The following is a 72,089-nucleotide window of genomic DNA, read 5'->3' on the forward strand; positions in this document are numbered from 1 at the left end:
ATTCAGGAGTGAGATTGATCAACTAGTTGAGTGGTGTGGCAACGACAACCTTACACTCAACATCAGTAAGACCAAGGAATTAATTATGGAGTTCAGGAAAGGGAAGTTGAGGGATCACACACCAGTCCTCATCGAGGGATCAGCAGTGGAAAGAGTGAGCAGCTTCAAGCTTCTGTGTGTCATCATTTGAAGACCTTTCCTGGGCCTCCTGGGCCTATCATACTGATGCAATTACAAGGAAGGCATGACAACAGCTATATTTCATTAGGAGGTTGAGGAGACATGGTATGTCACCAAGGACTCTTGTGAATTTCTACAGGTGTACAGTGGAGAGCATTCTTACCGGTTGCATCACTGTCTGGAATGGAGGGGCCACTGCACAGGATCGGAGAGGGATACAGAGAGGTGCAATCTCAACCAGTTCAATCATGGGCACTAGCCTCCCCAGCATCGAAGACATCTTCAAAAGAGATAGCTTTAAAAAGGTGGCATCCATCTTTAAGAATCTCTACCATCCAGCACATGCTACCTTCTCATTGCTACCATTGAGGAGGAGTCATAGGAGCATGAAGACACACACTCAGTGTTTCAGGAACAGCTCCTTCCCCCCTGCCATCAGATTTCTGAATGGACAATGAACCCATAAACACTACTTTATGACTCTTTTCTTCTATTGCTTTCTTTTTGAACTATTATTTAATTTTATATATATATATTCTTATTGTATTTTGTAGCTTTTATTATTATGTATTGCAAGTAAATAAATTTCACAGCACATGCTAATGATGTTCAACCTGATTCTGATTCTGATTCTGATTCTGAAATAAACAATACCTTATAATGATAAATGTATTGATGAACATAGGGTTGAAACTGATATAGTCTTTGCACAATTTGTTTTTTTTATTTTGGACATGACTGTAGCAAAACATACGGGTGAGCCCTGTTGTGCAACACCAAGTGAAATTTGTGTCTGTAAGGCAACATGTAGTTCTTTAAAAAAATAAACACACAATATTAACCTGGAGATAGAATCTATAGAGTCATAAGTCCTTTGGCCCATCATGTATGCACAGGCCATCAGGTACTTGTTTCAACTAATCCAATTTTATTGTTCCCACATTCCCATCAACCACCATCTACCCTCCTGCACAAGATTCTCCCACTAACCTACTCACAAGGGCAATTTACGATGGCCAATTAACTGAGAAGCTCTCAACATTGGAATGTGGGAGGAAACCAGAGCACCAGGAGAAACTTATATCATCACAGGGAGAATGCAGACTCCAAGCTTTATTCAGGACTGAACCAGCCTGCTTGGAGGCAACAGCTCTACTTGTTAGTATTCATAGCAATATGATTAATTCTGATTTTAATTTTACACCACACTTTTGCATTATGTTAAATGAGGTGAGAGAGACACTTTGGGTAATTGGGTCAGATTTTAGCAGAGTATGTAGCCCTTGCTCATAATTTTGGTGAAAACATCAGCATTAGAACAAACTGGTTAATGTTTGTTGAAATAATTGATGCAAAGAATTAAGTCAGGTTGATCCAAGGTGGATCCAAAGCAGGTTTTCAGAATGCTAGCAACACGCACAAAATGCTGGAGGAGCTCAGCAGCCCAGGCAGCATCTATGGAAAAAAAGTACAGTTGACGTTTCGGGCCAAAACCCTTTGGCAGGACTTGAGAAAAAAAATTGAGGAGTAGATTTGATAGGTGGGGGGAAGGGGGAGAGAAACGTCAGGTGATGGGGCGAAGTGGGAGAGAAATGCCAGGTGATGGGGGGGGAAGGGGGAGAGAAACGTCAGGTGATGGGGGAAGGGGGAGAGAAACACCATGTGATAGGCTGCAAAGAGTTGGAGAGCAGCAGGGATCACAGAGGGGGAGCAGTGAGAGAGTGTTTCACTGAACTCCCATCGAAGGAAAGATTTAAACTTCTTCAAGGTATGCATCCCTTGAAGAGACTTCGCAGAGTAGTAATCAAATCACAAACAAGAGAAAATCTGCAGGTGCTGGAAATCTGAGCAACACACACAAAATGCTGGAGGAACTCAGCAGGTCAGTCAGCATCTATGGAAAAAAGTACAGTCGACGCTGAGGTTATTCACTTTGAAGTTGCCTGATTTAAAGGAGGTTTTCCTGATGTTGTCCTCACCTGGTGCTGGGAACATGGCTTAATTAGGTTTTCTGTTGATAATTTAGTTATTGGCTCCAAGTTGGAGCCCCTTTTATCTGTCCATGTCACTGACCCCAATCTCCATCAATTACGTGATTCTTGTCTGAATTTCCCACCTGATTACTCAACATTCTTCACCCCCTCACCCATCACTTGACCAATTTCTTCCATCGAACACCCAATTCACCATTTCACAGCCATTTCCAAACCACCACCATATGATGCTCACCCATTGATCTCCTGACCTACCGAAACACTGATCGTCCAATGCATGCTTTACCCCTTCCTACACATCAGTCAGACTAATATGGATTCCACCATCCACTGTACATACTCTTCCCCTAACAAACCCCTTCCCTCAATATCCCATGCCCAATAAATGATTATAGGACTTGTCATCTACCACCTGAATATTCACATGCTAACCCCCAAATCCAGATGCCTCTTTCCCATATAATTCCCTGAACCTCGAACTGGCTCTGGATTTGCTTGACAACCTTGTAGCCTAAGGGTTTTATACATTGAATTTTCTTGGTGATTATTATCTCTTTTTTTGTTTATTTCCCTGTAAGAATGTCATCTTCTATTAAAGTTACTACATGCAGCAGTTACCATATGTTGGTGAAGGGTTTGGGGGGGCGAGGATTGAGTCTAATGGCAGAATCCAATTTAAAACTTCTGATTTTCCTTGTTTACATTGTGCTTTTGCTAAGTATTGCTGTGGCTGCACTTTGAAAAAGTGGCCATTGCTATATAACAATGAAAACTTCTCATTTGGTGGAGGAACTTGGAGGGATTAAGTAGTCAGACTCTCACTTCAGAGTGACTAGCCTCCTAACTGCATTTACAATCATGCTGTGATGATTGGTCCAGTTCAATTTATAATCAGTTGTGATTCCATCTGCCAGAATGCTCCACAGCCCCCCTCCCAATGTAGTAATCATGGCGACTCAGTGATATTAAACGTGTCTATCTTTCTCTTGTTGGACTAGGTCATTAACTGGTACGTATGAAATGCAGGTGTTGTCCAGTTCTTCCTGTAGGCTTAGGTGAGCAGGTTTAATATTGGAAACTGTTAATACACTCAGTGGCCACTTTATTAGGTACAGAAGCTACCTAATAAAGTGATCACTGAGTAGATAGTTGTGGTTTTCTGCTGCTGTAGCCTGTCCACTTCAAGGTTCAATGTGTTGTGCGTTGAAAGATGCTCTTCTGCACACCACTGTTGTAATGTGTGTTTACTTGAGTTACTGTTGTATTGAACCATTCTGGCCATTCTCATCTGATCTCTCTCATTAAAAGGTGTTTTCGCCCACAGAACAGCCATTCACTGGGTGTGTTTTTGTTTCTCGCGCCATTCTCTGTAAACTCTAGGGACTTGTTATGTATGAAAACCCCAGGAAATCAGCAGTTTCTGAGAGACACAAAACATCTCATCTGGCACCAACAATTAGTCAAAGCCACTTAAATTACAATTCTACCCTGTACTGACGTTTGGTCTGAAATCAACTGAACCTGTTGTCCATATCTGCGTGCTTTGATGCACTGAGTTGCTGCCATGTGATTGGCTGATTAAATATTTGCATTAATGAACAGGTGTACCTAATAAAGTGGCCATTGAGTGTAATAGCGCTGATTGCTGCAGAAGTGAACTGGCCTAATCCCAGCTTCACGCTGGATGACCTACCTTCATTAAAGCAACTGGCTTTAGAGATGATGGAAGGAAATCCCATAGTGATATCCTGTAGCTGCATTAATAGATGTCCATCAACAGCAGTCATATTGCAGTGAATGGAGTGTGATATATGCCTCTCCCTTGACCAACAATGACTTCAATTGTCCTATGGTGAAGATGGAATGAGGTGCTGTCAAAAAACGGATTATTAGGAAATAGTTCTCTGCCTATTTCTTGCCATTATGGATAACTGATTCCAAGTTGTTATTCTAATATTTAACAGGGTCAGCTGGCACAGTTCCTGAGATGACATTGGATTACAAAGAGGGAGAGAGAGTTTAAAAGAAGCAAGCAGGGCAGCTGGCACATTTTCCTGAGAAGACTTTGGATTGTGTAGAGGAAGAGAGAGTTTAAAAGAAGCAAACGGGACCAATTGACACAGTTTGGATGCCACAGTTTCTGAGGAAACATTGGATTATACATAATTAGGCACTTGACAAGGGCCAATAAAAAGAAGTTAGGTTTAAGCAGAGCGGCTATTGTGGGAGAGGACCACTGTTAGAGTGGGGAGTTGAGGCTTTGGTGAGAAGAGGTGCAGGTGGTAGATAGATTTTTTTTTTCATTATTTATTCTTTCTTATTGCACATTTAGAGCAGTTGGGTTACCAGGCAGGGTAGTGGAATGCTCATCTTGTGGGATGCGAGTAAGGTAGGGAGACCTCTAATGTCCCTGAAGACTACACCTGCAAGAAGTGCATCCAGCTTCAGCTTCTAACAGAGCATATTGATCATTCAGGAGGGGTTGATAGACAGGACATACAGGGAAGTAGTTATACCCAAGGTGCAGGACACAGTTAACAGGGTAACTGGCAGGAGGGGGAAAGGGGATAGGCAGCCAGTGCAAATTATCTTTGTGGCCAAAGGTTCTGCAAAGTGAGTTCAGGGTGGTAGATGCTAAGTTGAGTACAGGACTTCTAGGGTTATGATCTTGTGAATATTACCTATGCCACATGCTAGTGCGGTCAGAAATAGGAAAATGATACAGTTTAATACATGGTGAAGGTAATGGTGCAGGAGGGAGAGCTTCAGATTTTTGGATCATTGGGCTCTCCTCCAGGGAAGGTGGGACATTTACAGAAAGGAGGGGGACCAATTTCCTAGTGGGAAGGTTTGCTAGTGGGGGGGGGGGGTTTGAACTAGAGTTGCAGGGGATGGGAACCAGAGCACCAGAACAGGTAGTGGAGTGGTTGTGGAGAAAGATGTTGTTCAGCCTGCATACAAAGTTTAGAATCAAAAGGTTTAGCATAATGTTCTGAGCTACATATATTTCAATGCAGGAGTATTGTAGGAAAGGTGAATGAGCTCAGGGCATAGATCAGCACGTGGAAATATGACATTGTAACCATTAGAGATACTTGGTTGCAGGAGGAGCAGGACTGGCAGCTCAATGCTGTGGGATTCCATTGGTTTTTGACGTGAAAAAGCTGGAGGGATTAAAGGGGGAGAGGTAGCATTAGTAGTCAGGGAAAATGTCATGGCAGTGCTCAGACGGGACAGACTGGAAAGCTCGTCTAGTGAGGCTTTATAGGTAGAACTGAGGAATAAGGAAGGTATGACCATGCTAATGGATTATAATATAAACCACCCAAGGTCAACAAGATTTAGAGGAACAAATTTGTTGAGAGATCGCAGAGGACTACAAGAAATATAAGGTTGTGATAGTAGGTAATTTTAACTTTCCACATATTGACTGGGAATCCCATACTGTAAGAAGGCTGGATGAGAAAGAGTTTGTACGAAATGCAAGAGAACACATAAGAAGGGAATCAGGACAGCTAAATGAAGGAACGAAGTTGATCTAGTGGACAAGAGGAAATAGGGTCCAAAGGGATTCTACAGATATGTTAAAAGCAAAAGGATTGCAAGGGACAAAACTGGTCCTCTGGAAGATCAGAGTGGTGATCTATGGGTGGAGCCAAGAGATCGGGAGATCTTAAATAGATTTTTTGCATCTGTATTTACTAAAGAGACAGACACAGAGACTATAGAAGCAAGGCAAAGCAGCAAGGAGGTCATGGAGCTTACAGAGGAGAAGGTGTTTGCTGTCTTGAGGCAAATTAGGGTGGATAAATCCCCGGGGCCTAACAAGGTGTTCCCTCAGATCCTGTGGGAGGTCCTAACAGACAGATTTAAAATTGCAGGGGCCCTAACAGACAGATTTAAAACATCCTTAGCCATGGAGGATTGGAGGATAGCTGATTTTGTTCTGTTGTTTAAGGAAGGCTTTAAAAGTAAATCAGGAACTTGAGCCTGACACCAGTAGTGGGAAAGCTATTGGAAGGTATTTTAAGGGACTGGATATATAACTATTTGGATAGACAAGAACTGATCAGGGATAGTCAACATTACTTTGTGCGTGGTAGGTCATGTCTAATCAATCTGATTGATTTTTTTGAGAAAATTACCAGAAAAGTTGATGAAGATAAGGCAGTGGAGTTATCTACCTGGGCTTTATCAAGACCTTTGATAATGTCCCACACAGGAGGCTGGTCAACAAGGTTCAGTCACCTGGCATTCAAGATGAGGTAGTAAATTGGATTAGACATTGGCCTCATGGGAGAAGCCAGAGAGAGGTAGTAGATGGTTGCTTTTCTGACTTGAGGCCTGTGACAAGTGGTGTGATGCAAGGATTGGTGTGGAGTCCTTTGTTGTTTGTCATCTATATCAATGATCTTGATGATATTGTGGTAAACTGGATCAGCAAATTTGTGGATGATACCAAGATTGGGGGTATAGTGGACAGTGGGAGGGGCATCATGGCTTGCAGTGGGATTTAGACAAGCTGGCAAAATAGGCTAAAAAATAGCAGCTGGAATTTAATACAGACAAATGTGAGGTGTTGCACTTTGGGAGGACCAGACAAAGGTAGGTCTTACATGGTGAGTGATAGGGCACTAAGGAGTGTGGTAGAACAAAGGGATCTGGGAACACAGATCCGTAATTCTGTGGTGTTACAGGTAGATAGGGGTGTAAAGAAAGCTTTTAGCACATTGGTCTTCAGAAATCAATGTATTGAGTACAGGAATTGGGATGTTATGTTGAAATTGTATAAGATGTTGGTGAGATCTAATTTGGAGTATTGTGTTCAGTTTTGGTCACCTTCCTGCAGGGAAGATGTAAATAAGATTGAAAGAATGCAGAGAAGATTTGTAAGGATGTTGAGGATCTGAGGTCGAATAAATTAGAAATTTATTCCCTAGAATTTAGAAGATTGAGGAGAGATTTGATAGAGGTATACAAAAGTATGAGGGGTATAGTTAAGGTAAATGCAAACAGGCTTTTCCCACTAATGTTGGGTGAGACTACAACTAGAGGTCATGGTTTATGGATGAAAAGTGAAACATTTAAGGGGAATATGAGGGGGTAATTCCTCACTTAGGGAGTGGTGAGAGTGTGGAATGAGCTGCCAGTGCAAGTGGCGGATGTAGGTTTGATCTCAACATTTAAGAGAAATTTGGATAGGTACATGGATGGGAGGGGTATGGAGAGCTATGATCCAGGTCTATTTTGATAGGATTAGGCAGATTAATGGTCCAACATGGACTGGATGGGCCAAAGGGTCTGTGTCTGTCCTGTAATGTTCTATGACTCTCTGTGACGCTAATGAGCAAAGCCTTGATAGGTGTCAGTGTCTTCCACTGTGCTATCAAAAAAAGTTACCAAGTTTAAAAGAAAGCATGTCTTCCCACGGAGCTAAATCAACACATGTCAGGCCAAGAAAGGCCTGAACCAGTGCTCATGGACAAGTTACTGTCCAAGCAGAAGGTCAATTTACTTATTTTCCTACTGGCCTTCTGGAGCTAGTCTGAATCTGATACAAGTGGGCGAAACATATAAAGTGCATGTTGAGAATTGAACTCATATTAACATCCAACATGATACTCAAACGTTGTACAGCATAATGAGGCTGTCAGCTAAATCATAGGCACCTATGCCTAGGTCTTAAAAGGAGGCCAGTGTTTCAGGAGCAGAAAAGGACGGTGGGTTTGGACCCATGGTTTTCTGAATGCTATGACACTGTTTTTACCACATGCAGAAGCCATGAAAATAAAAGTCTTCCTGTAAACAAATGTTTCTGAGGTTAATTATGCTTTATAACACCATTCCTCTCTGATGCTCATTAGAATACATTTGATTAACACACCAGCACAGCATTTAGTGATTGTGAACTTTGTCACACAGTCTCTTGGAATTACACTCACCAGTGTTCTTAAGCAAGTTTAGTCTCTCAGTTCTGAATAAATTAGTCCTCTCTGCTGTTCTTGTAGGGAAAGAGATCAATAGGTGGGATTGTGAGTCTCCTAAGGTTTTCTGCTCATAGCAAGTTGCAGGACAACACACAAGAGGCCTAAGAGCAGCTTTTTAGCCCTGTTTCCTGACAGGAAAAGTGAAGTGTGGTGCAGAATGAGAGAAAATTAAAGTAATTGATTATTGTCAGAGAAAGCATGATAGTATGTTAGAAGTAAATGTCGATGTCAATAACCAAATGAAAGTGCAATGCCCCTACAGAATACTAAATGCATGCTCGAATGCAAATACATGCTGCAGGTACTATACTTGTACAGATGTTCTTGGAGCAGTATAATCAGAACTGCAAGCATCTAGTAACAAGATCCTGATATTATGTTGTATTTCCTATTATTTAATAATGGATACTGAATCAAGGCATACACAATGCACAGAATGATGAATATTGAAAACATTTGTTGGATGAAACTTGAATTTTTGAACGGGTACCAAGCCATAGTAATTGTTTAGTAAACATTGGCCTAAAACAAATGTTTGGACTGTAAATTCTCATATAAATATTACCATGTATGATTAGTATTAAAATTTTATTTTTATCCTTTTTTGAAAAGTTTATGATATTTTTCTTCTTTGTTACACCATATTTATATCTTTATTTTGTACTCAGTGAACTATTTAAAATAATTGCTGAACTTTGTAGGTTAAACCTCACGGTTTGTTATTTGTGCAAATTTTTAATTGATTGTTTGTTCTGCCAATTTAATCACATTAGTGTTGCTGATTGCCAGAAAACCTCTTTAAACTTATCCCTGACAGTAGTCAACTTCGGAAAAAGAGATCACACCACTAGAATTGTTATATCTTTGTGGGGAGCTTCCTGCTAGATCTATAATGAGCTCTTTTGCTTCACCTGTGACAAAAACAGAAGGTCTGAGATCAACTGGGTGTAATTTTTTTAACATAGAAACATTGTATGTAGTAGTGTCAACAAGGAAACACCTGCAGGAATCTTGACTTCGATGAAGCCAAACCATTTGCCCATTTATACATTTCTCCCAAGTTTCTTTTCTGTTGTCTTTGAGGAAAAGGAAAGTTAGAAGAGAGAAATAATTTGACCTATGCCATACCACTGGTCCCTGGCCTCCATTCTGAAAAACAACATACCACTATCGGCCTCCGACTCTTTCCACCAAGCCAGTTTTGATCTAACTGGCTTACTGACCCTGGATCCCAAGTGATCTTACCTTCTTCAACTTCGTGAAGGACTTGTCAAAAGTTTAGCCATATGCACAAGTACACATAAGCATAGGTACAATGAAAAACTTACTTGCAGGATCAGGTACCAGCACATAGTATTAGAGATACAACATTTGAAAGATTAACATAAATTATACAAAAAGGAATACAGAACAAAATATAGACCAAATCCTTTGTAGTGTAAAGTGATCATGGTGTTACTACACTGAGATAGTGATTCTGGTTGGATCGATTAGTTCAAGAACCAAATGGTGGAAGGGAGCTAGTGCTTCTTGAACCTGGTGCTATGAGACTTTAGGCTTATGTATCTCCTGCCCGATGGTAGCTGTGAGAAGATGCCGTGTCCTGGATGACGGCAGTCTTTGATGATAGGTCTACTGTCCTCCCTCAGCAGTCCTCTTGGTCACCTCCTCAAAATCTCAGTTAAATTTCCCATGCAGCAAGCCATGCTGTCTACCCCTAATTATTTCTTGCCTTTTGATATGCAGATCAATACTGTCTCCCTTTGAGGCCTGCTGCAAAACTTCCTGACATCCAAAAACATTAAATTGTAAATTGGGCTGCTGGTGAGATTGAAGATTGTAAATGGTGAAATGGTAGATGGTGTGAGTTCCAAGAGAAAGATGAGAAAATAGATCATTTAAAGGGGGCCTACATGTCGCAGGGTCCCAGCATGGTGTCCTCTGGTTAAAACCTGCTTAGATAGTTTACATTCAAGGAACACTGACTCAGTTTCGCAAGTACTTTAAAGTCCGGCTTCTGAGTGAGTATCCCGTTTCGTGTGCGCACTACGCATGAGAATAAATATCTCAAAAGAGTCCCAGTGTACTACACGTTGCACATCTCTGGCTCCTCCCTGTTACGCGATAAGTTCCTTTTGTTTTACATTTGGACTGTGTAGCATGGAAGAAAATATGTAACAAGGGGTTCCTTTTCTAACAATCACGTGGTAGTTTGTTAAACATAGTAAGATGGAGTCAGAAGATTCTAACTCTAACTCAGTGGCTTGGTTTTAACACTGGGTGTGATGAGGGTCTCCTGGCCCTCATCACACCCAGTGTTAAAACCAAGCCACTGAGTTAGAGATTAGAACGTAGAATTGTACAGAACAGGAACAGGCCCTTTGGCCCACAATATGTGTACCAAACATGATGTCAAATTAAACTAAATCTCTTCTACCTGCACATGTTCTATACACAGTGGCTATTTCATGAGGTATATCTGTACACCTGATTGTTAATGTAAATATCTAATCGGCCACTTAATGCATTGAAGCAATGCAGGCATGGTCAAGTGTTTTAGTTGGTGCTCAGATCAAACATCAGAATGGGGATGGAATGTGACCCAAATGACTTTGATCATGGAATGATTGTTGGTGCCAAATGGGGTGGTTTGAGTATCTCAGAAATTGCCCATCTCTTGGGATTTTCAAGCACAACTATTTCTAGAGTTTACAAAGAATGATGTGAAAATAATTTTTAAAAAAACATCCAGAGAATGGCAGTTCTGTGGCAAAATTCCTCGTTAATGAGAGAGGTCAGAGGAAAATGGCCGGACTGGTTCAAGCTGACAGGAAGGTAACAGTAACTCAAATAACCACATGTTACAGCAGTGATGTATAACAGAGCATCTCTGAACACACAACATGTCAAGCCTTGAAGTAGGTGGGCTACAGCCACAGAAGGCCACAAACATACTGGCTACTCATTAGGTATAGGAGCTACCATACCATGCTTGAATATTCATATATCGATCTAAAAGCCTCTTAAACACCACCATAATATCGGCTTCCACTTCTACCCTGACAGCCTCTTCCAGACATCTACCACTCCCTGTGATAGAAAACCCCTTTTGAAAGTGTGTGCATAATAAATGAGGACAGGCTTTCCCTTTTTAAAATAATCTGTTTAGAAAGATGTGTGATGATCAGCTAGTTTAGCCAGGTGGTGAGAGGTGAACGAAACCTGTGAAACATATGGGATGCCTATCTTTGAAATACGTGACAAGTAAATTGGAAGAGCAAAGTAAATCCATTGACCAACTATCATCCTAAACTGAGAGCTTGATGTTTAGTTATCGGAAGTTAACGTATCTGAAATTAAGTGATCCTTTTTAAATGACTAATGGCATAAGTTTTACTGGTATTTCTAGTAGAGGTTTTACGGAACAAAAGCACTTACGGGTTAATTAACCCTTTTAATGAACTAATATGTAAAAATTGCACAACAATAAGCTTTTAATGGCTCTAAATGACTGTGTATTGGCATCTATCTATTACTAGTGGAATGCCAGTGTTATATTAAAATTAATATTTCTTATCACAATAGAACTATCTAAATATCAACCATATGCAGAAGTAATCTGTGTTAGTTGACCAATGATAGTCTGAAATCTAGATTATGATGTAACCTCTCTGGGACAAATGGATTTTATTCTGAAAGACTTGTGTTTGCTTTTATCAGATTTTGTATTATGTAATTTGTGTAATCACAGCTTTTAAGGTAATCTTATTTTTCCCATTGATAGCTTTTGCAGAAAATTTCTATTTTAGTTCAGTCATCCTAAAAAGGTGCTTAAAAAAGTACCATAACTAGACAACTTAAACAACTTCCACAGTTTCATATTTTCTGAGGAGGCCTTCAGTTGATGAAGTCTATACCAACTCTCACAGCATTCCGATCAGTTCCTAGCTCCAGTTAGCTTCCTGTAACCAATTATATTTTAACTGACTCAGGTATTCCCCTCTGATTCTTCTGCGACCCACTCTACACCAGTAGCAATTTGTAATAGCCAGTAAGCCTACCAACAGGCACATCTTGGGATAAGACAGTAAACCAAAACAGCTGGAGGAAACCCACACAGCCAAGGTAGAATATGCATACTACACAGACATAGCACCCAAGGTCAGTACCAAACGCAGGTCACCGGAGCTGTGTGACAATAACTAATCATGTATAAAAGAGCAGGTACCATAGCAGATGCTCTCAGTAACTTCAAAGAACTTGCCTAAGGTCAAAAACAGTGTAGTACCACTCCAAAAAAAAAATTATATAGTGTGGAAAGAGATTCAACTTCAGGTATATTCTTCTGCTAGTTGTGATTTAGCCTCAAAAGACAAACAAAGGTAATACTTTTCAGTCAAATCTGCCTTGTTGTTGTAATTGGAAAATGGAGCATACATAGATTGCTCAAATGTTCAAATTAATAGGATCTATGCTGTTTTAAAATAACCATTGTTAAAATATGTTTTTGTATTTATGCTTGCTCCTGTCAAAATAAAGATAACTCACAATGCAACAACATAAGAGATGAATATTCATCTCTCACTAAAATATTAGTTATTGTATGTATTGACTTAGCTTCATTATTTGGTTCTAATAAGTGGATGCTTGAACTATAAAATGAGTTAGAATCAGAATCAGAATCAGGTCTATTATCACTGGCATGTGTCGTGAAATTTGTTAACTTAGCAGCAGCATTTTAATGCAATACATGATAAAATAAAAAGAATAAATAAATAAGTTGCAGCTATATATATATATACATATATATATATACACATACGCACACTATTTTGAATAGATTAAAAATAGTGTCAAAACAGAAATATATATTTTTAAAAAGTGAGGTAGTGCTCATGGGTTCAATGTCCATTTAGGAATTGGATGACAGAAGGGAAGAAGCTGTTCCTGAATCACTGAGTGTGTGCCTTCAGGCTTCTGTACCTCCTACCTGATAGTAGCAAAGAGAAGAGGGCATGTCCTGGGTGATGGGGGTCCTTAATAATAGATGTCGCCTTTCTGACGCACTGGAGGCGGGTACTGAAGAAGGAGCTGCCTAATTTTACAACTTTGATCAGTATTTGGTTGATAATGCGCTCTAACAGCCAAGTCTGCTGCCAGCTGGCGTCGATTATTTTGTTGCTGTCCAAATCAAGGAGCGAAGTGCTTTGAAAAGTGGCAATGCTTGAACGCATCAACGTCTTAGCTTCTGCATGAACTGCACTGTGTCATGGTTCTAAGTTACAAGCATAAAATGTATTAAAAAGGCAAACTTTTACGTGTATGATATTAAATAGAAAAGAAATGGCGTTGATAATTTTGTGCTAGTCATTTGAACATTGAAGGGTGCAGCATAATTTCACTGGTATATTACGAGAATGGCTAATTTAGTTATAACAGACCTGTAAACCAAAGTTGTATTTCCTAGGCCAATGTGTTCTGAGAGACAAATTGTAATGTGGACCATAAGCAAATAGAAACAGAAGTAGGCCTCTTGGCCCCTCAAGCCTGCCCCACCATTTGATATGATCATGGCTGATCTCCCCAGACTTCCTCTTCCACGCCGGTTCTCCACAACCCTCAATCCTTTGATCTCCCAAATACTTATCTACTTCAAGTAGCCCAAATGATCTTACCTCTGGGACTGAAGGTCAAGAGTACATGGAGCTGCACTGGCACTGATTCTACAGTCTATTTTAATCCACTTTGAAAATTTTTGCTATACATTTTAAAAGAAAGTGGCCAATGCCACAACTGTGCATTAACTACAGTGTCACCATTTGCAATTTATGTCATAGTTATATCCTGATATTTTACTTTATTTTATTGTGCATATAACGTACTGACATGGCTATTATCTTTTATGCTACATTGGACATGGGCTACATTTGGTCTGAGTATCGTTACAACTCTGAGTGTTCCCCTGAGCAACTGTAAAGAATATATAATTCATAGTTACCAAAATCTGTGTGGATAACAAGGATTCTGATTTAATTTGCTTTGCTAATAGAAACAGAGAATTAGGCCGATGTTCTTTGCCAGAGGGAAGAGACAAAACTCATGCTGAAATAATTCATAGTTATCAGGGAATTGCAGGATGCTGTCAGGGATTACATCTACAGGAAAGAATGTTGATGTTGCAAAACACGTGGAGTATAATACTGGGTAATTTATGTTTGAGCAGTGCATTCTGGGTCTTCAGCAGCCTTCAAATTCACTAAATGTTTCTGTACTTGGATTTTTTTTCCCTTTTGATTGCTTTTAGCTTTATCATTGAAATAAACCATCCTGACGAAGGGTCTCGGCCTGAAACGTCGACTGTACCTCTTCCTAGAGATGCTGCCTGGCCTCCTGTGTTCACCAGCAACTTTGATGTGTGTGGCATCCAATTGTATATTTCCAGGTGATCATCTCACAGATCGAAGTACTGACTGTTGTACATTTGCTATTTCTACTTGTATGCATGCTGCCTTTACTTATGTGCAATGAGAACATGCATCACGTCACAGGTTCGAGCCAAGCTACAGCTGAAGAATTATTGGTGGATTTCTGTCAACCAGATCCGATTCTTTCCGTCCTGTGGGTGAAAATGATAGCACCCTAGAAAGGGAAGAAAATGACATAGAACATATTCCTGCCATTGTTACAGCTATGATTAACTTCTCTAAGGCCAACTTTTGTCCATTTGAATTAGGAGCTGGGCCCATCCATTTAAAATTCAAATCAGATCACCTAGATGTTCTGTATATTTACCTTCTTAGGACTGTTTCCTATTTTAGCACAGGGATTTATCACTTCGTATACCATCATAGGTAGCACCTTCTAGACCCACGACCACTACCATCTCGAACAATATATACCTGGGAACACCACCACTTGGAAATTCCCCCCCAAGTCACTCACCATCCTGACTTGGAAACATATCACCGTTCCTTCACTGGGTCAAAATCATGGAATTCCCTCCCTAACAGCACTTTGGGTGTACCTGCACCTCAGGGACTGCAGCAGTTCAAGAAGGCAGTTCATCACCACCTTCTCAAGGGCAACCAGGGATGGTCAATAAATACTGCCTTAGCTGGCGATGCCCACATTACGTAATAAAGATCTTATCAATAAGTTTGTGTTAGTTTTGTGAAGCTCCCTGGCCACTGATCAACTCCTGTTTTATTTTTGGTAATCAATAGACAAGACCAGCGTAATTTCTTAGAATTTCCTCTGGTATCCAATTACTGAGATCAGGATATTCCAGAGTTTAGAGAGTGAGGGATATGATTGGTGTTATATGGTCGGTAAAGACCAGTGAGAATAGAATAAGGATATTTATTTCTTTATTTATCTATCTACCTATCGATCTATTTATTTATTGATTGATTGATTGAGATACAGAATAGAATGGGCCTTTCTGGCCTTTCGAGCCATGTCCCGTTTAACCCTGGCCTAATTACAGGACAATTTACAATGACCAATTAACCTGCCAACTGGTGTGTCTTTAGACTGTGGGAGGAAACCAGAGCACCAGAGGAAACCCACGTGGTCATGGGGAGAATGTACAAACTCTTCACCGACAGTGGCAGGAACTGAACCCAGGTCACTGGGACTGTAAGGCGTTGTGCCTAGGAAAAGTACAGTGAGGATGAACATTTTAAAATTGATTTGCAGGGTTTCCAGGAGGCTAGGTAGTAGCTACATAAGAGAGGAATTGAGCTGGATATTTAAAATAGGTGAAGATAATGAGGTGAGACAGCCTGCAAATGGAGCACCACAGAAAATAATGAATATAAGTTGGAATTGGTTAGTCCATGGAGGACATGGGGGTAGGCAAGGTAATTGTGAAACAAGTAGCAAGTATTGGGGAAGTTTGAAATGGAGATTTGAACTAGAAGCCTGCAAGGTGTTGAGGATCTGTGAGAGGTAAACAGTCATCATCACAGACATCAGAATGTCTTTCCTGGGAGTTAAAACTGGTGGAAAGTGACTGGCCCAGATGGAATCTCTGGTCGCATCCTCAGATCCTGTGGGGACCAGCAGGTGGGTGTATCACAGACATCTTTAACCTTCCCCTACCTCAGTCGGAGGTTCCCACCCGCTTTAAGAAGACCACTATCACACCAGCCCCAAATTGAAAACAAGGAAATATGCCTTAATGACTATCGCCGGTGGCCCTGACATTCATCGTCATGAATTGCTTCGGGAGGGTGGCAACAGCACACACCAACACAACCTACCAGACAACCATAACTCACTGCAATTTGCCTGCTGCCAAAACAGAGGCTGTCTTCTTGCCTCTGCACTTATCTCTGGAACACCTACATCAGACTCCTGTCTATTGACAATGCTTTGCCTTCAGAAGCATAACTTGTGGGAATGAAAGGGTCAACTTACGAGGGGTGTTTGATGGCTCTGGGCCTGTACTCACTGGCGTTTAGCAGAATGGGTGGGGGGGGGTGGTGGTCTCATTGAGCCCTATTGAATGTTGAATGGCCTAGAGAGAGTGGATGTGAAGAGGATGTTTCCTATATTGGGAGAGTCTAGGGCCAGGGACTCAGCCCCAATAGAGCAACGCCCCTTTAGAACAGAGATGAGCTGTAATTTCTTCAGCCGGAGGATGGTGAATCTGTGGAATTCATTGCCACAGACAGCTGTGGAGGCCAAGTCATTGGGTATATTTAAAGTGGAGGTTGATAAGTTCTTGACTAGAAAGGGTGTCAAAGGTTATGGGAGGAAGGCAGAGGCATAGGGCTGAGAGAGATAATAAATCAACCATGATGAAACAGCAGAGTAGACGTAATGGCCTAATTCTGTTCCTATGTCTTATGGTCTCATAATTCCAAACAAGCACAACTCCAATCTCTTTGACCTAAGACTCAGCAACCGCCCCCACCCCATGAAAATAGATCCTTGACGCTGATCAACAACCCACAATTAGTAACGATAGGCAACAACACCTCCTTCATGATTACCCTCAACAACGGTGCCCTTTGAAGCATTACAGTCAGAAAAAATAATTGTTCTTTTTTGTCTTGACCTTCTCGCTTAATATTCCCACTTGTATTCTATTATGATTCCATTATACTTAAAATATTATTCAATATGTGTAATGACAAATTTAATTTTAAAATGCTGCAGATGATGCTGTCTATTGTCAATTCAGATAATTGTTGTATGAATTGTTTTGAAATTTGATTGCTATAGAAAGAGAAGAGTCGTCACTGGAATGCAACTGACCAACAGAGGGCAATCTTACTCGAGGTTCAGCAAAAACAAGATGGCAATTAAAATATATTTATCTATTTTTCAAGGCATTTTATTTTCCTCTTTATGTTTATGGTTCACGCATGAAATGTAGAATTAAACTGCTTCTTTTTTACCATCTCAGTGTGTTTTTATTGGAAACGAATTTGAGTATGAGAATCTGAGCTTAAATAATGGGCCTGAATATATATGAAACAAAGTTACCAACCCATTCCTAGGAGAAAAGACTTATAATTCTAGTATGTATCATACATAGAGCTATGTTTCCTTGAGTTGCCATAATCCTTTTTGTCTTAAATGAATATTCTTTCAATTCATACATTTTGATATTAGACCATAACACAGAAGAGCGGAAATACAGTATTGTGAAGAAGTTTTCAGCAGATCTATGTCGCTGGCGTGCCTAATACTTTTACACAGTTCGGTAGTAATTTTGCGTATTGCACTCTACTGCTACCACACAAAAAGCTTTAATGACATATGTGAGTGATGGTAAAGCTGATTCTGATATGGGTCTCCATGGTGGACTGTGAGTGGGAAGGGGGATCACGGTTGGGAAAAGGAGAAAGGGCGAAAGGAGGGAACAGGAGCACCAGAAAGACATTCTGCAAGGATCAATAAATCAATTGTTTGGAATCAAGTGAACTTGCCACCCACCCCCACCCTCCGCTCCTGGCACCCCTTCTCTGCCATCTGTCACGCAGTACTCCACCCTTGCCATTCCCAAGATCCTTTGTTCCTGCCGCATTTACAAACTCACTCTCCACTCTATGTTGATAACTAGAATACTGTGCAAATGTCCTAGGCACCCTAGCTATATATATGTGCCTAGGACTTTTGCAGCTTTATAGGTCACTTGGTCTATCGAATCAGCTCTGGCATTCGATAATAGCTTAATATTCTCTCTCACAACTATTCTCCTATCTTCTTTTGTTAACCTTTGACACCCTTAGTAATCAAAAACCTATCAATCTCCACTTTAAATATACCCAATAACTTGGCCTCCACAGCGGTCTGTGGCAATGAATTCCACAGATTAACTATCCTCTGGTTATAGAAATGCCTCCTCTTTTCTGTCCTTCTATTCTGAGTCTGAGCCCTCTGCTCTCAGACCCTCCCACTATCGGAAACATCCTCTCAAGGTCTTTCGATATTTAGTAGGTTTCAGTGAGATTCCCCTCATCCTTATAAACTCCATGAGTACAGGCCCACGGCCATTAAATGCTCCTCCTAACTAAACCCTTTCATCAGCACAGTCATTATTGTAAATCTCCTCTGGACCTTCTTCCATGCTAGCGCATCCTTCCTTAGATATGGGGCCCAAAGCCCAAAAGTATTCCAAATGTGGTCTGACCAATGGCTTCTGAAGCCTCAGCATTACGTCCTTGTTTTTATATTCTAGTCCTCTCAAAATGAATGCTAACATTGCATTTATTTCCTTACTCCCAACTCAATTTGCAAGTTAACCTTTAGGGAATCCTGCGCTAGGACCTCAAAGTCACTTAGCGCCTCCGATTTCTGAATTTACTCCCTGCTTAGAAAATAGTCAATATCTTTATTCCATAGAAACCATAGAAAAAATACAGCATAGAAACAGGCCTTTTGGCCCTTCTTGGCTGCGCCGAACTATTTTCTGCCTAGTCCCACTGACCTGCAAACAGACCATATCCCTTCATACACCTCCCATCCATGTATCTATCCAATTTATTCTTAAATGTTAAAAAAGAACCAGCATTTACCACCTCATATGGCAGCTCATTCCACACTCCCACCACTCTCTGTGTGAAGAAGCCCTCCCTAATGTTCCCTTTAAACTTTTCCCCCCTCACCCTTAACCCATGTCCTCTGGTTTTTTTTCTCCCCTTGCCTCAGTGGAAAAAGCCTGCTTGCATTCACTCTATCTATACCCATCATAATTTTATATACCTCTATCAAATCTCCCCTCATTCTTCTACACTCCAGGGAATAAAGTCCTAACCTATTCAACATTTCTCTGTAACTGAGTTTCTCAAGTCCCGGCAACATCCTTGTAAACCTTCTCTGCACTCTTTCAACCTTATTAATATCCTTCCTGTAATTTGGTGACCAAAACTGAGCACAATACTCCAGATTCGGCCTCACCAATGCCTTATACAACCTCATCATAACATTCCAGCTCTTATACTCAATACTTTGATTAATAAAGGCCAACGTACCAAAAGCTCTCTTTACGACCCTATCTACCTGTGACACCACTTTTAGGGAATTTTGTATCTGTATTCCCAGATCCCTCTGTTCTACTGTACTCCTCAGTGCCTTACCATTTACCCTGTATGTTCTACCTTGGTTTGTCCTTCCAAAGTGCAATACCTCACACTTATCTGTATAAAACTCCATCTGCCATTTTTCAGCCCATTTTTCCAGCCGGTCCAGGTCCCTCTGCAAGCTTTGAAAACCTTCCTCACTGTCCACTACACCTCCAATCTTTGTATCATCAGCAAATTTGCTGAGCCAATTTACCACATTATCATCCAGATCATTGATATAGATGACAAATAACAATGGACCCAGCACTGATCCTTGTGGCACACCACTAGTCACAGGCCTCCACTCTACTACCACTCTTTGGCTTCTTCCATTGAGCCAATGTCTAATCCAATTTACCACCTCTCCATGTATACCTCGCGAATTCCCCTACAAAAGTGCATGACCATACACTTTCCTACACTTTATTCCATCTGACGCTTCCTTGCTCATTCCCCCACCCAATCCAAGTTCTTCTTCAGACTCCCTGCTTTCACAACATTATCTGCCCCTCCACCCATCATCTGCAAACTTGGCCACAGAGCCATCAATTCTGTGAACCAGATTATTAACATATAATGAGAAAAGGAGCAGACCCAACAGCTACTGGTCACCAGCAACCAACCAGAGAAGGCTGGCATTATTTGCATTATGTTAGACAGTCAATCATGCTGGTACCTTACCTGTAATACCATGGGCTCCTATATTATTTAGCAGCCTCATGTGCAGCACCTTGTCAAAGGCCTTCTGAAAACACGAGTAAACAATGTACACTGATCCTGCTTTGTCTATGCTGCTTGCTACTTCCTCAAGGAATTCTAACAGATTTGTCAGGCAAGATCTCCACTTAAGGAAACAATGCTGACTTCAGCCTATTTTATCATGTGCATCCAAGTATCCCAAAACATCATCCTTAAGAATGAACTCTGAAATCTTACCAACTACTAAAGAGAGGCTAACCAACCTATAATTTCCTGTCTTTTGCTTCCCTCCCTTTTTAAAAAGTGGAGTGACATTTTCAATCTTCTGCAACCATTCCAGAATCTAACGATTCTTGAAAGATCACTACCAATGCCTCCATAATCTCTTCAGCTACCTCTCTCAGAACACTGGGGTGTAGTCCATCTGAACACGGTGACTTATCCACCTTCAGACCTTTCAGCTTTCCAAGCACCTTCTCCTTAGTAATATTGTCTACACTTACTTTTGTCCCCTGTCTCTCTTGAATTTCTGACATGTTGCTAGTGTCTTCTACAGTGAAGACTGGTGCAAAATATTTATTCAATTTGTCTGCCGTTTCTTTGTTCCTCATCATTACTCTCCCAATGTCATTTAACAGTGGTCCAATGTGGTCCACTCTTGTCTCTCTTTTACTCTTTATGTGTCTGAAAAATATTCTGGTCTCCTCATTTAGAGTAGAGGTTGAGTACCCCTTATCTGAAACTTGGGGCCAGAAGTGTTTTAAATTTTGGATTCTTTCAGATTTTGGAATATATAATCAGACAGTTTGGGATCGTCCGCATTCCTGACTCTGAACTTATGTGCTACCAGTAAGCAGTCTTTGCCTTACGCTTGCTCGTCACAGATATGTTCTTAAAGTTAAAATTATTACATATCATTAACATCATGAAAGCATAATGTGTGCAGGGAAACAAGAGCAGCATGGCAGCATCAGGAGAATTCCTAAATCAGATGTTGCATAGCAATAAACAACGGCAGGCTTTCAGTCTCCAGCTTGCAATACTGTGTTTTGATTAGGGCACAGTACACTGTATTTGTATTTCACTTTTTCTAGATTTTATGTAAAGTATAAAAACAATCAGAATTATAGACTTGTTCTGGCATTAGATTTTTGTGATCAGCAGACGCTTTAAAAATTTAATTCGGTGTTTTTTCTTAAATTTCTGCAACCAGTCTGCTCAAGTACCTTGAAATTTTCAGTTTGTCGTGACTTATTTGTTTCATGTAAGTATACCATTAACTGGCAGATAATGATGCTGGCAATACACAATCAAGATCTTCACTTTTCACTTTATGTACTGTTTTGCTATTTTTCATTATCTTCTGTTCATTGCAGATGTGAGGTCATTGCTCAGAACTGTCTGTGATGTGCAGAGATCTGTGCATCGCCTGGGAACCTTCCCAGTGTCTTGTGAAAGTTTCCATTTGTGATGTTGAATTTCAGATAAGGAGTACTCAAGTTGTATTTGCTAGCTTATATTTATATTTCATCTCTTCTTCCCTTATTGCTGTTTTAATTGCTGTCTATTTGTTTTTAAAAGCTTCTTAATCCTCTAACTTCCCACAAGTTTTTGAAAAATTGTATTCCCTCTTTCTTGTTTGTATGCTATCTTTGACTTCCCTGTCAGCTATGGTTGCCTCATCCTCCCTTTAGAATGCTACTTCCCCTTTGGGATGAAATGATTCTGCATGTTCCAAATTTGTGTATCACCACAAAATCATTCAGAATCTTCCTCACCAGAAGTCCTGGATGAACCACAAGATCCATAATCTGTTGAGGTCCAGATCAGAGGCATTCATGTCTGGTGACCAAAAAAGTTTCAAGAGATATGATCTCTGGAAAGCTTCCTCACAGGTTAAGTGAGAATTCCCGACTAAACTTCAATCAACAAAGGATTCTCAACAGCTGTGGCAAGGCTTGAATACTATCTCCTCCTGTGAAGTTAAACCAAGTGACACAAGTGACAAGAGGGCTTCACTTCTGTCAAAACGTGGAGGAACCATCACAAACTCCCACAGCTCCTGATTGTCTTGTGATTTCAGGCACTGCAGCCAAAGTGCAATCAGACTTCAAGAGGGTGAATCCATGAAAAACAACTGGCCCAGAAAGGGTGCCGGCCAAGTACTAAAGACCTGTGCTGATCAACTGGCTGGAGTGTTCACTGAGATCTTTAGCCTCTTTCTTCAGCAGTTTGAGGTATCCACCTACTTAATACGGCTTCAATTAAACCAGTGCCTAAGAAGAACATGGTGACCTTCCTCAATGACTATCGTCCGGTAGCCCTTACAACCACAGTGATGAAGTGTTTTGAGAGGATGGTGGTGAAATGTCTCAATTCCTGCCTGAGAAGCAACTTGGATCCACACCAATTTGCCTACCTTGAGCAACAGGTCCACAGCAGATGCCATCTGATTGGCTCTTCACTCAACCCTGGAACATCTGGACAGTGAAGATGCATACATCAGGATGTTCTTTAACAACTACAGCTTGGCATTCAATATCATCATCCCCTCAAAGCTAATCAATAAGCTTCAAGACCTTGGCCTTGGCAACTGGATCCATGATTTCCTCCCTTAAAGACTCCAGTCAGTTCGGGTTAGCAACAATATCTCCTCCACAATCTCCATCAGCACAGGTGCACCACAAGACTGTGTGCTTAGCCCCCGCTCTACTCACCTTACACTTATGACTGTGTGACTGAGCACAGCTTCAATGCCATATACACTACTGTCGTTAGCTGAATCAAAGCTGGTGACATATTGGAGGGAGATTGAAAATCTGGCTAAGTGCTGCCATAACAACAACCTCTTACTCCATCTCAGCAAGACCAAGGAGCTGATTATTGAATTCAAAAGGAGGAAACCAGAGATCCATGAGCCAATCCTCATTGGAGGATCAGAGATGGAGAGGGCCTGCAACTTCAAATTCTTAGCTGTTATTATTTCAGAGGATCTGGCCTGGGCCCAGCACGTAAATGCAATTAGATAGAAAGCACAGCAGTGCATCTACTTCCTCAGAAGTGTGCAAAGATTTGGCCAGACAGTTAAAACTTTGTCAGCTTATACATTGCATCATTCTACATTGAGCATATTGCATCACAGCCTGTCATGGAAACAGCAGTGCTCTTGAACAGGAAATCCTACAAGAAGTAGTGGGTTCAGCCCAGTCCATCATAGCTAAATCCCTCTCCACCATTGAGCACATCTACACGAAGTGTTGTCGTAGGAAAGCAGCATCCATCAACAGGGACCCCCACCACCCAGGGCATGCTCTCTTCTCATTTCTGCCATCAGGAGAACGTACAGGAGCCTCAGGACTCACATCACTAGGTTCGGGAACAGTTATTACCCCTCAACCATTTGGCTCTTGAACCAAAGGGGATAACTTCACTAAACTTCACATGTCCCATCACTGAACTGTTCCCACAACCTATGGACTCACTTTCAAGGACTCTTCATCTTATGTTCTCTATATTTATTGCTTATTTATTATTATTATTACTATTATTATTTCCTTTGGTATTTACACAGTTTGTCGTCTTTTGCAGAGTGGTTGAATGCCCAAGTGGGTGCAGTCTTTCATTGATTTTATTATGGCTATTAGCATTATGGATTTATTGAGTATGCCCGCAAGTAACTGAATCCCAGGATTGTGTAATGTGACATCTATGTACTTTGAACTTCTGAACTTTGAACTCCAAGAAACTCCTGCTGTTGCTACTCTACTGTCGTTCCTGCTAAGTTCCCCTTCTGTATTCTATTTGCTCTGAGACTTGGCTTCAAATATTTTGTTAATTATGCTGAATACTGTGCAGATTAGCATACAGTTAAAAGAAATGCTCCAAACATTTATTTAAATCTTGTAAAGCATAGCAAATGAAATTTTGTCTTATAACATCCAGAACCAGAATATTAATTTCTTGGTTATACACTAAGACCCAAGCAGGTCTAATTATCTTGAAGTTTATTCACTCTTATATCTTTTAAATACTCATTTAAACCATTGGTGATTGTTAATCTGTTCAGCATTCTGCAAAAATTGACAATAACATTTTCTTGGCACCATCGCCAATCCTGTTATTCTGTATAACATTTTAACAGTAATACTTGATGTACTTAGAGAGCTCCAAAATGTTACTATTATTTACTTAAGTGGAAAATTTTCCGTACAGCATTTAAATTTAAACACCAGTTGCCTGCAGAGAAACTAAATATGCAGTAAGACCAGAGAGTTATGGAGGTTAAAGCACAGATGTTGACCATGTGTCTGTGCCAGTTCTATGCTACCGCAAACTGAAACAAATCCCGGGTGCCTCACACCCTCCCCATTGCCCTTCATTTTCCTCTGATTTAAACACTAAACTAATTTTCATTATAACTAAAACCATTCCCTATGGCAAAGCAACCTATGCTTTAAAAAAGCGCTCCTAACTTCTAGACTTGTTGGCCTGCTATTTCCTTGCAAGCAATCAGAATGGGGTCTCATAGAGTTACAGATCCGTAGCTTAAGCATAAGGAAAAGGGAGATGGCATGGAATTAGCTCCATGCAGCTTCTTTCGGTTGGGAGGATGAGGGATTATGATGACATGTTTTGGGTTATGAGAGAATTTTAGACCCAAGGTACCCTTGATCTGTGGGAGTGCAATTGTTGTTCATTCCTGCACATCCAGACCCATAGCCAACAATGTATTTCATCAGTTAAAGGCACTGGCTGGAAAATCAATCTTCCTTATGAGAAGCCACTTGATCTTGTCCTATCTCTGTGCCACTGTTGATGCTAGATAGTCTAGCCTGATGGCTATCAAATATCATGACAACAGTTGCATTGATGGAAGTTTTTAATGAAAAGTCTATGACCTGATGCATTAATTTTAATTTCCTCTCTGTTAAGTACAACTTGAATCACACAAACAGGCCCTTCAGCCCAGTAATTCCATGCCAATCTTCAAGTGCTCATTGATACTAATCCCATTTATGCTTTGTGATTCAAGTGCTCAACCAGATATTTTTTTCAAATGTTATGACAGTATCTGTTTGTGTCACCTTTTCAAGCAGTGCATTCCAGATTGCAACCATCCTCTAAGTGGTATATATTTTTCCCTTGAATTTCCTATAGCTCTCTACAATTATCAACTGGGGCTCTGTTAACTGATATTTACATCATTTTCTGCAATCAAAATCCTGACGATGCTGGACATTTGAAATTAAAAAAATAAAATGCTGGTCATAAACACAAGAGATTCTGAAGATGCTGCAAATATTGAACTTACAAAATGCCGATGATAATCAACATGGTCAAGTTGCATCTCTATAGAGTAAGTTAATTTGGCAGATCCATGACGGATCATTGACTGAAATGATAACTTTGTTTCATGTTGCCAATCTACATTAGGCTAATTGATGTTTCCCTCTGTGAGTGATTACTCCAGCTCTTAAGTGAGTGGTCGATTTCTGCAGGTGAGCATCTAAAGTGTTATTGATACTAGTCATGAAATGAAGACTTTCTTTTTGGTTTCATATTTCCCTGCAGATGGCTGTAAGAGTCCCACTTGTGTCTCCGAACACCTCTCGTGTGATTGCTGGTAAGTTCCATGCACCACTACAGCTCCTCATGCCAACATGTGACCTCTGTTTTATTATTAAAACCTTGATGCAATACACTATAAAATTTGCCTTGGTTGTGAGAGCAGCTGCTTCCATTTCCACTTTCGGGGGAATGCTCAAATAGGACATGTTGGATGGGCCTCCACATTGTTTGGTAGCAACTAAGCACGGAGACCTGTTAGAGTGTGCATCTCTTCAAAATTGCGGCTGTCATAATCTGGGAACCTGAAATCTGTGATTACTCAGTTAATGGTGAGAACTGAATTAATTAGACAATGGTTCTTGTGGGAGCAATGTTGCATAATCTGTATTTTTGGCTGAAGGTACTTGCAGGGTGTTCTTTGGCATTACTTGCTGAGTGACATCATTGTTGGTGAAGGGCGTTCATAGAGTTCCGCCTGGTCGTTCATTTTGATCCTCGGTTCTGGTCACAGAGCTTTACATTGATTCAATAGTTCTGGAACTGCTTGGTTCTATCCATCCATAATAGCGACACACATCAAAGTTGCTGGTGAATGCAGCAGGCCAGGCAGCATCTCTAGGAAGAGGTACAGTGACACTTTTTTTTTGGTGGGGAGTGTCAAAATGACAGATCACTCCTGGGGGCCACATGTACAAATGAGAATCCTGAACCTTCTGACCACGTTTCATGGAGTCTGATGCACGAGCAACAGGATTTTACAGTTTTCCTGCAGTTATTCCAGGAAATCTGTCTACTAATCCTGCACTACATTAAACCCAGGAGATGTTCATCGTTTTCAATGATGAGAAATTACTCTGGTGGGAAGGAGTAGTAAGTTTCATGTAAGTTACATTTTTACATTGATTGTTAATTTCATTGCAATGCAGGGTTTCAATAGGAAACATCAACAATTCATTTCCCTCAGCAGGTGCTGCTCGAGTTGGTGAGTTCCTCCAGGATTACCTCACACCTGTCTGGATTAAATTTCATCTGCCACTGCAGATTTTTAACCAAACCACATCCCATTCTATCCTTGGGCAACCAACATTGCTATCTACAACCTCACCAATCTTTTTGAGATCAGCAAACTTACTTATCAGACCACAGATATTCTCATCCAAGTCATTTATATATAAGAACAAAGGTCCCAACACCAGTCTCTGAGGTACGCCACTGGTTACAGACTTCCAGTCAGAAAAACAACTTCCACCATCTGCCTTGTATCACCAACGCTAATTTTGGATCCAGTCTCTCTTTGTGTCTCCCACACTTCGCTGTCCTTAAAATGAACTCAAGATTTTGCAGGATGTATTGTGATTCTTTCTAATGCTCCCATTGAAAGGTAGTATCTAGATGTACCTTCTCAGTTAGAGACACTATCAAGCATCAGACAATGCAAATTCTGTGATATTATTTCATTCAGAGTTTCCGCCGACTGAAATTTAACTTACAGGGGTATATCAATTAAAAGTTGTTGTGCTGGAGCAAACAACAAGGATTCTTTTTCCTTTAACCTGAATCGATTAAATTTCCTAGTTTGGAGTCAAGGTCATGTGTAGCCAGCAGTGTGCCCCAATCTTTGGTGGATCCAGTTAGCAAATGGCACAGATCATAGCCAGGGATGCTGATGGAAAGGTTTGGGAATGCTGGCTGGCTCTCACTTCACATAATAGAGGTAGAAAGTCATCCCCCGATGAAAATACATTCTGTTTGATCCACATGTACATGTACGCAGTGCTCTTCTTTTGAACTTACTCTGCTTTCTGGACAATGGAGCCAAGGTTTAGAAACTCCACAATGCATAGATACTCCAATATATGTGCATCTACATATAGCAGATGCAGATTAAAGATCAATTTCACCCCATAATGTTTTATCATCCTCTCCATGTATGTAATTGCAGTCAAATTTACAGTTAACTATTTTCTTTTCAAATTTGAACTTGTAGACCTAAATGTTACATTGGGCCATCTCAAATCCACAGACATTCATTGGCAGACAGTTGCACAAAATACTCATTATAATGACTGTTTGTCGCCTATCTACACGCCAGTGTGGTTAACTCTTTCAGCTCTACGGTGCTAAATGTGTTACATTGTAGAGTCATCACATTAATGCGGGAAAGAGATCCCAAAGTCATCAGAATTAATTTCAGAGGCTAGATACTACCATATAGTTGACTATTATATAATGTATTTAGTGATAGTCAGGGGTATAAATTTGGTTTCACAAGTTGAATGATTTCTAAATGTTTCTTTTTATTGCTTCTGTTTGTTGATTTTAAATCTAGAACTGCATCATATTACCCTAAGCTGACCATCCTTAAGTAAAATCTTTCAGAAGTACCAACTATTCTATTAAGTTATCTACGTTCAGAACACCGGTATATTTTCTCCATTGTGCTTCTTTGACTGTGAGAAAAACATTACTGGATTCCTGCTGGTGCCTTCAAGATGAGAGGTTGCACATGGCTGTGCATTTCTCAATGAAGACCTCTTTGTCCACTATTTTCCTGAGGGCACATGTTCTGTGAGAGACCATGACAGATTCTTTTATCACACTGACATTTTAATTTTGATGACAATCAATCCCTTCCAAAAAACATTTTTCCTCATTATGTCAGTTTCTCTCAAAATTCAACATTTAATGGAAAGGAAATAAAGCATCATGTTTTCTCTTAAGGAATCAAAATACAAGTTATGCATAAATAAGCCGTCAGCAGTCAATAGACCAAGTTTTGTCTGAAATGATTAAAATCAGCAATTTTAATTGAAATACGTATGTCAATTTGCATATGAAACAAAACTGCTCATAAAACAGAGTTTTTAAAAAAGAAAGTTACTTCATGATGGTGGAATGTGGAGAATTTCTGTGTGAGGCAGTTAATTAGCAGTACAGGAAACAAAATAGTGTGCTGATTAAAACGAAGCCAGGAGAAAAAAAAATCAAGAGATATTTCAATGTTTCTTTCTTCAAAAATGAAGAAAAAGCTAAAGAGAAACATATCGGAGCGCAGCCAATGATGTCTGGTATTTGGATGCAGAGTTCTGAAGGCAGCTTGTATTTGAGAACCTACATAACCTGTGTCATCCCAAATTTCTAGCAACTTCACTAACTTAAAGCAGACCCCATGATCTGAAATCTATGATTGCTCTTATTTGCTGTTGACTCACACTAATAGCTTTACACCAGATTCTTATTTGTAATAGCACAAAGTATAGTCTGCTGCTTAACATTTTTCCACTTTTGACCTGTTGCTCATCAAGTTGAAACGGCTTACACTCGATAATAGCATTTCCTTTTTAGGTTTTTATGTACATTAGTTTAAAAATACTCTGCAGTTGCCAACGACAAGAAGAATACTATATTTATCATGAAATTTATTACTGTCATGCACTTTCACATATTAAATAGTTCGGAAACCACGCAATGGTTATTGGAATTTTTGGAAATACTTTTGATAAATGAGGTCCCCACTTTGATTTAGCAAACAATTTGTTTTCATTACAGCTACCACTTCATACCAGACTACTTGCAGGATCATCATGAAACCCAATTTCCATTGGACCATAAAGGCATAGGAAGCATCAAAGTTTTAGTCACTTTGTTCATTTAAACTGGGATCTGAGAGGTGAAAGGCCCCTGGTGTAGCATACTACTGTTAAACCTCCATTGGTAAACTTTCTTTACAGATTAAGTGCTTAATACATTATGTAAGTATTTCTAACAAATTTGTCAAATTGAAATGCAGATCTGATCTATCTCACCTTACAGACATTGCTAATTGAACTAATTATTGACCGTTTACCTTAACTTTTGAAGTAAAGTTAGTGGGAGTGAACTTCTGCAGGGGTGTGTTAGTCAGTCACAATAGCTCAGGCTGATGGCTGATGGAAATCCCAGGGAGCATTTATTCTGCAGCTGCACTATTTCACATTACTACACTGACTTGCAAAGCGCAGGCTTTGCAGCAGAGGATGAGGCTAGATCTTGCCTAAACCAAGTGATCCAACTCCTGACTCACAGGCAGGGTCCAGTGATGGCATGCCTCTGGATAGCTTTCTGAATGAATGGAGGTAGCCCGGACCCATGGAGACACCATCCTAACAAAATCAATCTGTTGCATAATATTCAAATCACAAACAAAGAGAAAACCTGCAGATGCTTGAAATCCAAGCAAATCTAAGAAAATGCTGGAGGAACTCAGCAGGCCAGGCAGCATCTATGGAGAAATGCACAGTCAAGGTTTCTCAGTTCCTTCAGCATTTTGTGTGTGTTGTTACATAGTATCATGGACAAAATAAAAACAGAAAATACCGGAAATACTCAAGATCAGGCAATATTTGAAGAGAGAGTGTTAGTATTTCAAGTCAACTGTTTTGGATGAGTTTGAGGGACTTGTGCAACACTCCTTTTTGTGCTGTTTGTTTCCAGCAAGCTTGTGGGTTGGAGATGTTTTTTGATCTTTCCTGGCACATGCTAAAGAAATTGCTCTCACTCCCAATGAATGATCTGCTCACTACAAAAAAATGGGGCAAAATGGGCCAAAATGGGACAATGCAAGCTTTCCAAAGATCATTTTTTAAAAAAATATATTTACAATTTTCTCTTCCCCATTTGATACCTCACTAAATCTTTTTGAATATTAAGTGAATCAAAGGATAGGGAGTTCGGGCAAGATAGCAGCCCTGAGGCATTAGTGACAGTCTGTGGTCATTGAAAGAATGAGGAAATGATCAGGACACCAAAGTGCAGGTGGTGCTCCTGTTTAGGTCTGATGTTCACCTGTGTACTACAAAACTCTTAACTACTAAAGAGCGATCAGGAAAGGAAAGGAAGTGATTATTATCTCCCAGTGGCCACACATTTTAATTCCACGTCCCATTCCCATTCTGATATGTCTATCCATGGCCTCCTCTACTGTCAAGATGAAGCCACACTCAGGTTGGAGGAACAACACCTTATATTCCATCCGGGTAGCCTCCAACCTGATGGCATGAACATTGACTTCTCAAACTTCCGTTAATGCCCTCCTCCCCCTCGTACCCCATCCGTTATTTATAGAAACATAGAAAATAGGTGCAGGAGTAGGCCATTCGGCCCTTCGAGCCTGCACCGCTATTTATTATGATCATGGCTGATCATCCAACTCAGAACCCAGCCTTCCCTCCATACCCCCTGACCCCTGTAGCCACAAGGGCCATATCTAACTTCCTTTTAAACATCGCTAATGAACTGGCCTCAACAGTTTGCTGTGGCAGAGAATTCCACAGATATATATACGCACACACACGTTCTTATATATACACACACGTTCTTATATATACACACACATTCTTTTTCTCTCTCTTCTTTTTCTCCCTCTGTCCCTCTCACTGTACTCCTTTGCCCATCCTCTGGGCTTTACCCCTCCCCCTTTCTTTCTCCCTAGGCATCCCATCCCATGATCCTCTCATACCCCTTTTGCCAATCACCTGTCCAGCGCTTGGCTCCATCCCTCCCCCTCCTGTCTTCTCCTATCATTTTGGATCTCCCCCTCCCCCTCCTACTTTCAGATCTCTTACTAGCTCTTCTTTCAGTTAGTCCTGAGGAAGGGTCTCGGCCCGAAACGTCAACTGTACCTCTTCCTAGAGATGCTGCCTGGCCTGCTGCGTTCACCAGCAACTTTTATGTGTGCTGCTTATTAATCTCCTCATTTGGAAAGTATTATCAAAAACACTTCTTCTTTTTACCTGTGCTCTCCTCCTTATCATATATAATGCAGAGGAAAAAAATGTCACAAACATACTTGATGCTCAGCTTGTCTGTGCTTCAAACATGCTACTGGTTATGACATGGGAAAACAGCTGATAAACTGGGCTGTGGGTACCTCATAGGACTGCTCATTCATTCAATTAAAACATGCTTGATTGCTTGATCTGTGGTTCAACTCTATTCAAAGATTTAAACTGTTAATAATTATATGCTATCCAAAGGGTTTGTGCAAAGGAATATGAGGCAGAGATTGGTGACATTGACAGGTTATTCTAGCTAGGAAAATTAGTTCTGCTTTATTAAATCAGGATTTCATTATATACACTCAGTGGCCACTTTATTAGGTACGCCTATACAACTGTGTGTTAAGGCAAATATCTAATCAGCTAACTATGTGGCGCTGACTCAGTGCATTAAAGCATGCAGACATGGTCAGGATGTTCAGACCAAACATCAAAAGAAACATGATCTAAATGACTTTGACCATGGTACGATTGTTGGTGCTGGACAGGGTGGTTTGAGTATCTCAGAAACTGCTGATCTCCTAGGATTTTCATGTACAACAGTCTAGAGTTTACAGAGAAATGTGCAAAAAACAAAAAAAAAAATCCAGTGTGAGACAGTTTTGTGGGCGAAAATGCCTTGTTAATGAGAGAAGTCAGAGGAGAATAGCCAGACTGGTTCAAGCTGACAGGATGTGACAGTAACTTAAATAACCATGTGTTACAACAGTGGTGTGTAAAAGAGCATCTCTGAATGCACAAGTTGAAATGGATGGGCTACAGCAGCAGAAGACCACAACCACACACTCAGTGGCTACTTTATTAGGTACAGCAGGAAAAATACCATTCCCTGATTATTCATTTGTCTATCTAAAAGCCTCTTAAATACTACCATAATATCTGCTTCCACTCCTACCCCTGACAGACTCTTCCAGCCACCTACCACTACAACTCCATCCAAGTTGTACACCATCCTGATTTGGAAAAATATCACCATCCTTCATCATTAATAGGCATCCTTCAGTCTCGTGAGACCATGGATTTGCACCTTGGAAGGTTTTTAGGGCGCAGGCCCGGGCAAGGTTTTATGGAAGACCGGCAGTTGCCCATGCTGCAAGTCTCCCCTCTCCACGTCATCGATGTTGTCTAAGGGAAGGACACTAGGGCCGATACAGCTTGGCACCGGTGTGGTCGCAGAGCAATGTGTGGTTAAGTGCCTTGCTCAAGGACACCACATACTGCCTCAGCTGAGGCTCGAACTAGCAACCTTCAGATCACTAGATTGGTGCTTTAACCACTTGGCCACACGCCAACCTTCATCATTGCTGGGTCCAGATCCAAAGATTCCCACCCAGCTCTGTGGGAGAACCTACAGCAGGAAGACTGCAGCAATTCAAGATTGTAGTTCGTCATTCATGAGCAATTAGGGATGGGCATTAAATATTGGACTTGCCAATGATATCCAGGTCCCCAAAGTAAACTAAAGGAATACTCTTTTAAAACAGAGAACACAATTATAATACTGCAGTAAAGACAGGCCTGATAGTGAAAACACTGTTGGGACGTTTTAGACAATAGACAATAGGTGCAGGAGTAGGCCATTCGGCCCTTCGAGCCAGCACCACCATTCACTGTGATCATGGCTGATCATCCACAATCAGTACCCCGTTCCTGCCTTCTCCCCATATCCCTTTTCTTGTTAGATGTTGTATTACCAGATTGTTCCAAATCACAACCCTCAGGTTTTTTTTTGAAATTGTGTAACACTGACACTCTGAGAAAATGTCAAAGTATTGTGGTAAGCTGAAAAGAAGCTGGATGCCTTAAAATAATTATTATTGTTTCTGCAGGATCTCTTGTGTTTATTACTGTTGCTTGCAAGGTCTGAATGCATGATGACAAAAGAAGATGAAACAACAAAATCCGCTCTGTAACTACACATCAAAGCTCAATATAGAGATACTGCAGAATGGAGATGCTGAATGACTCAGATGATATAGTCAATCACTGGTGACCTACGTGTTTTGGGGGTTGCACTTATTTACTCCAGGAGATACTCAAATTCCAAAGCACAGACCAGATGAAGGATTAGCTGTGTCATTTTAATGGGTTTATAAAAAATGCTTATTAATATCATACCTCAGTCTAACTGACTAAGTCAAACCACCTGTTCAAACCCAGGAGATTATTTTGGCCATACAGTGAAAACAGGTGCTAAGAATCAACCATTTGAAAGTGTGAATTTAGCATCCAATTCTCATGATTCTTATGGCTGTAGGCAGAGACAGCAACAACTGCATATTTAGCAGTCCATTACTGATTAGATGCAATATTCCTGGAGCTGTTTATGTTTCCCCATTTCCACCAAAGCAGTGGAATGCACTGGTTGTGAGAGAAGGAAGTATGTAAGGATGCCCCAAGGACAAAGGAGGAAAGTGATGATAATCTCCAATGAGGCACTAGGGTACTCTTATGTATTTACAGAGCAGGAAGCATATGATCTACCCAACAGGTGAAAGAGGCTGTAGAGGCAGCTAACCCAATACATCCAGGAGATTGTTTGCATGTTCAGTGACTTGGCTCAGTGCTGCAAGAAATTTTGCATCATAATTATTCCATTTCATAAACTTCCTTTCGAATAATTTCACTTCAACCATCATCATGTCCCTGTACTTGTGGCCATCCAAAAACTAAACACAAGCTCCATACAACATAAACTCTCTATTGCTCCACGTGTATCAATCATCTCTCAGGCACATTCCACAGCTCATCAAGCATGCGAGGCACCGGTTTGTAAGTCCATTTTCTTGAAATATTTCGAAGGGACAAAATAAATTGATGAGGGTCATCTTATAAACTGGAACAATCTATACACTAGTGTGTGTACCATTAAGCCTTACCCAATTTGGTTCAAATAATAGCTGGGGCCACATTTGGCATACCATGTTGCCATTCCAGAGAATGACATGTCAGCTGCAAAGTAGGCACTAACCACGTTTCTGGCTGACGAGTTGCAGGCCCGTTTGGAGTTACACCCCTTTGACCAGTGATTGCAGTCCTCTGAACATCTATCACACTTCTGCCAGACTGCTTTGTCTCACATTGAAACAGAAAAATGCCGGAAGTATTCGGCGTGTCTGTGGAGAGAAAAACAGAATTAAGATCTCAGGCTGATGAACTTCCACAAAATTTGAATAAAGTTGAAAAATCAACATGATTTGAGTTGCAGAGAAGAACAAAGAGATCATCTGTGATAAAGTTGAGGCTGACTGGCGTGCTGCTCTGTTAATCACAAGTCTTCTGGCAATGAAAAGCAAAGAAAATGAATTTGAACAGAGAAGAGAGGGAGAGAGAAAGAAAGCAGTGCTGGAACTGTGGGATACTAAGATCTGCTTTAATGTGGATATTATTATTCAATAAGACCATGGCTGATCTGGCCGTGGACTCTGCTCCACCTACCTGTCTTTTCCCCATAACCCTTAATTCCCCTGCTATGCAAATATTTACCTAGCTGTGTTTTAAATGTATTTATTGCGCTATCCTCTACTGCCTCCCTGGGCAGAGAATTCTACAGATTCACAACTTTATGGGAAAAGCAGCTTCTCCTCATCTGTGTCCTTTAAATCTATTCCCCTGAATCTCGAGGCTATGTTCCCTAGTTCTAGACTTATTGATGAATGGCAATAACTTTCCTCCTTCTATCTTTATCTATCCCTTTCATAATTTTATATGTTTCTATAAGATCCCTGCACATTTTTCTGAATTCCAGTGAATATAGAGCTAGAGGACTCAATCTCTCCTCATAGGCTAACCTGCAATTAACCTGGTGTATCTGCTCTGCCCTGCCTCCAAACCCTATATATCTTCCTTCAAGTCAAGAGACCAGAAATGCATACAGTACTACAGGTGTGGCCACACCAGTACCAAATACAGTTGCAGTATAACTTCCCTGCTCAATGCATACAGTACTACAGGTGTGGCCGCACCAGTAACCTGTACAGTTACAGTATAACTTCCCTGCATAATGCACACAGTACTACAGGTGTGGCCACACCAGTACCCTGTACATTGCAGTATAATTTCCCTGCTCAATGCCTCTAGCACTGAAAGGAAACATTCCACATGCCTTCTTGATAACCTGTTGCACCTGCAAGTCAACCTTTTATGAACCATGCACAAGCTCTCCCAAGCCCCTCTACGCAACAGCTTGCTGCAAACTTTCACCACTTAAATAATAGTCTGATTTTCTATTTCTCGATCCAAAGTGGATGACCTCGCATTTACTGGTGTTGTATTATCTGCCAGGTCCTTGCCTAGTCACTTAACTTATCTATTTCTATCTTCCTTTTATTGAATGACGAAGAAAGCTTATGGTGCATTATTGTCTGCTGGTTTTTCTATTTACTTTATTCTTATCTTATTTCCTTTGTTTAAGTTTGTAGTTAATAAATTTACCATGTGCTTCCTGCATTACAGATCAAACCTCCTTCATTGACTTACTGATGGGACATACCAGTGTTGTCAAAGTTGTCACATAAATTCTTGTTCACTGTGTTCAGTGTATTTCACTGCATTCTCAAAATTCTGCAGTACCTGCTATTGCAATAGATAATGAAAACAAAGGTGAAATAGTTGTACAACACTTATTGATGGATGGAGCAGAACTGATACTATTTTATGTTTAGAGCAATTGCCCAATGCAACTTGTTGCTACAAGTTATGTGGAACAGTATCTGAAAGCAATAGAAAAAAAAAAGAAATCTAAGATTAGAGGTAATTAAAAGTCACAAAAATACATAATTAACAATAATACTTCTGGATTAATCCATAGGTTTGCTGTTCAATATATTCATTGAACTGTTAATTAAACTGCAGCTTATTCCAAAAGCCCGAGGATGCACCTGGTGGCCTGGACTACCAAAGCCATTTGATTAGAGAGGTCTCATATGGATTGAAGGAGACAATCACCTTACTTATGCCCCATGGTTCATAAATTGGAGAGTTCACAAACCACATTTTCAGCACAGTTCAATAATTTGTCAAGTAATTAATACAGCAGTTGAGGTGATTTCAGTGGCAGTGGGACATAAGAAGGAGATTCTAAAGACATCAGTACTCTTGAGTGGCAGTTAAAATTGCTTCCATAAATTCCCTTAATTATGCCCTAGCTCAGGATTTCATAAATTGATTCAGATTGTTCAATCTCTACTCAAAGAGATTATTTTCAAACTTTTCTTATACGATGAGTACCGTCTTGAGAACTCCATCACTACAGTAAAGATAGAATATTATTCGCAAGTTGTCCCCGTTTTGGAATAGGGACGGATATGTTCAAGTGGAAGATTGTTGTTGAACATCCGTTTGGATTTAAAGTGGATTGCATAGGTAAAATAAATTGTATATACTGTAGGATATATATAAATTTTACATAAGGAATGGGATTCATGGTCAAAGTAATCATTCCAGGAACTTCATGGGTAAGAAGATGGAAGCAAAATTAAATGCTGAAATATAATGTGTCACATTATATTAGGAAGAATTAGAAAATGCAATATAAATTATAATGTAAAATTCCAAAACTGTACAAGAAGAAAGAAGAGATTCATGGTAAAGAGAACAGTTCATTGAAATTGGTAGTGCAGGTTCAGCAAGTCTACACTCAGTGGCCACTTTATTAGGTACATCTGCTTGTTAAGCAAGTATTTAATTAGCCAATCATGTGGCAGCAACTCAAACCATAAAAGTATGCAGACATTGTCAAAAGGTTCAGTTATTGCTCAGACCAAACATCAGAATGGGAAGAAACGTGATCTAAGTGACTTTGACTGTGGAATGATTGGTGCCAGATGGGGTGGTTTGCGTACCTGAGTAAATGGCGCACTCCTGGGATTTTCATGCACAACAGTTTCTAGAGCTTACAGAGAATGGTGCAAGAAACTAAAGATGTCCAGTGAGTGGCAGTTCGTGGGTGAAAGCACCTTGTTAAAGAGAGAGGTCAGAGGAGAATGGACAGAGTGGTTCCAGTTGACAGGAAGGTGACAGTATCTCAAATAACCATGCATTACAACAATGTTGTGCAAAAGAACATTTTTGAATGCATGACACATCAAACCTTGAAGTGGATGGGTTACAGCAGCAGAAGACCATGAACATACACTCAGTGGCTACTTTATTTGGTTCAGGATTTACCTACTAAAGTAGCCATTGAGTATAAATTTAAAAAAAGGAAAGCTTTCTAAAGAGAATTACAGGTATATGATGTGCGAACAAAATACTAGACGTTAAGCTCCATGAACTTTGAATTACAATGTCTTTCTATCAGACTGAGAAAAGTTGAAGCAGAGTGGGAAAAAAGCTGAAGCGAAGTTGCTAAACCTGAGGCAAGGTTTAATCCATCTAAGCACTGCACTGATTTGGAATGGTTGGGTATGTACCAGAAGTGGCCCAGAGCATATTACTGTGGTGGGGCCAGGTCCCAGTGGGGGGAATGACCCGGTGCTTGGACAGTTTAAACCACAAGCCACATAGACTGGTAGGTAGGGTGTCGGGGGCCAGAGATGAGGATCAAGCTGGTTCTGCACTGTGACGTTTTACTCCGCTCTCCTTGGCGTTGCTGAGGCTGTGAGACTGCTCCCGGGGCTAGGCGCTTTGTGTCTACAAGTTCACAGTGACTTGCCCTGCTATGTGATGAACTGAGACCGAGGCTATGGGCCTGATCCACCTGCTCTGCGATTTGGGTCTATGGACTCAATTTGGTTAGGAATGCTGTTGTCCCCCCCCCCCGCTTTTCTCTGCACATTGGGTGTTGGCCTATTTTTAAGTCGGTTCTTTCGGGTTTCTTTTATTGTGGCTGCCTGCAAGTAGCCGAATCTCAAAGTTGTATAATTTATGCGCACTCTGATAATAAATGTACTTTGAACTTTTTTGAACCTTGAAGGAGCTCACAGTGGACGGTGGTTCCGCGGTTATTTGCTTATTCATGCCTTTAGTATAATTTCCCAAGTCTATCTTTGCTCCAGTCAATATACTGTTCAAATTCTAAAGAACATTAGGAACAGAAGCAGTAATGGGCCTATTGGTTCCACACACTTGTCCTGCTGTTCAATAAAATTATGGCTTATCCAACCTTGGTCTCAGTGCTAGTTTTCTGCTCTCTTCCCATACTTCTGAACTCTGCTGTCATTCTGTCAATCCATCTTCACAGCTCTCTCCTTAACTCCATGTTAAATTGTGGGATATATTTCTGAAACCACACTTAACTTTCTGCAGATACAGCCACTAAGGGAAACATTCAATCAGCATCCACCCTGTCAATTCTCTCAGAATATTATGTTTGATCACCACTCATTTTTCTAAACTACAGAGTAGGGCCCATCCTGCTGCACCTATCCTCGTAGGTCAACCTGTTCACCCCAGCAAACAACACAGTGAACAGTCTTTTCACTGTTGTTTCTTAAGTATGCAGACTGAAACTATCTGTAGAATTAGTCTGAAGAAAACGTGAGAAGAAATCATGTTGGGACCAAACACAAAGGAGACAAGTGTTACCAAGTGAAAATGGTCTTTAGATTTCATCCTTCTTGAAGAACAAATATGCTGACCTGTATGATGCCAATGCAACAATATCTTAGGATAGTTTTATTTGTCAGTGAAATTTAAAACACAAGGCTCAGTTTTATTTCAATAAGTAAACCTCAGGCATTGCAGAAAACAAAAGAATGGCTCTTCATTTTTTTGTTTTAAATTAATCTTCTCCTACATTTCCATTCCTTGCACTGTGGTTTTTCATAAAGAAAGTCATCCTTAATCCTTCCCACTGATACTTCTGGTTCAAACACGAGAGAAACATAATGAAGTAGAAAAGGCTGTCCCATTCGGGCTGTTTCATTCCTAGTCAATGACAGAGCTTTGAAAAACAGCCTAAATCTTCTGACTGGGAAGTGCCTGTTTTTAATGAATAAAGTCAGCATTCATCATCAGAAAGTTGGATGAGCAACCACGACGCCAGATCTCAGACTGCAATCTTATCTATCAAGATTTAAATTCACCTGCCAGATTTTAAATGTAATTATGCAAATTAATGAATAATGATCTGATGGTGTAATGCATCCTATTTCCATCATTATACTCTGCCTCCTTTTGTAGGTAATTATGGCCCTGAGATATAAATGAAGCTTACTTGACTATTATAAAACAACAATGTGTTGTCTTCTGTTGAAGCTACCTCACTTTTTTCCCTTTTCTTTTAGCCGGTGGTGTGTTTGAAGAGCCTTAATGTTTTGGCTGTGGTACATTTCATTCTGCTTCTCCTGCTTTCTAACAGCGATACATCCCAGGCATCCAAACACAGGATTTGGAGATAGAATAACTCACATGGTTCCACATTGAGCAGGTGCAGGTGTGGCTCGGCTCCAGCAAACAGAAGATATGCTGTCAAATTCCAAAACCTCCACGGCATTTTCAATGGCTTCTACTTTTCAGGGCCTTTCAAAACTGTCACAATATGAGTAGCAGCAAACAGTCAATACTAAATAAATGAAGTAAATGTTTTCTTCTGCATCACAGATCACTCTTGTGGTAATGAAATTTATCATTTTATGACTGACAGAAAGTTGAGTGGGTTTCCATTGTGTCATGTCATCCTATAGACTTCCTTACACAGTTCTGCAGCTTATAGAAATTACAAAGGACTCCCATCCAATCTACAGAAAGATGTGCACTATATACAGACTAGGAGCAGAGTAGAGTACTCAACTCTCGAGCCAGTTCCGCCATTTAGTAAAGGTTACTTCTGCCTGTGACCAAGGGAAATTAGCTCTACACCTACATGAATCACCACAGCATTAGGCGATCCTATGATCTCTGCCTTGGTGGCCTATGTCAAAACGTCTTTCAAGGGGGTGAACCCTCACAGGGCACAAGGCCCCATTGGTGTAAGTGTGCTGACTAGCTGCCTGGAGTTTTGAGGGCATCTTCAACCTCCTACTGCAGTGGTCTGAGGTTCCCACCTACTTCAAAAGGACAGCAATGCCATCATCCCCTCTGTAGTAATCAACAAGCTTCAAAACCTGGGTATCTGCAGCTCCCTCTGCAAATGGGTCCCTGGCTTCCTCATCGGGTTATCGCAGTCACTACAGATCGTAATAACATCTCGCTGAAATTCAACACATGTGCAGTCACATCTCAGGGATGTGCTTAGCCCACTGCCCTACTCCCTCTACTCTCGTGACTGTGTGACCAGGTAAAGCTCAAATGCCATTTATAAACTCGGAGATGAGGACGCTGTTGTTGGTAAAATCTCAGACGGTAACGGGGAAGCACATAGGACTGAGATAGACTGGCTGGTTGAATGCTGTTGTAACAACAGCCCAACCTCACACTCAACATTCGCAAGTTCAAGGAAACTATGGTGGACTTCAGGAAGGGTAAGTTCAAAGAACAAGAGTCAGTGCTCACTGAGGGCTCCGTGCTGGAAGGAGTAAACAGCTTCAAGTCCCTGGACATCAACATTTCAGCAGATCTACTCTGGACCCAGCACAATCATGAAAATCCTCCTCCCAGGATGAAGTTGAGCCTGACCATTGCTCACCTTTTCAAGCCACTACCCAGATACTGGTTCTATTACCCCAATCCGAGCTGCTGTGCTTTTAAAAGCCTGTGGCATGGCCTGGATTTCTGGACAGTGATGACACATTCACTGTCATCCATTGCCACCTACATATTTATTCCCTGGATTGTTCTCCCCAGTCACTTCACTATATCATAGCCTGTGCATACAATTTACACTCACTGAATATAATTCTGTATGTTCGTAGTCTTCTGCTACTGTAGCCCATCCACTTCAAGTTTTGACATGTGTTCAATGGGAGCTGGTCACCTGCACATCACTGTTGTAACACATGGAGATACTGTCATCTTGAACCAGTCTAGCCATTCTCCTCTGACCTCTCTCGTTAACACAGCAGTTTTGCTCGCTGACCGGCCGCTCCCTGGACTTTTTTTGTTTGTTTTTCACACCATTCTTTGTAAACTCTAGAGGTTATTATGTATGTAAATCCAAGGAGATTAACAGATTCTGAGATACTCAAACCACCTTGTCTGGTACCAGCAATCACTCCACAGTCAAAGTCACTTCGATCACATTTCCTCCCACATTCTGATGTTTGGTCTGAACAACAACTGAACCTCTTGACCATGTCTGCATGTTCTTGTGCACTGAGTTGCTGCAACGTGATTGGCTGATTTGAAATTTGCATTAGTAAGCAGCTGTATCTAATAAAGTGGCCACTGAGTGTTTATCTCAAAGCTGTATTCATAAACCAAAGTGCTTAGCTGACATTGGATAATAGATTGCCAGCACAAAATTGTACTGTTGTGAAAGCACCCAAGTTTCTAAAGAAGGTCTTCAGAGATTTTTATTTTGTTTATTACTGGCTAAAACCAAAAAAAAATCCCAGCTATATATTTGTGTGTATTTCAGCTCCTTATAGATATAGCTCTTAGCAATCCATTCAGTTCTCAGGCAATGATGTTTGAGGAATAGTACTAAATAATCTAGAATTTTTGTTTAAAAACAACTCAAACTCGGTCCTAAAATCTATTTATCTCCAGAGTTTATCCAGGCTTATAACACCATTTAGCTCATTTCTTGGCAAAAGAAATCAGCTGAGTCTCAGATATCTGAATTCCATTCAAAGTTTTATTAGAATTTATATGATCTGAGGACATAATTGATTTTGGATTCTGATTGATACATTGGCTCATCACTAAATCACTTAGAGAAACTCGCAATCAATTCAACGGATATACACCATGCCCTTATATGTTTGGAGGTTTGGGGGTAGGAGTAGCTGCACGATTCTACAAACACATGCAGCTGCTCCTGAAATCTTGCTAATTGCAGACTGCTCTACAGAGTAAATTAGCAGAGAAACAGTTGCAAACTAACTGACAGCTAAATATGAATCAGAGAGGAAACTGCCTGCCAGTGAGGTCAGATCTCAATGACCATTGTTCTACGGCCTACACCTGCACACTTTGAATGGTAACCATACAATAAGGCATAATTGCAGGACAAATGCAGCACTCTAAGTGTTTCTAATGCTGCTGAATGGCAGACAGTAAGCCTGATTTTGAGTGTTACATTCTATCTAAAGGACAAGTGGATAGCCATCATTAAATTAATAATTGCTGTGATACGACATGCACATATATATTTCCTCACAAAATTCTTAGTTCTTCTAAGGCAAACTGAACATAAAGTTGTTTTTATAAAAAGCATGAAAATTCTGCAATAATCACATCTGCAGTATCTCCTTTATTAAAATGTGGTACTTATCTCCATATCAACTGATTTATAGACATTTTATTAAAGTTTGCACTCCATTAGAAGACATAGCAATAGATCGTAAGGGTAGTGTGGATTGGGAGGATTCTGGAGATAATGCTATTGGTACTTCTTTGGTACTTTGAGGTATCTGCTGTATGTGGTCGATGGCTCAGGACCGCACAGAAGAGAAGACATCACTGCTGTCCATTGATCATGAGCTTGTGCTGAGACTGAGATCCTTATTTTCAAATACTGTTATCATCAGACGGCCAAGTTTGTGCTGGCACACTAAAGATTATAGTAAATAACATCTTGCGATTTCTCTTCCTGCGATATGGGAACTTTTTCCAAGGTCTCACCATGGATCTTCATTGCCAGGGGGCACTGTTGTGCAACAGCGGCCAATTAGTTTTCTGATGCTGTTTTAGAGTTTTTAGCATCTGCAGTCCTTACGTTTTATTTTCAAGGCCAAGTACCATCATCCTCTTGGAATAGCTGAAAACATCAACAATAGCTCAGCCTCATCTTACGTATTCACCATATTTGAGGAGGGGGATATCATTGAATCCCATTTTGCCTGTTGTTCATCCTTTAATCTGGGTTTGTTTTTGTAATGATGTTTCATAATCCTTCTCTGCCAAATAACCAGCCCATCCATTGAACATATTTTATTTTAAATTTCTCAATCATATCATGTTTGCCAGTCAGTTAATTTAAAATAAATAGAGTGCTAAGACTCTAGTGAAATGCGGGGCAAGAGGGTTGTTGCAGATATATTAATATGCCCAAATGCTGTTTCAGAGTTCTTGTAGTCCCAGGTTCTGATATTTGAATGTCTTATTTTGGAAAGGGCTATCAATGATGTACTGAACCAGGGGCTCCTTCTGGCAGAGAAAAGGTGGAGGCTACTGCTTCAATACAGACAGTGAAATTCTGGGCTAGTTAAAGGAAAATATGTGTGTAACATTTTTTAAAGGAACAGAACATCTGCTGGGTACTGAAAATAGCAGCTTGTGCAGTCAAAGGTTAATTAAGGTCGAATGATGTATATTTTCTGGTTTGAACATAGTTCCTTTGGAAATAAAACATTGCCTCCCTTCCTAGCCACACAAGTGGTGCAAACTCTGTTGTTCTGCCCAAACTTTTATTCAGTTTGAACATATTGCTTAATCATTTGTAGTCTGTTCCAGTACTTTCCTATTATTTCTGAGGTGTGTTTCATATTTCTGCTTCCACCTCTGACATTTTCTTGAACAGTTTAATAGAATTCCTATAAAGTTCACAAATGAGTCTTACAAATATTTGAGAAAAAAGCCAAAGGTTTATCTCCTGAAGGCAACATCAAAAAATTATTGACTTGATTAACAGATGGAGTTTAGTGGAATCCAACATTACGTTTTAGTAAGAATATCTATTGTGGAACCGTTCCTATAAGCTGTAATACCTTGTTTTTATTTGCAAGGAGCTACAGGAGCAGGTAACAGGTAACAGGGAGGAGAGAGCCTCAGTGAAGGGAATATTCCAAATGAGGTGATTTTTTTTTTGGAGAAGTGAGATCTGTTTGGTCAGTTAATAAATACAAATATTATTTAATTTTAATCATGAATCAACTAATTGTGGAATGCAATAATCTTATTAAGATACACCTGTGAAAGCAGAATATAAAAAAGCTAAAATTTTGTATTGATTTCATACGAAATACTGGTTAAGGCAAAGCTGAATTATAGCTTGCAGCTCTGGCAGTCATGGTAGGAAAGATGTTATAATATGGGAAAGCCTACAATGAATTTTCATCACATTGAAAATAAGGATGAAATGTTTTAGTTATGAAGGAGAATTAAAGAAAAATGATCGATGCACAAGTGTAATATGCAGGAGTCTAATAGAATCTGCCTTTTTTTTAGCTGTGATGCGTTTTGAGAATGCAATGAATAATTGTTTCCACTCCTTGGAAAAATGATAATAAAGCAGCCAAGATTCCAGATTGCTATTGGAAAAATGAGGGGACGATAATCGGAAAGTGAAGTATCTTACTGCAAACCGCTGTTGAGGCATTACAACTTTATTTAAAATGGAATTGATGGTAGTTGAGAAGGAAGGTTATAAAAAATGTTGATGGTGGAGTAGACATTATCAGTATTTGGAGCAAATGTGGAAAACTAGTTATTTTCTTTCCACATCTTATATACTTACTTATCTTTTACAGTTAACAAAATTATTTACAATAATTTAGATTCATTAAACAATCTATTTTTGTATTTATCTACCAAAGGAAGAAATAGAACTTAGGGTGAAGGCATTACACATTTTTCCATATTTAAATGTGCATTCATTGATGAACTTTTCTGAGAAAATTATCAATTTTTATATTATTGAATGATGATTTTAACAACCTACTATTTGTATGGGAAAACTTACATGTTGGTGTTCAGACACACCAGCAGAATCGCAGATAAGAGAAAACTCAGAAATGTGGAGTTAACATCAATGACGGTAATGATGGATTTTGAAGATGTGCATAGTTTAGTGGAGAGGCCATACATGTGCCAGATAATACTGAGCACAAGAAAGTGTGATATGTGAAATGTATTGGTTGGAATGATGAGGAAAGACAAAATTGCTGATTAGTTTACAGAGATTCAAGAAGATTGAGAACTGAGAGTGAGTAGAAATGTACTGTGTATTAATGACTCAGTTAATGGCACAGGTTTCTTAAAGTAGAAGCAAGGGAATGGTGAAGCAAGGTAGGTTGGTTGAACATACTGCAGAAAATTCAACATACAGGACAGTACAGGCCCTTCAGCCCATAATGTTGTGTCAACCTTTTAATATGCTCCAAGATCAATCTAAACCTTCCCTCCCACATAGCCCTCCATTTTCCTTTCACCCATGCACCTATCGAGGAATGTCTAAATATCCCTAATGTATCTGCCTCAACCACCACACCTGACAGAGTATTCTCTACACTTACCTTTCATGGCATTCCTCCACCACCCCCCCCCCATTCTTCCTTCCAATCACTTTAAAGGTATGTCAACTCGATTAGCCATTGCCACACTGGGATAAAGATCCTGGCTACCCGCCCTATCTCTGCCTCTTATCATCTTGTACATCTATCAAGTCATCTCTCATCCTTCTTTGCTCCAAAGCCAATATATTTTTCCCAGGGTGACACTGGCTATTACCAGACGACATACTTCTAAGGTGATTGGAGGTACTTCTAAGCTATAGGGTGGATGAGTGAGGTAGGTCTTTTTATAAGGAGAGTGGTGAGTACATGGAATGCACTGCCTTATGGAGGTAAAAGCTGAAATATTACAGACTGTGTCTCTTAAAAAGGCACATAGATGAAAGAAAAAAATGGGGGGGGGGAGAGTTAAATTGATCTTGGAGTAGCTTAAAAGGTTGGCACAACAATGACTATAAGACCATAAGATATAGGAGCAAAATTAGGCCATTTGGCCTACCAAGTCTGCTCCACCATTTCATCATGGCTAATCCAGTTTTCCTCTCAGCCCCAATCTCCTGCCTTTTTCCTTTATCCCTCCATGCCCTGGCCAATCAAGAAGCTATCAACCTCTGCCTTAAATATTGATAAAGCCTTGGCCTCTGCAGCTGCCTGTGACAAGGAATTCCACAGATTCCCCACTCTCTGGCTAAAGAAATTCCTCCTCATCTCTGTTCTAATAGGATGCCCTTCTATTCTAAAGCTGTGTCCTCTAGTCTGAGACCCTCCCACCATTGGAAACATCCTCTCCACATTGTGGGTGGAAGGCTGTACCATTCTATATTCTATGTTGGTAGATTGAAAGGCTAGCTAAGTTACCATGGTGATACTAAATCTGATTAGTCTCATCATCACTTGTTTCCAAGTTCTTAGGGTGTTGGACTCCTTGTTCGTCCCTTTTTTTAAACTCTTCCCTTTCCTGCTCCCATCCATCTCTCACAGACTATGGATTTCTAGCATGAAGGGAGGCAGGTAAAATCAAATATAGAAAAACAGTCTTCTGGTTAATATTCTGAAAATGATAAAATGACTTCTTAAAATGATTTGTTGCTGGAGTATATAAAAATACTTTATTCATAAAATTTACTGTTCATTCCCCATTGCCAAATGCATTGCATGACACATCATTTATTTTGCTAATAAGAGTTACATTACGGCCACGTGGCGCTGATTGTTCTTTCACACACATTCCGTAATCAATGTATGAGAAGCTTTTATACAGGTTCAAAGACAGGAAGTTCTCAAACTGTGACCTTTCCCCACAGTTATTCAGTTTCTCCATGTACACCTGACGCAGATCCGAGCCAATTCTGCTCTGCAAACAAACTCAGATCGAAGGATTGAAGGGGAAGGGGAAGAGCAGGCATGATAATGTTCTTTCTGATTTTTTGATTTTATCTTTATCTCTGCCATGGAATATCTGGTACCAGTATGGAGATCTGAAAAACACGTTGCTGGGCAATAGCACATCCTATCCTTTCATGCTTCATTATAATGCATGCTGCAATAATTTCTTTACTTTATGTCTAACATGATTATCATTTGCATTGAACCAGCACTATAATTAAGGTCAAGCTGTTGAAAGCTTATTGGCAGTAAATCGTGAGACTGCCTTCTTGTCTGCTCCATGCCTTTCACTTCATACTTATTCAAATTAAAACAGATGAAGCTCACAAACCAAGCACACTGAAGCCAAAGTTTAATGAAGTCAGATTTGATTTGAATATGAACCCCATATATACTAAACTGAATTACTCTCAGGTAGAAAATGCATTTGAAAAAAATCCCAGAGCTTTCTTTATCCAGTGTTCATTCTGAGATCAGTGGTGAAAGAGCAGCTTCCGATGTTAAATGAATCCTGTTCAGACAGCATACTTGTCATTATTGCTCAGTAACAAAATGCTGGGCTTCAAAAATCTGAATCTGGATATTAATTTGAAAAAACTTGGAAATTCATGATGTTACTTAACATCTTTAAATGTCAGATTATAGTTCAAGATTTATTTGCATTTGATAACAGATCAAATAATGAATGCTTCATTGTTCAGAAATTCCCAATTCCCAATTCTCCGTTACAATAACCAAATTACAACTTAAAACTTCAATGTTTTGAAATCTCTTTCAAAGAAACAAAAAGTGAATATCCTTGAATTTCTTATTACATATTATTTCAGTTTTGCTGCTTCTGCTTTGTGAGATACTTCTCCCAAAAAAAAAGTACATTGACTGGTTGAATGTTTACAATTTTCTAATTTTGCAATCCAATGATTTCAGGCTCAGCATGACAACTATTAAAAGTTCTGGTGGGTAGTTAACAGGGTTAATAAATTTGTTTCATTTTTGCTGTGCTGCTGTCAAAACAAATGTCAGCTTTGAGAATACACCAAATGAACCACTTTTGCATTTTAGTTGTCTAACCACCCCACCCCACCCTATGTCTCCAGATGGCTGTGAATTAGTGTCAAAGCTGCACAGAATTTCTCATTTCCAAAAATGAAACAAATATATTAACCCTTTACAACCTAAACAGCAGCCTGTTTTTTTTTGCATTTTCAGCTGTTAACTTTTAAGAGGTTTTTTCCTGCTTAGTAAGACTTTCCCACTGGTACCACACATTTTAAAAAAGTCAAGTATATGCTCAGCCCAATTTTCTGGCTATTAATTCAATAAAGTATCTTTGCAGGACCATAAGGTCAAAAAATAAACTAGTAAGTGTACAGAGGTAAATATTCTAAAGCATAATCAAGTTGACTTACAGAGACAGAGTGACACATAATGGAAACAGTCCCTTGGCCTATCTATTCCATGCTGAGCATAGTGCCCACAGAGCTGGTCCTATTTGCCCATGTTTGGTCCATATCCCTCCTATGCAGATACTTATCCAAATTTTATTTGAATATTGTTATTGTACCTGTCTCAATCACTTCCCCTGGTATCTCATTTCACATAGACAGCTTCCTCTGCGTAACAATACTACTCAGGTCCACTCACCTTAAGCCTTTGCACTCTCTAGTATTTAAATTCTACTGCCTTGGGCAGGGGAACTCGTTCATTCACCCCATCCACACCCTTCTATACCCCTCACGATTTTATGCACTTCTATAAGATCACCCATCATTCTCTTATGTTCCATGGAGTAATGTCCTAGCCTGCCCAACGCCCTCCCCCATAACTCAGGCCTTTGAGCCCAGGTAGCATCTTCATAAATCTTCTCTGCACGCTTTCCAGTGTAATGGCATCTTGCCTATAAAGGGCAATCAAAACTGCATGTACTGTAATAAACGACTATATTTATTACTTTGGGGCTCAAATTCACCTTTAAGATATATTCAATAGTATTCTAGCACAACCATGGTGTCTGTAAGCCTTAAGATTTGCATAGGTTTTGTTCCCTGTAGAAAAGCCCAAAGGGTACATTTCTCCATCTCGTTTTGGAGCATAGCCATAGTTCTGGCTCAACTGCAACAACTTCACATTTTCCTTTCAAAGTATGTTTTCTTCTCTTCCGTACTAACGTATCTCAGTAATATGGAATATTTCAAAATGTCCTCTACAGGCTTTTGAACCAAATATATACCTGATGCATCAGCTGAATAAATTCTTCATGCGGTCTGTTCTTGATCCTTACAGTAGTATGTTGTTGTAGTAGTGGTATACTGATCATAAGCATATGTGGAGACGATTTTGCTGCACTGAAATTATATACCCTTCACCTAGATTGGCCTCAGTGATGCACTACCATCTGTCATGCTGGAATCATATCATATGCCCTTGGGATAACTGCTCAGCAAACACACATGGATAAGCTGTCTGTCTTAACTATGATTTAACACTGTTTTTGATTCTGTATATGTCTTATTTAGTTATAATCTATTATTAAAACATAATCTCCAATTACACTGTCAATTTATGTGAACATTTAATTAACAATAACTCACTGTAATATTTGAGTTATAACTAATTGTGAAAAATATAGATAATGATGCAGATTTTTTCAGTCTTCTTCATCATACTTCCACTGCATTATCACTACCCTTTCTGTGCATCTGCCCCCTCCGTTCCTCCTCTGCCCTTTCTTGCTATTTCTGCAATTTACCTCAAGCTTTCTCCTTTACTCCACTAGCTGAATATTCCTTTCAATACCAGATGTTCCCTCTCCATTGGGCCTGTGGTTGTATTTTTCTTAGCTAAGTTGGAACACAGCTTTGAAGGAATTTCAGTTGCAATTATATTTTGCCCAGTTGTCTGCCTTCATCTCCGACTATAATGGTTAACAGGTGCAGTCTCGCAGCTCACAAACTCCTGTCATTCATGGACTGCATTGAAGAAGAGGTTAGGAGCATGGAGTAGTAAGAATTTAGCCATAAGGTAGTTTAATGTAGAGCTACTCTTTGAAATTATTTTTACAGTTTGGAAAATATTAAGCTGAGTACTTGGACTACTACAAATGTGAAGTTCATTCCTTTTGATGCTGGTAGTTTCTTTAGATTAAGTACGAGTATGAAAACTTTATTGCTGAGATAAGGTGCTGAAGCCTTCAGAAAAGGAGATCTGAATGAGATGTCCAGCCATAAGGGAAAGATATTTTTCTGCAAACAACAGGAATTCTGCAAATGCTGGAAATTCAAGCAACACACATCAAAGCTGCTGGTGAACGCAGCAGGCCAGGCAGCATCTGTAGGAAAGGTGCAGTCGACGTTTCAGGCCGAGACCCTTCGTCAGGACTAACTGAAGGAAGAGTGAGTAAGGGATTTGAAAGTTGGAGGGGGAGGGGGAGATCCAAAATGATAGGAGAAGACAGGAGGGGGAGGGATAGAGCCAAGAGCTGGACAGGTGATAGGCAAAAGGGGATACGAGAGGATCATGGGACAGGAGGTCCGGGAAGAAAGACAAGGGGGGGGGGACCCAGAGGATGGGCAAGAGGTATATTCAGAGGGATAGAGGGAGAAAAAGGAGAGTGAGAGAAAGAATGTGTGCATAAAAATGAGTAACAGATGGGGTACGAGGGGGAGGTGGGGCCTTAGCGGAAGTTAGAGAAGTCGATGTTCATGCCATCAGGTTGGAGGCTACCCAGACAGAATATAAGGTGTTGTTCCTCCAACCTGAGTGTGGCTTCATATTTACAGTAGAGGAGGCGGTGGATAGACATGTCAGAATGGGAATGGGATGTGGAATTAAAATGTGTGGCCACTGGGAGATCCTGCTTTCTCTGGCGGACAGAGCGTAGATGTTCAGCAAAGCGGTCTCCCAGTCTGCGTCGGGTCTCGCCAATGTATAAAAGGCCACATCGGGAGCACCGGACGCAGTATATCACCCCAGTCGACTCACAGGTGAAGTGTTGCCTCACCTGGAAGGACTGTTTGGGGCCCTGAATGGTGGTAAGGGAGGAAGTGTAAGAGCATATGTAGCACTTGTTCCGCTTACAGGGATAAGTGCCAGGAGGGAGATCAGTGGGGGAAGAATGGACAAGGGAGTTGCGTAGGTGGTGGGATCCCGTTGGAGGTGGCGGAAGTTACGGAGAATAATATGTTGGACCCGGAGGCTGGTGGGGTGGTAGGTGAGGACCAGGGGAACCCTATTCCTAGTGGGGTGGCGGGAGGATGGAGTGAGAGCAGATGTACGTGAAATGGGGGAGATGCGTTTAAGAGCAGAGTTGATAATGGAGGAAGGGAAGCCCCTTTCTTTAAAAAAGGAAGACATCTCCCTCGTCCTAGAATGAAAAGCCTCATCCTGAGAGCAGATGCGGAGGAGACGGAGGAATTGCGAGAAGGGGATGGCATTTTTGCAAGAGACAGGGTGAGAAGCGGAATAGTCCAGATAGCTGTGAGAGTCAGTAGGCTTATAGTAGACATCAGTGGATAAGCTGTCTCCAGAGACAGAGACAGAAAGATCTAGAAAGGGGAGGGAGGTGTCGGAAATGGACCAGGTAAACTTGAGGGCAGGGTGAAAGTTGGAGGCAAAGTTAATAAAGTCAACGAGTTCTGCATGCGTGCAGGAAGCAGCGCCAATACAGTCGTCGATGTAGTGAAGGAAAAGTGGGGGACAGATACCAGATAGGCACAGAACATAGATTGTTCCACAAAGCCAACAAAAAGGCAGACATAGCTAGGACCCATACGGGTGCCCATAGCTACACCTTTAGTTTGGAGGAAGTGGGAGGAGCCAAAGGAGAAATTATTAAGAGTAAGGACTAATTCCGCTAGACGGAGCAGAGTGGTGGTAGAGGGGAACTGATTAGGTCTGGAATCCAAAAAGAAGCGTAGAACTTTGAGACCTTCCTGATAGGGGATGGAAGTATATTATGACTGGACATCCATGGTGAAAATAAAGCGGCGGGGGCCAGAGAACTTAAAATCATCGAAAAGTTTAAGAGTGTGAGAAGTGTCACGAACATAGGTAGGAAGGGATTGAACAAGGGGGGATAAAACCGTGTCGAGGTATGCAGAAACGAGTTCGGTGGGGCAGGAGCAAGCTGAGGCAATAGGTCGGCCAGGACAGGCAGGTTTGTGGATCTTGGATAGGAGGTAGAAACGGGAAGTGCGGGTGTGGGAACTATAAGGTTGGTAGCAGTGGATGGGAGATCCCCAGAGCGGATAAAGTCGGTGATGGTGTGGGAGACAATGGCCTGGTGCTCCTTAGTGAGGTCACGATCGAGGGGTAAATAAGAGGAGGTATCCGCGAGTTGTCGCTGTGCCTCGGCAAGGTAGAGGTCAGTACGCCAGACTACAACAGCACCCCCCCTTATCGGCGGGTTTAATAATAAGGTTAGGATTAGTGCGGAGGGAGTGGAGAGCACAGCGTTCCGAAGGAGTGAGGTTGGAATGGGGACAAGGTGCGGTGAAGTCGAGACGGTTGATATTTTTCTCCTTGATTTTTAAATAAAATTGAATTTGTAATTTTTTTAATCTGCAGGTGCTGGAGATCAAGAACAAACTTGCAAAGTGCTAGATAAACAGCAAGTCAGGCAGCATCTTTGGAAATAGAAGCAGTCAATATTTCTGGTTTATGACTTTCATCAGAAATAATCTGCAATAAGGAGGCACCTCTTCAGCTACCTCTTTCAGAATTCTGGGTTGTACAGCTTCTGGTCCAGGTGACTTATCTACCTTCAGACTGTCTAGTTATAGTAACTTCATGCCATCAGGTTGGATTATTCAAGACAAGTCAGGGAAATGATAATAGAGAAGCACAAATCTGGGGAAGGAGTCAAGGTCATCTCTAAGGAACTGAACATACTTCGGAGCTCAGTGCAGTCCATCTTGAAAAAGTGAAAAAAGTATGAAACCACAGCCACATTGCTTAGGTCAGGCCGCCCCTCTAAACATAGTCGCTGGAGAAGAATGGCACCTTTAAGACAGGTCACTGTGATGCCAACGGTCACTCTGAGTATGCTGCTGAAGTCAGTGGCTGCAACTGGAGATGAAGTTCTTGGCTCCAAATTCTCTAAGGCCTCGACTGTGGATTCTGGAATCTGAGATAAAAAGAGAGCTGTTTAGGACCTGAGCAGGTCAGGCATCATCAGTAGGGCAGAAGAATGGTTGACATTTTGGGTCAAACCTCTGCATTGGGATTGAAAGTGCAGAGGGGAGATAGCCTGTAGAAAGAGATGAGAGGAAGGGATGAGGCAGAGCCTGGCAGGCATAGGTTCTCAGTGAGGAGGTAGTCAAAGAGCATTAATAAAACACAAAGGTGGAGCAATTAAAAAGACAGTCACAGAACTCCCATTGAAGAGAAAAGAAGAACTTCTACAGGTGGGCATGCCCTTGCATTGAAGAAGTAAAGTCACATGCCAGCCGTCGCCTCAGCCTTTCCTTTTTATACTGGCTATCTCCTCCCTACACTCTCAGTCCCAATACAAAGTCTCAACCCAAAATATCAACTATCCTTCTGGCTCCACAGATGATGCTTGACCCTAATCTATTCTCTCTGTCCTATGGCTTTTGATGGAATGTTTGCCCTCTTTTCATCCTACCACACAGCCTCCTCTTTCTGCAGTGAGGATGCAATGTGTTTCCATGTTTTTCATGATCATTTCCTCATCTTCAGAAGATGGTAAACTTTCTATATCACAACAGTATGCATCAAATTACTTTAATCCTGCACACATTTGCTGGGTACAAAATGTCAACTCCAGGCACCTAAAAGAGACTTCAGAATGCCAACACCTGACTTCTTGTAGCTCCAAGTATTTTATCTTGGTGCCATTAACCAGGACTGCAGGGATCATGCCTAACTACTTGATTCATTATTTGAGTAATCATATCTTTGATCTTTGTTGTTTTCGAGTTCTGTTGAGAAAGTAACCAACTGTGGTCTAACCTCAAACAAAAGTATCTCTGGCACCTTCATATGACACCCGTCTGATAGACTCCAAAAAAAATTCTTCCAAGAAGCAGGCACTACAGAATTTAAAGTAAATTTTACTTAATCTCTAATTGCTGAGAAACAGCAATTAGTAGAAACAAGCAGCTCTCGATGTGCCTCACCCTAAACTCCTGCAAAGTCACCATTCCTATATCTTCTTTTGTTTCACTGGGAAATCTCCTTCCAGATAAATTTGGCATACAACAGTATTCTCTATAAATCACAAGTGAAGGTTTCATAATAGTTCCACAGTACCATGTTGCAAAACTTTGATGCGCAGGTGCAATTTCATAAGATTGAAATAAAACAGAAAACGCTGGGGTTACTTAGCAGGACAAGTGAGATCTGTAGAAAGAGAAACTTGGTTAATGTTTCAGGTCATTGACCCTTCATTGGAACAGGAAGAGCAAGAAACATGTGTGCTTTAAATTGTAGAGAGAGGACAGATGGAGAGAATAAATGGAATGCTTGTGATGGAATGGAGACCAATCACCAGCTGACACAATAGCTATTGGTACCATGTCACTTACTACTCAAAGTGTGCTCTCTTCTGCATCGGAGAAACCAAGTACAGATTTGGTGACCTTTCGAAGAACAACTTGATTCAGTTTGCATTGGTGACCTTTAGTTTCCAATCATCTGTTACTATAATTCTCTTCTCCACTCCCACTCTGGTCTGTCTTTGATCTCTTGTGCTATTCCAATAAAGTCCAAGGCAAGCTCAAGAAGCAGGCACCTCAGCTTGTGTCTTGATACACTGCAGCCCTTGAGCAATTTCAGGAATCACCTTTTGCTGTTCATGTCAGTTCTGGACAGTTCTCATGGAAGATCATTCAGCTGTAGCATGATGTCAGTTTTTGTCTCTCAACAGATCCGCTGAGTAATTCCAATACCTCCCTTTGAATCAAGCTCCCAGCCACTGGTATGTTCTGCATCTCACAGTAACAGCATCTCACTGTTTCTCTCTAAATCCTCTCACTCATCTCCATCTCGAGCACTCATTTGAACAGATCAGCTTTGATTAATTAAACATCATTGAAAGCAGGTGTGACATTGGAACAATCTTGGACTCTATCTCATCACAGATAACAGTTCAGCACTGGACAGACCATTCATGCACAATGTTGTGCCAGTCTTGATGCCAATTTATACTGAATGTCCTCCTCCTGTTTATCATCCATATCCCTCCATCCCCTTCATATTCATGTGTTCTATCTAAAAGCCCATTTCCTGGCGCCTACCACTCTCTGCATAAAGAAAATACTTGCCTCTCACATCATCTTTAAACTACACCCACCCCTCCCAACTGATTCCCGCCCTGGAGAAAAGATTCTGACCGTCTACGCTAACTGTGCCTGTCCTAGCTTAAAAAACCTGAATAAGGCGTTTTTTTTATAGCTGCAGGGTTACTTCTTTACCGTTCTGCTCAACACTTCTACCAATGAAGGTAAGCATGTCACATCGCCTTCTTTACCACCTTATCTACTTGTGCAGCCACTTTCAGTGTAGTATAGACCTGGATCTCAAGATCCCTCTGCATCTCAATGTCATTAAGAGGTCGACCATTAACCGTATACTAATTTAATTTAACCTCCCAAAGTAGAACACCTCACACTTGCTCAGATTAAACTCCATCTTCTTCTTCTTGGCCTATATATGTAATTGATCTATTATACATCCCTCTGTGTTCTTCGATAGTCCTTTACATTGTCTCCAACTCTGCCAATCTTGGTGTCATCCACAAACTTGATAATCCGCTCATCTATGTTTTCATCCAGATCATCATTCACACCAACAATCCCCTCGTGTAGAGATAAACACATTTCAACCCATCAGTTTCACCCTGTCCGTTGGTGTCCTTCTTTTTGGTCTTACTTGTCATACCATCTTTCTTGCCCTCAACCCTGCTCTTGTGGTTCCCATTCCCCTGCAGCTCTGGTTTAAATCTCCCATTGAGGAGATTGGTTCCCCTCCAGTTCAGGAGCAAACTGCAGTTTATACTTCTCCCATCTATCCTGGAAAAGAGGCCAATGGTCCATAAATCTAAAGCCCTCCATCCTGCACCAATTCCTTAGCTATGAATTGAACTGCACTAAGTACTACATTTACTTCTCACCTCGAGCACATGGCACAGGTTATGGTCCTAAGATTATAACCTGGAAGCCCTGCCTGTTAACTTTCTATGCAGTTCCCTAAAATCTCTTTGCAGAACCTGATCCCTGTTCCTGCTTACTGTATGTCATTGGTATTGATATGGACTATGACCTCCAGCTGCTCACTTTCCCTACTGAGAACGTGCTGCGAGATAGCCTTGACCCTGACAGCAGGGAGGGGATGCACCATCCTGGAGTCTTAGTTGTAGCCACAGAAAGTCCATCTGCACCCCTAGGTATTGAGACCCCCATCACGATCGCTCTGCCTGACTCTATCCTTCCCCTTTCCTCAGAGCCGGCAGCGATGCCACTAACCCGGCTACAGCTGCTGCCCTGTGAAAGGTCATTTCTCCCCCAGGGTTATCCAATGAGATATACCTGTCACTGAAGGAAACTACCACAGGCCTACTCTCCTTACTTCTCCTGATGGTCATCCATCTACATATTTGTAGCCAACACCTGAGGTATGACTATTTCAATGAAACACTCATCCATGATATCCGTAGGCTCCTGGTGATCCAGAGCACGTCCACCTGCACCTCTAATCTCTTGACCTCGTCTCTCAGGAGCTGCAGCTGGGTGCACATTCCACAGATATAGTCATCAAAAAGACGATAAGGTTCTCCGATTTCCCACATCTTGCAGGAGGAGCACTCCACTGGCTTGACTGCCGTTTTCCTACATTAAGTCAAAGGTCACAGATCAACAAGAAAATGAAAAGCAGCATGGCCACCTCTCGAAAGTCTCTTGAGCTAAAGCCTCAGCTCCCCACTATTACATTATCCCACATCATGGTGGCAGCTCCAAAATGGCCATTCCACTTTACCCTACTTTCCTTTTTGCCACACACTTAGCTAATGAGGTACATCTTTAAAAAAAAACCTGCTTCCTTCTGCCCCTCTCTGTAAAATCCATCCACAGTTAAGTGCACTTGAGAAAGTTCAGAGGGCTTATCAATGGTGACTGATGAGTGTTCCGGAGAATTGTAATGAACATAGAACAGTGCATGGGGAACCTTGTCAACTGCTTTACTACAATCCATATACATTACATCCATTGGTCTACCTTCATCAATTTGTTTTGTCAAAGTCAATCGGCCTCATGAGGTACGGCCTCCCTTCACAAAGCCATACCGACTATCCCTATTCAGACCATGCTTCTCCAAGTTCTATCTCTAAGAATCCTCTCCAGTAGTTTGCCCATCTCTGATGTAAGACTCACTGTTCTATAATTCCCAGGATTGTCCCTCGTACCTTTGTTGAACGAAGCAATAATATTTGCCACTGTCCAATCTTCTGGTACTACTCCTGTGGGCAGTGAGGAAGCAAAGATCATCCCCAAAGGCACAGCAATCTCTTCTATCACTTTCCCCACAAAACCTGTGGTATATCCTATTTGCCGTAATGTTCTTTTCAAAAGCTCCAACCTATCCTTTTTCTTAACATTGACATGTTCCAGCATATAAGCGTGTTTTACATTGTCCTCACAAGCATCAACGTCCCTCTCACTGGTGAATACTGAAGGAACATATTCATTAAAGACCTCAACTATCTCTGCCAAGACCAGGCACATGTTTCTATCTCTGATCAGTCCTACCCTTACTCTAGTCATCCTCCTCCGCTTTACATATGTGTAGAATGCATTAGGGTCTTCCTTAATCCTACTTGCCAAAGCCTTCTCAAGTCCCAGCTCTTCTATGTCCCTTCTTAAGCTCCTCCCTGGCTACCTTATAAATCATAGAGCCCTGTCTGATCCTTGCTTCCTAAATCTGAAGTATGCTTCCCCTTTCCCCTTGACTAGACATTCCACTTTTCTTGTCAGCCATGGTTCACTCATCCTAACAGTCTTTCCCTGCCTCAATGGCACAAACCTATCCAAAGCCCCATGCAAGTGTTTCCTAAACTAGTAGTTCTCAACATGGGCCATATATGCCCCCCCCCCCCATATTGTAAAAGTCACAAGAAAAAGCTAGAAACTGGGGACCTTGGGAGTTTCTGAATCGGCCATGATAAGTTTACTGTTTTAATGAAATATTACTAAAATATGTAAATGAAAAAGAAATGAATGTATGTAATTTAATTAGAACCCTGAATGGAATGAATGGAAAAATATGCTAGATGACGCAAATGAAGCAATAAAACAGCTCGGCCTCCGTGCGGGTCTGGGGGTTAGTGAGGCACGTCAATCAATGTCTCTGCTCTTGCTTGACCTTGCACAAGTCGCTGTTCACACCCTGTAGCGTGGCCCACTGAGGACGACTCCACGTCCACCCCCCAAATCACGAACTGCGTGCTGGACAGAGCTGTCTGTGGCAAGGCCAATCTACGAGTATGAGGCAGGAGGCTGGTTCTGTTCGCCTTCCACTGACCCGTGCATGTTATAATAGTTACACTTAACAGCTAATAATACCTAAAACATAAGTATGGACTGTATATTAGAATAATTAGTACAGTTAACAAGAAAAACTTTAGCAAATAATGGAGACTATGGAAGGTGGGGGGCCACTGAAGTACAAAGTTGTAAATGAAAGTCACAAGAGGGCCACAAGCAGAAAAAGGTTGAGAACCACTGCCTGAAACAACCTCCACTTTTCCATTGTACAATTCCCTGAGTACATCTGTTCCCAATTTACGCTCCCAAGTTCCTCCCTAATAGCATCATAATTCACCCTCCTCCAATTAAATACTTCTCCATACTATTTGCTCCTGTTGCCGTCCAAGGCTATGGTAAAGGTCATGGAACTGTGGTCACTGTCTCTGAAATGCTCACCCACTGAGGATTTTGGTACCTGACCAGGTTCATTGCCTAGTACAAGATTCAGTATGACTAGTAAAACATTTTTGGAGAGAATTTGTCACAGGATGCTGCACCAACTTACAGGCCTTTTCCTTACTGCACAAAACTGGTAAAGATGTTCAGCCCATTATAAGCAAACACTCAGCAAAAAAACGGTCTAATATCAAAAGGAAAGTAAATCTAGCTTTATAATGCAGTGCCTCCTTACACCTTCAAGGATAAAACTTATGTTTCCTCGCTTGATGCCCTTTCTGCACCTGTTACCTGATGCCACCATCCTCCTGCTGTTGGTTTTTAATTCAACACACATGAATGTGCAGAAGCCTAGTTGATAAAAATAAATACAACTGGCTCCGTATTCAAATCCTTTATTCCCTGAAGATTCCTAAAGGCAGAATTAAATCTTGTTTCTCATGCTTTTCAGCATTAAACAAATCCTCTTCTCGCCACTTTTTGTGAGTCAATGTGCATGGCTGAAATTCCCATTAATTTTGTGAAAATACGTTTATCCTATTGCTTCACAAATCCATTAACACAAAGCTATTGAAGTGTGCTTTGCTTTCTCCAGTGATGGAAGTAGGCTTAATGACTTGTTTAATGAAGCAGATAAGAGTTACTGAGGCACAAGAGAGTATAAATGCTGGGAGGTGGAGCAACAAATAAACTGCTGGAGGAATTCAAGCAGCATCTGTGAGAGGGAAAGGAATTGTTGGCATTTCATGTCTTGATGTAGTGTCTTGAGCCAAACTGCTGATATCCTTTTGCCTCCATAGCTGCTGCTTTACTAGCTGAAGAATGTTTGTTGCTTCTTCTGATAACGTGGGTATGTGATATGTTGATGTGTGGGGCGGAGCCTAGTCATGATGGCTCTAAACGGCGACCCCTTTGCTTGCATCTTCAGAAAGAGCTCTATTTCTATCTTTGATAACTATGTACATTCTTTTGAAGACCCTGACCTGGAGTTACACTCTGACTTCAGTTCTTTGCGGGAATGGGGCCTGCGCTCAGGGCATCAGCCAGCCGCTTTTTGATATCCCGAAGACGCGGCCTGCAAGACTAGCACACCTTCAGGGTGCCAGTTTTTCATGGCTCTGGAGACGGGCAGATTCAAGGCTGGAGCCCCTGACTGAGGCATCGTGGGAGAATACGGAACATCGGGAGCAGTTGTGTGTCCAGGGACCTGAGCTCTCTGGGTGGCGAGTTTGGAAAAAGCGACACAACAGACTTTTAACAGCGTAAATCAGTGAGCTGTTTGTTATGTCTCCCCTCTCGCTGTGAAACAGAGGCACCTGTTTTTTCCTTATTATGGAGAGAGAGAGAGCCTGTGGTATGTCAAAGTACCGGGTGAATGAGTAGTCTTTGGGGTACTGCAAGTCTGTGTCTTTATTCATGCTTGCTGCACGTCAGAGTGCTCGATGGACGGTACTGATGCTTTTGCTGCCTTGTTGCTGCTTGTGTGTGGGAGGGGGAGTGGGGGGGGCAGTTCTAATGTTTAATTGCCATTCATTCTTTGGGGGCACTCCTCTTTTTTCATGGATGTCCGCGAAGAAAAAGAATTTCAGGATGTATATTGTGTATACTTCTCTGACATTAATCATAGTTATTGAGCCTATTGATGGGAAGGTCGATTTGGAATAAAATATTATACTGAAGTGACGAACGCAGTTCAAGCTCTGACAAATAGGTGGGCCAGGCATGGAGCGAGACTGTGAATTTGACTTGTGATGGGCATCACATTCAGGACATTTCATTATTCAACCTTTTGGTAAAACCATTTTGATAGGAATTATTGTTATCAATTATTTCTCCTTTTAATTATTGATCCAGAAACAGGGGTTAAATGTCTTTTATTTATTTTTAAGCCTTGACTGCAGGAACATAGCCCACCATTCTGTATTCACAGTTGAATTTGTATTGGAGACAGTAGCAATCAAATTAAGAACTGTGAGCAGGTAGAGGACACACAAAAAAAAAATCCCTGTTTGTCTGTTTTAAACAACTGTACATGAAATATACAGTGAAATGTGTTCAACCTCACAGAGTTCACTGCATGGACCTTTGCACTAATCCTTCTACTTTGTTAACAAAAGCAATGAATGCTCTGAAATACTTTGGAATAAAGAGGTGCTGACAAGATGATATACAACCAGGATTAAAAACATTCCTTGGCAGTCTTAAGGTGTGAAAAATGAGTCATCCTAAATTATAGGTGGGGAGCAAAATTCCCAGAAATGTGAGGTGCTGTCCCTTCTATTTCAAGGGTCACAGAGGAGGAGGAACGGAGGTTGGGATCTTTGTGTTCCTTACAGACACTTCCCCTGGAGCCCCGGGCTGTGCTAATTGACAGAAATTTCATGCTTGTGATTTGACCTGTCTAAAGCTTGTTTGTGGTATTAACCCCCAACTGAGTCCCAGGTCCAGTGTGAAAGGATTAGAATAATCATCTAACTCAATAGAATGTGCTAAACAGGTATTTATGTCTAAGTACAGGCGAGGTTGCCCATCCTTAGCTTTAAGGGCAGGCAGTGGACTTACTTCCTAGGGAGAAAATAACAAAAGTAACAGGTACTAAATCACCAGCAGCTGCTATTGTACCCACCAGCAATATCACTTAATGTTTTAAACCGATTGCACTCTCCACTCAGCAGCAGGTTGTGGTAACAGGCGGCAATGTGCAGGCCACATGCAACACCATGAGCCTTCGAAAATGAATTATATTGAGATTATCTGTCAAAGTGAACCAATTTATGTGCTATGCATTTACTGGAGGATTTAGTGCTAAATCATTGCTTTCTGATTTAAGACAGAGATTTAGAATAATGGAATACTGACAAAAAGTGCCATCTGTGGTTTAATGGCAGCATCTTGCTTTAGAGTCGAAGTTTGTTGGTTTATATCTGAATTGAAATATTACAGCATAAAATCGAGTTTTTGGAGTATCGTACTATCACAATTGTGAACCTTCAGTTCAGATATTGGACTGAATTTTTGTAGCTCTGGCCAGAAATACAGTTTAAAACTGATGGTATTTCTCAGCAGAGCTAGTGCTTCTTCACATTGTCATCGTGATTGGATAGAGGAACTGTGGTTTGCCTGCTTGGCAAAATATAACATTGTCATTAAAACATCCAGACTGCTTCCGGAAAGTCTCAACCGGAAAGTGTGTTACATGTGTAGTCTTGCAAAATACATAAACAGCTTGAAGAGTGAATAACAAAGCATCCTGAATCTGATGTCCATCACAGTCTGACTCCATGCCTGACCCATCTAATTTATATTGCCTTTGTAAATCTAGCAACTGGTATAGTAATTTTCCTTTAGGATTGTTGAAGTACATTGATTATTCTTATTTAGCAAATGCTAAGTAAGTTTGAAGCATTAAAATGATTCTTTTGTGGTGCTTTCCTGCAATCACTCACTGGGTTCTTGTTTAGTTAAAACCACTGTGCGTACTATTGAGAGTGTAAATCATGGCAAGTGGCAGAGGTCTTGATTTACCACTGTAGTATTACACACACCAAGATTAGTCAGGTTAATGTTGAATAGGCCTGGGATAATGTGGATTGGTGACATTATATATGTACAATTTGGCTCATATAATGAATGAGAGGATGTATTCTTTAAAACAAATAATTTCCTTAAGGTTGAAGGAGAGATGATATTGTGGGAGCCCAAGATATTCTGGTGAGATTTTAGGAACAATAGAGGAAATGGAATGTCCAGTCTACCACAATATATCATGAAAACAGGATATATTTCATGGAAAAAATCAAGCTGAGACAACTCAAACTGAAATGGAAAATTGTTTTCAGCATAGTTGCTTTAATTGCATCTTGATAAATGATTTAAAAAGCTATGGAAGTATCCAAAATCAGTCATTCTGGTGTAGCAGTGTCCATATTTGCATCAGACTGGATGTAAAGCTGATCTATTTCAAGCCTTGGCTAGCTCCATGTAATCTAGTTAAATTGAGAAGTTGCTGGATAGTTTGTTTGTAAAAATAACCAGGCTAAGTGGGACACACATCATTTGGGACTGTACTTGAAACAGTGCAGTTATGAGGAGGCTACAAATTCACACTCTGCAAGACTTGCATGTAGAATTCATCGTAATTCACAAAATTGGATTCCTCTGATAGCTTTACCCAACTGAATATTAACAACAACTTAAAATCAATACCCATAAAAGGCTCTACTCAAACATTAGCTACTCAATGAGATCAAGTATTTGTCCAAGATAATTCCAAATATGACGGATTAAATCTTTCAAAGAGTGGATGTTTACTTTTGTAACCAAAATGATCTGCTGATTACCACGAACACAGAAAAAGAAAACTTTCAGTGATTTTATTGTGTTCAGGAAATTACATACAAATAACATGAAGCTAAGGAAACACACACATTTGCAATAAATAGTCCCTTCATTTGAACATTGTTGTTAATGCCAGAGATGGAAAATGAAGAGACCACCATCAATATCCCAAAGGTGATTTTTAAGGATGGTGCAGTAATTCATGTGATTCATTTCAGATCTGATGGCAGTGCTTGGACTTTACTATTGGGAAAAGGTTATGGAATGGTCACGGGGCAAGAAAACCAGACAAACACACATGATGAATGCAAGAAAAATTTAATAAGTGAATCTCTGTTTGTTCACTTTGATCCTGGGTGCCCGTCGAAGATTTTAATGCTTGTGTGGTAATAAGTTATGTGATTAGATGATGGGCTGGAAAAAACATTTTACTTCCCATAAAAGGAGCGAGCCCAATAATGTACAAGTTGATAATGCATTTGGAACAGTGTCTAGAACCAAGAAATCCCTCCTGTTTTAATTGGCAGATTGATTACTCATGTAAAAGATCATTAGCCATTACTGGTGATAGTAAATCCTAACTCTCATATCAAAAATAAGGGGGCACAGGTTTAATGTGAGAAGGAGGAGTTTTAAAGGATATTTGAGGGTAAGGTTTGAGAGTGGTTGATATCTGGAGTGAGCCGCCAGAGGAGGTAGACAATCCAATCACTATATCTTAATGTTCATTTAAACAGACATAACATGATTTGGATAGAGTGTAGCAAGTGAGACAAATATAGATGGGCAAAAAGGTTGGCATGAACATGATGGGCAAAGGGTACCATTTTTATACTGTACCACTCTATGACTGTTCTGTGATACCTATATTGTAAAAATGAGCAGTCCTTCTATTACAGTATGACTGCACATTGAGAACAGGCATTCTAAATGCAATGCCATTGCAAATGCCATTAGAGATCTGATGTTGGAAGTGATCATTTATGTGCATATTAAATGTTTCAGGAAGAACCTTACAGTTAGCATGTCTGAAGTAAGACTCGGTGTTGAAAAGGATCTATGGCTAGACATTGAAGGAATGGGCAACGTTTGACCATTTTACACTCAAGGATTTGAAAACTTCCATAGAGGTCATGAACACAAATTCAGAGCGAAAACACTGCAAGGAGGGGTGTTTACAGCTCCTTTTGAAATGCAACCTGAAATCATTGGAAAACAACTATATCATCTGACTAAGCTATAGGAACAAGGTACCAAAGTTCCTCAGATTGAGAGTCACAGAATCATTACAGATTGGAAGGAGGCCACGTAGCCTATCAAATCTACAATAACTTTCTGCAAGAGCAATCCACTTTCTGTAGGCCTGTATATCCTTTCCTTTCAGATTATTATCTATTTCTCCTTTGAATACTGCAGTTGTACAGTCCTCCTCTGCTAACCCAACAGTACAGTACATCTTTTCAAAGCTTCTACATCTGTGTATTGTGCTTGGAACTGAACACAATAATTAAATTGTGGCTGAATCAGTGTTTTATAAAAGTTCATCATTTCATTGCCCTTTTACTACTCTATGTGTATTTTAAAGATTTAATAAAAGATCAAAAACTCAGTCAGAAGTGGAGTCCCTCCAAACCAATCATTTGCTCCTGCCAGATGTATACTTACTTCTAACCAATGAAAGCTCATGGCAAAGCTTGGTAAATATTATACAAATTCCATATAATAACACACAAAAATATGTGATCAGGTTTCAGATTATCTGTCTGTGGATTATATGCTGAAAACTTCAATATTGCTAGTGCGTGTCTGGAAATGGATCTAAGTTAAAATATTTACCGATCAATGGAACTAAATATTGCAAATTGTTACATGGGCATTTTTTCATTCTTACTTGCAGAGAAATCTATTATAAATGTTTGTATATGCTGTCACCATTATATATAATGGTGCATAATTGTTCTTTCAAAAAGGTCATGATCATTTTTCAATTTATAGAGTATCATCATGGAACAATCAATGTTCTACTTCTGTGGGATCATCATTGTAAGTGGTAAATACATTACTTTGTGAGTTAAAAAAAAAGCATTAGGAAAATGCCAGATTTGAACATGGCTTGAAAATGATAATTTGCAAAACAACAAAAAAATCAATGTTGAATTCACGAAAGATCAGATTCAGTTCAAAATATCCTTAATGAAAAGAAAGCATGTTGTACAGATTATCCATGCAGAAATATTTGTCTAACCTAAAGTATCAATCCTTCCTTTCTTTAGACGGTCCTGATTTATGCTGACTAGTGTACTGTAGCATGGGCCTTCATTTCCCCGACTCACTTTTAACAACGTCTACAAGATATAATTTGTCAAATTATATTCTAACAAATTTATGTTGTTAATAACCAGCAAAATACATTTTGATAATACTTCCCCCCAAAAAACTCAATAGCTAGGCAAAGTTTTAACATTATAATTCATACCTCCTCAGTGGAGGCACCGCATCTTCTCCTTATTTCTTGTTGCAGAGGTGGTACTGCCTCTCAGAATGTTTGAATAATTGCAGGAACTTTTAGCCCAGACATACCATTAATCTAGAAATTTAACAGTGCACCTCTATTTTCACAGGATCCAAAATTCCATGCTGAAAATGTGGAATCTGCCACATTCGAGAGTTCTCTTCCACAGGCCCCATGGGCTGTAACGTTTAACATTGTGAGCATGTCAGAGTTTAAAATGGTGAACCAAAGTGAGAGACAGCTGGAGAGGAGCTATTAAAATGCATAACCAAAAGCTTGATTAGAGGTATAGCTTCTGATACAATTCCCTGCAGAGTTGTAAAGGAAGGGGGAAAGAGAGAGAGGTAGGAAGATAGAAAGGCTTACTGGGAGAATTCCACCAATTAGGGCCAATTAAAAGGTAGTTGAAATAAAGATGCAGCATTTGTTGTTTGACCTTCTGAGGAAACAAGATGGCTTCAGGTGCCATCAAAAGAATTTATATTCCCATCCTAACTTTCTTATAGATTCATGGAGCCAAACAGAACATCAAGTCATAGGGTCTTAGCCCACCTTGCATATGCTAATCACAACATTAATCTCATTTACCAGAACTTCTAGACATAAATCAATTCAAGATTAATACATTCAGCTCGCAACATTCATCTGTCCTGCTACGATCCTCTCATGTTTTCTGGTTTGTAGCCTGCTACCAGGTGGCAAGGGCTATCCTTTCAAATCTTAGCTCTAGGCACTTGTCAAGGATACGGACAGCATAGTCTACAACAAGAGTTGCCTTACCACTAGAATGTTTATTTAACATACTGGACACCCTCAAGGAATGCTTCGAGGGTTTAGGAGAAGCTTAATAAGGCAGTTTATGTTGACATCCAAAGATGTCTGCTCAATACGCCACACTTGGCCAATCTAAGAGATCCAGTCCTACACAGCGAATGTGGCACAAAGTGTTATTTAAGAGTGCATGGGAGGAAGAAGCAGTATGAAGGAAGCAGTATCGACTACCAGTGATATTAGTTGCCATTGCTGTCACAGAGAAACAGATCCAAAAGTGCTTTGTGTGAAACATTCCACTCATCAGTTAGTTGGTTAATCCTTATGTTGGTCTAGGCACTTCAATTTGTCAAAGTGCTGTTCATTTTTCAGTCTGAAGGTGAGAGGAGCCTTAGTTTAGAAATCTATTTATGCTTCTTCTGAAATGGGAGGGAAACTCAAATCTGAAGCAAGCAGTGACGCGTCCTCAGACAGAAATCTTTACAAAAAGAATCTTTTTTACAAGAACAACTTACAGCTATTCAGCAACCCTGCCATAGAAAGCTATGTTTCCCCAAGACTAACCAGAGATAAACAGATGCTGCAAGGTTGGTGAATTTAAGATAGCTATGCTAAAGCTTAGTCACTGAATGCTTTTTTTTTAAAAAAGGAAGGCCATGAAGACAAAATAGGAAGTTATTTTAGTTTATTATAGTTTATTTATCTCTTCCTTCCATCCTAGCAGATGGGTCTGTTGTAAGCCTAATTTATGCTTTGTCTGATATATGATAAGTTAACAAGGGTTTTATGATATTATATTTATTTATATATAACTGAAATATACACACACACACACACATATATTCGCACATACAGTAATATGCAAAAGTCTAGGCATATGTATATAGCTGGGGCACCTTAGATTTTTTGCATTTGTCAACATGGAGTGGAGAGCGAGTTTGCAAATCTGGCAGCAGCAAATGATGTTGAGAATGACAAGGGTGGAGTGCTGTGGGTGGGGGTGTGGGACAGGTGGCAGAGAAGGAGTGCCGGGGCACAGCATGGCAGGAATGTAGACACACACAGCTCTGAGATACCAGACAAGGTCTTTTGATTACAAACAATTGGTTTATTGATCACTATAGAACGTCTCTCTGGTCTGTCCTCTTTTCCCAACTATTTTGTGCAAAAGTTTTAAGCTATATATGTAACAAAGACTTCTGCACAGTACTGTATATATGTACAGGTATATTGTGATCCTAAGCCACTTAATTCATGCAGGAGACTGCTGCTGAACAGTTTCTAACGAGCATGAGTTATGTATATTTGCATAGCCATTAGAGACTACAATGTGGTTACAGCAAACAGGTTTTAAATACCATCAGTTGCATGTGTTTGTATTCAAAACTCAGTGACTTTTGTCACTGATAGCTAGCAATACATAAGCAGTACGACAATTCAGAACTGCTTTGCTTACCGTGGTTTCAAGCATTCAGGCTTCGAGATGCCAGAGACAGCTGCGAGTGAAAATGAAACCATTTCACTACTTTAACAAGTTAGAAACTATAAAGAATTTGTAAGTATAGAATATCTCCTTAAATGTTACAGTGAAACTGAAGATTTGGAGGAGGCAGTCATTAAAAGCATTGTATGAAAGCAGTCCATTTTCTGCACTAGATGCCTGTGCTGATTTTGTTCATTTACAGTCAATCAAAAGAACACGGCAGAGTACTCTGGATGAATTCCTCTGCTGATACCATTTAGGAACTACTGCACAGTTTTATAGTACTATATCGGCAGTGTTACTGTACTTCATTTAAATACATAGGTTGTTGATTAATAAAATGGTAGTTTGTCTATTTTTAATGCCTTTTTAACTATTTCCATGAAACTTTGTCTAATTGGGCAGTCGCTTAGTTGGACCAAAAGGTACTCCTCCTGATAGGTCCCAATTAATCAGAGTCCACTGTATGTGAAAAATGAATTCAAAATCAAGATTTATCTGGCACACATTGAAGTGGAACTACTCTTCTTATCTTTCAATCTGTAACCAAAGCAATTCATATTCTATAAACTTCATTCAGAACACTTGCATTAAACTTCAGAGAATGAATAAACAGCTCTACCAGAAGTTATTACTAGTCACGTGAGTGTGGGCAGGGTAAAAGCGAAGGGAATAAGTTACGTCTTCATGCTTTATTCTTTGCAGTTTGTAGAAGCTGGGGACTGGTGAATGCTGTACCTTTTGCTGATCGTTCAATAACACTCAATTACCCTTAGCTTACACTTGGGTACGCTTAGGTTTCATCGCTTCAAGATTGTACGTTTGCTAATTACAGGCTTATGAGGGAATATTGATGCAAAAGTAATGAAGAAGCTGGCGATGCGTGTCTAAGTGAGGATGATGTATTGAAATGAATGGAATTATGTTTCCTGATTTTTGATAGAAATTAAAGCAAAAACCCCAGCCTCTGACTATTATTATTTTATGTGAATGGTTCTTGATCGTCCCTAGAGATTGAGGACATCTTGTTTCTACTCCCATTCCAGAGAGTAAGAAATGTCCATTGCCCTTAGGAGGCCTGAGACAATTGGAGGCCAAGCTTTGTTGCAGAGTATTGACACATACAAAGATGTGGTGGACATGTTGTGTGTAATGACCGCTGACGAAGGGTCTCGGCCTGAAACGTCGACTGCGCCTCTTCCTATAGATGCTGCTTGGCCTGCTGCGTTCACCAGCAACTTTGCTGTGTGTTGCACAATAATAATCTTTAGTTTTCTCTAATTCAAGGGGATAAACATTATAGGAGTTTATGAATACCATCAGTGAGATATCTTTCACTTAGAGGCTGTGGGATTAGACAAGTTGAATGGGACAAGGTTAAAATAGATCACTGATTCATGTTGATTAAAGCAACGGGGGATGAGGGATGGAGTAAAAAAGGTGGCAAGATTATTAAGTGCGACCCACATAGAGTACGTCATTCCCTAACCATCATCAGATTGTAAAGGGGACATAACTCTAGAATGAACTTAAATAATTTTCAAAATTCTGTTGAATAAAATTTTAATCTAACGGACTATTTCTGGAGTAGCTTCATGGAAAAGTTCACAACGTAGCAAAAAGATATTTCACCTCCCACTCAGCCCCAAAGCAGCTACCTTGACAGTGACTGAGTTGCAGGAGCTAACTTTCTCCCTGCAAATATACCTGGTTGAATATTCTGTAATGAAGAGTCTACATTACAGTTTGAATTTTGAAGGGTTCCACTCGAAAATGGATTTAAATACAGTATATGCAGATTGCATCTTCCATTGAAAGCTAACCCCACTTGTGCTGTAATACTTAGCTATGGTAATGGGGAGGGAAGTGAAGGGGTGGTGGAGGGGAGTTAATTGCATGTGTTGTCATAGAAACATAGAAAACCTACAGCATAATATAAGCCCCGCGGCCCACAAAGCTGTGTCAAACATGTCCTTACTTTAGAAATTACCTAGGGTTACCCATAGCCCTCTATTTTTCTGAGCTCCACGTATCTGTCCAGGAGTCTCTTAAAAGAGCCACCCCCGTCACTGGCAGCTAATTCCACGCACTCACCACTCTCTGCATAGAAAACTTACCCCTGACATCTCCTCTGTACCTACTCCCAAGCACCTTAAAACTGTGCCCTCTCATGCTAGCCACTTCAGCCCTGGGAAGAAAAAACCTCTGTGAACTCTTACCATGTCATGTAACTAACAAAAGTCCAGTTATCATTGTGGGAAATTTGTGCTGCCCTCCATTCAAGTCCAAGGTATCATCTCTGAGATGTGATCACTGACCCTGATCATGTTATCCCCATTATGGTCTCACCAGGACTTTGTGAAGCTATGGCACTGTATTCTTGTCTTCTTGGCCAGCAATGAGCAGGTAGAATGTTGACAGGCATCATTAAAGACATAGGCCATTGATCTGATATACCACTCTATTATGGAGCCGTCTTTTTGTAACTTTCCTAACATTTACCAATGTTTTCCATTGTTGTACCCAAACTTTTGAGTGTTTCAGTTGACAAATCAAATCTCCTCAAACTCCTGGTGAAATATAGTCACTGCTGCATCAGTATGTTGGGACCAAGTTAGATCTTCAGAGATCTTTGCACCCAAGAACTTGAAATAGCTCATTCTCTCCTCTTCTGATCGCTCTATGAGAATTGGTATGTGTTCCTTTGTCTTACCCTTCCTGAAGTCCACAGTCAGCTCTTTCATCTTACTGATATTGTGCAAGGTTGTTGCTGCGACACCACTCAACTAGCTGGTATATCTCACTCCAGTCCCTTCGTCACCATCTGAAATTCTGACAACAATGGTTGTGTCATCAGCAAATTGATAGATGGTATTTGAGCTGTACCTAGCCACATGGTCATGGGTACAGAGGGAGTTGAGTAGTGGGCTACGCAACTTGAGATGCACCAGTGTTGATCATCAGCAAGGAGGAGATATTATTACCAATCTGCACAGATTGTGGTCTTCCAGTTAGGAAATCAAGGATCCAATTACAGAGGGAGGTAGAGAGACCTATGTTCTGTAACTTATCAATCAGGATTGTGGGGATGATAGTGCTAAACGCTGAGCTATAGTCGATGAACAGCAACCTGACGTAGGTGTTTGTATTGTCCAGGTGATCTAAGGCCATGTAAAGAACCATTGAGATTGAGTCCGCTATAGACCTATTGTGGTGATAGGCAAGTTGCAGAGGGTCCAGGTCCTTGCTGAGGCAGGAGTTGATTCTAGCCACGACAAACCTCTCAAAGCATTTCATCACCGTAGATTTGAATACTACTGGGCAGTAGTCATTAAGGCAGCTCACACTACTCTCCTTAGGCACTGGTGTAATTGTTGCCTTTTTGAAGCAGGTAAGAACTTATGACTATAGCAGTGAGAGATTGAAAATATCCTTGAATACCCCTGCCAGTTGGTTGGCACAAGTTTTCAGAACCTTACCAAGTGGTCCACTGGGGCCTCCCGCAGCAGGTAAAATGGACGCAATTAATTGCGAGATATTCCAGGTCTGGTGAGCGGAATTGGG

The sequence above is a fragment of the Mobula hypostoma genome, chromosome 3 (genome assembly GCF_963921235.1).
Source record: "Mobula hypostoma chromosome 3, sMobHyp1.1, whole genome shotgun sequence".
NCBI classification, from domain to species: Eukaryota; Metazoa; Chordata; class Chondrichthyes; order Myliobatiformes; family Myliobatidae; genus Mobula; species Mobula hypostoma.